The sequence below is a fragment of the Dendrobates tinctorius genome, unplaced genomic scaffold (genome assembly GCF_039654945.1).
Source record: "Dendrobates tinctorius isolate UK_male_01 unplaced genomic scaffold, ASM3965494v1 ptg000048l, whole genome shotgun sequence".
NCBI classification, from domain to species: Eukaryota; Metazoa; Chordata; class Amphibia; order Anura; family Dendrobatidae; genus Dendrobates; species Dendrobates tinctorius.
In genome coordinates, this window is record NW_027361716.1 from 29,014,414 (window position 1) to 29,086,502 (window position 72,089).

Consider the following 72,089-nt stretch of genomic DNA (forward strand, 5'->3'; position numbering starts at 1 on the left):
CATATTGAATAATGAATGTTTTGAATTTTCTCCAAAAGTAAAGTAGTTGCAAACTCATGCTTTTAGAGACTTGTTTGGGCTCATGAGAGGAGTAGAAAAACATCAAAAATTTCAATCCTGCATGATTCTACCAAGAAATGTGTGTTCATTGAAACCGCTGGTTTTTGATAGTTTGGGCCCTATTGAATAATGAATGTTTTGAATTTTCTCCAAAAGTAAAGTAGTTGCAAACTCATCCTTTTAGAAACTTGTTTGGGCTGTTGAGAGGAGTAAAAAACCATCAAAAATTTCAATCCTGCATGATTCTACCAAGAAATGTGATTCTTCATTCAAAACACTGGTTTTTGCTATTGGGCTCTATTGAATAATGAATGTTTTGAATTTTCTCCAAAAGTAAAGTAGTTGCAAACTCATGCTTTTAGAGACTTGTTTGGGCTCATGAGAGGAGTAGAAAAACATCAAAAATTTCAGTCCTGCATGATTCTACCAAGAAATGTGTGTTCATTCAAACTGCTGGTTTTTGATAGTTTGGGCCCTATTGAATAATGAATGTTTTGAATTTTCTCCAAAAGTAAAGTAGTTGCAAACTCATGCTTTTAGAGACTTGTTTGGGCTCATGAGAGGAGTAGAAAAACATCAAAAATTTCAGTCCTGCATGATTCTACCAAGAAATGTGTGTTCATTGAAACCGCTGGTTTTTGATAGTTTGGGCCCTATTGAATAATGAATGTTTTGAATTTTCTCCAAAAGTAAAGTAGTTGCAAACTCATCCTTTTAGAAACTTGTTTGGGCTGTTGAGAGGAGTAAAAAACCATCAAAAATTTCAATCCTGCATGATTCTACCAAGAAATGTGATTCTTCATTCAAAACGCTGGTTTTTGCTATTGGGCTCTATTGAATAATGAATGTTTTGAATTTTCTCCAAAAGTAAAGTAGTTGCAAACTCATGCTTTTAGAGACTTGTTTGGGCTCATGAGAGGAGTAGAAAAACATCAAAAATTTCAGTCCTGCATGATTCTACCAAGAAATGTGTGTTCATTCAAACCGCTGGTTTTTGATAGTTTGGGCCCTATTGAATAATGAATGTTTTGAATTTTCTCCAAAAGTAAAGTAGTTGCAAACTCATCCTTTTAGAAACTTGTTTGGGCTGTTGAGAGGAGTAAAAAACCATCAAAAATTTCAATCCTGCATGATTCTACCAAGAAATGTGATTCTTCATTCAAAACTCTGGTTTTTGCTATTGGGCTCTATTGAATAATGAATGTTTTGAATTTTCTCCAAAAGTAAAGTAGTTGCAAACTCATGCTTTTAGAGACTTGTTTGGGCTCATGAGAGGAGTAGAAAAACATCAAAAATTTCAGTCCTGCATGATTCTACCAAGAAATGTGTGTTCATTGAAACCGCTGGTTTTTGATAGTTTGGGCCCTATTGAATAATGAATGTTTTGAATTTTCTCCAAAAGTAAAGTAGTTGCAAACTCATCCTTTTAGAAACTTGTTTAGGCTGTTGAGAGGAGTAAAAAACCATCAAAAATTTCAATCCTGCATGATTCTACCAAGAAATGTGATTCTTCATTCAAAACGCTGGTTTTTGCTATTGGGCTCTATTGAATAATGAATGTTTTGAATTTTCTCCAAAAGTAAAGTAGTTGCAAACTCATGCTTTTAGAGACTTGTTTGGGCTCATGAGAGGAGTAGAAAAACATCAAAAATTTCAGTCCTGCATGATTCTACCAAGAAATGTGTGTTCATTCAAACGGCTGGTTTTTGATAGTTTGGGCCCTATTGAATAATGAATGTTTTGAATTTTCTCCAAAAGTAAAGTAGTTGCAAACTCATCCTTTTAGAAACTTGTTTGGGCTGTTGAGAGGAGTAAAAAACCATCAAAAATTTCAATCCTGCATGATTTTACCAAGAAATGTGATTCTTCATTCAAAACCTGATTTTTGCTATTGGGCTCTATTGAATAGTGAATGTTTTGAATTTTCTCCAAAAGTAAAGTAGTTGCAAACTCATGCTTTTAGAGACTTGTTTGGGCTCATGAGAGGAGTAGAAAAACATCAAAAATTTCAGTCCTGCATGATTCTACCAAGAAATGTGTTCATTCAAACCGCTGGTTTTTGATAGTTTGGGCCCTATTGAATAATGAATGTTTTGAATTTTCTCCAAAAGTAAAGTAGTTGCAAACTCATCCTTTTAGAAACTTGTTTGGGCTGTTGAGAGGAGTAAAAAACCATCAAAAATTTCAATCCTGCATGATTCTACCAAGAAATGTGATTCTTCATTCAAAACGCTGGTTTTTGCTATTGGGTTCTATTGAATAATGAATGTTTTGAATTTTCTCCAAAAGTAAAGTAGTTGCAAACTCATGCTTTTAGAGACTTGTTTGGGCTCATGAGATGAGTAGAAAAACATCAAAAATTTCAGTCCTGCATGATTCTACCAAGACATGTGTGTTCATTGAAACCGCTGGTTTTTGATAGTTTGGGCCATATTGAATAATGAATGTTTTGAATTTTCTCCAAAAGTAAAGTAGTTGCAAACTCATGCTTTTAGAGACTTGTTTGGGCTCATGAGAGGAGTAGAAAAACATCAAAAATTTCAATCCTGCATGATTCTACCAAGAAATGTGTGTTCATTGAAACCGCTGGTTTTTGATAGTTTGGGCCCTATTGAATAATGAATGTTTTGAATTTTCTCCAAAAGTAAAGTAGTTGCAAACTCATGCTTTTAGAGACTTGTTTGGGCTCATGAGATGAGTAAAAAAACATCAAAAATTTCAGTCCTGCATGATTCTACCAAGACATGTGTGTTCATTGAAACCGCTGGTTTTTGATAGTTTGGGCCATATTGAATAATGAATGTTTTGAATTTTCTCCAAAAGTAAAGTAGTTGCAAACTCATGCTTTTAGAGACTTGTTTGGGCTCATGAGAGGAGTAGAAAAACATCAAAAATTTCAATCCTGCATGATTCTACCAAGAAATGTGTGTTCATTGAAACCGCTGGTTTTTGATAGTTTGGGCCCTATTGAATAATGAATGTTTTGAATTTTCTCCAAAAGTAAAGTAGTTGCAAACTCATCCTTTTAGAAACTTGTTTGGGCTGTTGAGAGGAGTAAAAAACCATCAAAAATTTCAATCCTGCATGATTCTACCAAGAAATGTGATTCTTCATTCAAAACACTGGTTTTTGCTATTGGGCTCTATTGAATAATGAATGTTTTGAATTTTCTCCAAAAGTAAAGTAGTTGCAAACTCATGCTTTTAGAGACTTGTTTGGGCTCATGAGAGGAGTAGAAAAACATCAAAAATTTCAGTCCTGCATGATTCTACCAAGAAATGTGTGTTCATTCAAACTGCTGGTTTTTGATAGTTTGGGCCCTATTGAATAATGAATGTTTTGAATTTTCTCCAAAAGTAAAGTAGTTGCAAACTCATGCTTTTAGAGACTTGTTTGGGCTCATGAGAGGAGTAGAAAAACATCAAAAATTTCAGTCCTGCATGATTCTACCAAGAAATGTGTGTTCATTGAAACCGCTGGTTTTTGATAGTTTGGGCCCTATTGAATAATGAATGTTTTGAATTTTCTCCAAAAGTAAAGTAGTTGCAAACTCATCCTTTTAGAAACTTGTTTGGGCTGTTGAGAGGAGTAAAAAACCATCAAAAATTTCAATCCTGCATGATTCTACCAAGAAATGTGATTCTTCATTCAAAACGCTGGTTTTTGCTATTGGGCTCTATTGAATAATGAATGTTTTGAATTTTCTCCAAAAGTAAAGTAGTTGCAAACTCATGCTTTTAGAGACTTGTTTGGGCTCATGAGAGGAGTAGAAAAACATCAAAAATTTCAGTCCTGCATGATTCTACCAAGAAATGTGTGTTCATTCAAACCGCTGGTTTTTGATAGTTTGGGCCCTATTGAATAATGAATGTTTTGAATTTTCTCCAAAAGTAAAGTAGTTGCAAACTCATCCTTTTAGAAACTTGTTTGGGCTGTTGAGAGGAGTAAAAAACCATCAAAAATTTCAATCCTGCATGATTCTACCAAGAAATGTGATTCTTCATTCAAAACTCTGGTTTTTGCTATTGGGCTCTATTGAATAATGAATGTTTTGAATTTTCTCCAAAAGTAAAGTAGTTGCAAACTCATGCTTTTAGAGACTTGTTTGGGCTCATGAGAGGAGTAGAAAAACATCAAAAATTTCAGTCCTGCATGATTCTACCAAGAAATGTGTGTTCATTCAAACGGCTGGTTTTTGATAGTTTGGGCCCTATTGAATAATGAATGTTTTGAATTTTCTCCAAAAGTAAAGTAGTTGCAAACTCATCCTTTTAGAAACTTGTTTGGGCTGTTGAGAGGAGTAAAAAACCATCAAAAATTTCAATCCTGCATGATTTTACCAAGAAATGTGATTCTTCATTCAAAACCTGATTTTTGCTATTGGGCTCTATTGAATAGTGAATGTTTTGAATTTTCTCCAAAAGTAAAGTAGTTGCAAACTCATGCTTTTAGAGACTTGTTTGGGCTCATGAGAGGAGTAGAAAAACATCAAAAATTTCAGTCCTGCATGATTCTACCAAGAAATGTGTTCATTCAAACCGCTGGTTTTTGATAGTTTGGGCCCTATTGAATAATGAATGTTTTGAATTTTCTCCAAAAGTAAAGTAGTTGCAAACTCATCCTTTTAGAAACTTGTTTGGGCTGTTGAGAGGAGTAAAAAACCATCAAAAATTTCAATCCTGCATGATTCTACCAAGAAATGTGATTCTTCATTCAAAACGCTGGTTTTTGCTTTTGGGCTCTATTGAATAATGAATGTTTTGAATTTTCTCCAAAAGTAAAGTAGTTGCAAACTCATGCTTTTAGAGACTTGTTTGGGCTCATGAGATGAGTAGAAAAACATCAAAAATTTCAGTCCTGCATGATTCTACCAAGACGTGTGTTCATTGAAACGGCTGGTTTTTGATAGTTTGGGCCCTATTGAATAATGAATGTTTTGAATTTTCTCCAAAAGTAAAGTAGTTGCAAACTCATCCTTTTAGAAACTTGTTTGGGCTGTTGAGAGGAGTAAAAAACCATCAAAAATTTCAATCCTGCATGATTCTACCAAGAAATGTGATTCTTCATTCAAAACGCTGGTTTTTGCTATTGGGCTCTATTGAATAATGAATGTTTTGAATTTTCTCCAAAAGTAAAGTAGTTGCAAACTCATGCTTTTAGAGACTTGTTTGGGCTCATGAGAGGAGTAGAAAAACATCAAAAATTTCAGTCCTGCATGATTCTACCAAGAAATGTGTGTTCATTGAAACCGCTGGTTTTTGATAGTTTGGGCCCTATTGAATAATGAATGTTTTGAATTTTCTCCAAAAGTAAAGTAGTTGCAAACTCATCCTTTTAGAAACTTGTTTGGGCTGTTGAGAGGAGTAAAAAACCATCAAAAATTTCAATCCTGCATGATTCTACCAAGAAATGTGATTCTTCATTCAAAACGCTGGTTTTTGCTATTGGGCTCTATTGAATAATGAATGTTTTGAATTTTCTCCAAAAGTAAAGTAGTTGCAAACTCATGCTTTTAGAGACTTGTTTGGGCTCATGAGAGGAGTAGAAAAACATCAAAAATTTCAGTCCTGCATGATTCTACCAAGAAATATGTGTTCATTCAAACCGCTGGTTTTTGATAGTTTGGGCCCTATTGAATAATGAATGTTTTGAATTTTCTCCAAAAGTAAAGTAGTTGCAAACTCATGCTTTTAGAGACTTGTTTGGGCTCATGAGAGGAGTAGAAAAACATCAAAAATTTCAGTCCTGCATGATTCTACCAAGAAATGTGTGTTCATTGAAACCGCTGGTTTTTGATAGTTTGGGCCCTATTGAATAATGAATGTTTTGAATTTTCTCCAAAAGTAAAGTAGTTGCAAACTCATCCTTTTAGAAACTTGTTTGGGCTGTTGAGAGGAGTAAAAAACCATCAAAAATTTCAATCCTGCATGATTCTACCAAGAAATGTGATTCTTCATTCAAAACGCTGGTTTTTGCTATTGGGCTCTATTGAATAATGAATGTTTTGAATTTTCTCCAAAAGTAAAGTAGTTGCAAACTCATGCTTTTAGAGACTTGTTTGGGCTCATGAGAGGAGTAGAAAAACATCAAAAATTTCAGTCCTGCATGATTCTACCAAGAAATGTGTGTTCATTGAAACCGCTGGTTTTTGATAGTTTGGGCCCTATTGAATAATGAATGTTTTGAATTTTCTCCAAAAGTAAAGTAGTTGCAAACTCATCCTTTTAGAAACTTGTTTGGGCTGTTGAGAGGAGTAAAAAACCATCAAAAATTTCAATCCTGCATGATTCTACCAAGAAATGTGATTCTTCATTCAAAACGCTGGTTTTTGCTATTGGGCTCTATTGAATAATGAATGTTTTGAATTTTCTCCAAAAGTAAAGTAGTTGCAAACTCATGCTTTTAGAGACTTGTTTGGGCTCATGAGACGAGTAGAAAAACATCAAAAATTTCAGTCCTGCATGATTCTACCAAGAAATGTGTGTTCATTGAAACCGCTGGTTTTTGACAGTTTGGGCCGTATTGAATAATGAATGTTTTGAATTTTCTCCAAAAGTAAAGTAGTTGCAAACTCATCCTTTTAGAAACTTGTTTGGGCTGTTGAGAGGAGTAAAAAACCATCAAAAATTTCAATCCTGCATGATTCTACCAAGAAATGTGATTCTTCATTCAAAACACTGGTTTTTGCTATTGGGCTCTATTGAATAATGAATGTTTTGAATTTTCTCCAAAAGTAAAGTAGTTGCAAACTCATGCTTTTAGAGACTTGTTTGGGCTCATGAGAGGAGTAGAAAAACATCAAAAATTTCAGTCCTGCATGATTCTACCAAGAAATGTGTGTTCATTCAAACTGCTGGTTTTTGATAGTTTGGGCCCTATTGAATAATGAATGTTTTGAATTTTCTCCAAAAGTAAAGTAGTTGCAAACTCATGTTTTTAGAGACTTGTTTGGGCTCATGAGAGGAGTAGAAAAACATCAAAAATTTCAGTCCTGCATGATTCTACCAAGAAATGTGTGTTCATTGAAACCGCTGGTTTTTGATAGTTTGGGCCCTATTGAATAATGAATGTTTTGAATTTTCTCCAAAAGTAAAGTAGTTGCAAACTCATCCTTTTAGAAACTTGTTTGGGCTGTTGAGAGGAGTAAAAAACCATCAAAAATTTCAATCCTGCATGATTCTACCAAGAAATGTGATTCTTCATTCAAAACGCTGTTTTTTGCTATTGGGCTCTATTGAATAATGAATGTTTTGAATTTTCTCCAAAAGTAAAGTAGTTGCAAACTCATGCTTTTAGAGACTTGTTTGGGCTCATGAGAGGAGTAGAAAAACATCAAAAATTTCAGTCCTGCATGATTCTACCAAGAAATGTGTGTTCATTGAAACCGCTGGTTTTTGATAGTTTGGGCCCTATTGAATAATGAATGTTTTGAATTTTCTCCAAAAGTAAAGTAGTTGCAAACTCATCCTTTTAGAAACTTGTTTGGGCTGTTGAGAGGAGTAAAAAACCATCAAAAATTTCAATCCTTCATGATTCTACCAAGAAATGTGATTCTTCATTCAAAACGCTGGTTTTTGCTATTGGGCTCTATTGAATAATGAATGTTTTGAATTTTCTCCAAAAGTAAAGTAGTTGCAAACTCATGCTTTTAGAGACTTGTTTGGGCTCATGAGAGGAGTAGAAAAACATCAAAAATTTCAGTCCTGCATGATTCTACCAAGAAATGTGTGTTCATTCAAACTGCTGGTTTTTGATAGTTTGGGCCCTATTGAATAATTAATGTTTTGAATTTTCTCCAAAAGTAAAGTAGTTGCAAACTCATGCTTTTAGAGACTTGTTTGGGCTCATGAGAGGAGTAGAAAAACATCAAAAATTTCAGTCCTGCATGATTCTACCAAGAAATGTGTGTTCATTGAAACCGCTGGTTTTTGATAGTTTGGGCCCTATTGAATAATGAATGTTTTGAATTTTCTCCAAAAGTAAAGTAGTTGCAAACTCATCCTTTTAGAAACTTGTTTGGGCTGTTGAGAGGAGTAAAAAACCATCAAAAATTTCAATCCTGCATGATTCTACCAAGAAATGTGATTCTTCATTCAAAACGCTGGTTTTTGCTATTGGGCTCTATTGAATAATGAATGTTTTGAATTTTCTCCAAAAGTAAAGTAGTTGCAAACTCATGCTTTTAGAGACTTGTTTGGGCTCATGAGAGGAGTAGAAAAACATCAAAAATTTCAGTCCTGCATGATTCTACCAAGAAATGTGTGTTCATTGAAACCGCTGGTTTTTGATAGTTTGGGCCCTATTGAATAATGAATGTTTTGAATTTTCTCCAAAAGTAAAGTAGTTGCAAACTCATCCTTTTAGAAACTTGTTTGGGCTGTTGAGAGGAGTAAAAAACCATCAAAAATTTCAATCCTGCATGATTCTACCAAGAAATGTGATTCTTCATTCAAAACGCTGGTTTTTGCTATTGGGCTCTATTGAATAATGAAGGTTTTGAATTTTCTCCAAAAGTAAAGTAGTTGCAAACTCATGCTTTTAGAGACTTGTTTGGGCTCATGAGAGGAGTAGAAAAACATCAAAAATTTCAGTCCTGCATGATTCTACCAAGAAATGTGTGTTCATTGAAACCGCTGGTTTTTGATAGTTTGGGCCCTATTGAATAATGAATGTTTTGAATTTTCTCCAAAAGTAAAGTAGTTGCAAACTCATCCTTTTAGAAACTTGTTTGGGCTGTTGAGAGGAGTAAAAAACCATCAAAAATTTCAATCCTGCATGATTCTACCAAGAAATGTGATTCTTCATTCAAAACGCTGGTTTTTGCTATTGGGCTCTATTGAATAATGAATGTTTTGAATTTTCTCCAAAAGTAAAGTAGTTGCAAACTCATGCTTTTAGAGACTTGTTTGGGCTCATGAGACGAGTAGAAAAACATCAAAAATTTCAGTCCTGCATGATTCTACCAAGAAATGTGTGTTCATTGAAACCGCTGGTTTTTGATAGTTTGGGCCGTATTGAATAATGAATGTTTTGAATTTTCTCCAAAAGTAAAGTAGTTGCAAACTCATCCTTTTAGAAACTTGTTTGGGCTGTTGAGAGGAGTAAAAAACCATCAAAAATTTCAATCCTGCATGATTCTACCAAGAAATGTGATTCTTCATTCAAAACTCTGGTTTTTGCTATTGGGCTCTATTGAATAATGAATGTTTTGAATTTTCTCCAAAAGTAAAGTAGTTGCAAACTCATGCTTTTAGAGACTTGTTTGGGCTCATGAGAGGAGTAGAAAAACATCAAAAATTTCAGTCCTGCATGATTCTACCAAGAAATGTGTGTTCATTGAAACCGCTGGTTTTTGATAGTTTGGGCCCTATTGAATAATGAATGTTTTGAATTTTCTCCAAAAGTAAAGTAGTTGCAAACTCATCCTTTTAGAAACTTGTTTGGGCTGTTGAGAGGAGTAAAAAACCATCAAAAATTTCAATCCTGCATGATTCTACCAAGAAATGTGATTCTTCATTCAAAACGCTGGTTTTTGCTATTGGGCTCTATTGAATAATGAATGTTTTGAATTTTCTCCAAAAGTAAAGTAGTTGCAAACTCATGCTTTTAGAGACTTGTTTGGGCTCATGAGAGGAGTAGAAAAACATCAAAAATTTCAGTCCTGCATGATTCTACCAAGAAATGTGTGTTCATTGAAACCGCTGGTTTTTGATAGTTTGGGCCCTATTGAATAATGAATGTTTTGAATTTTCTCCAAAAGTAAAGTAGTTGCAAACTCATCCTTTTAGAAACTTGTTTGGGCTGTTGAGAGGAGTAAAAAACCATCAAAAATTTCAATCCTGCATGATTCTACCAAGAAATGTGATTCTTCATTCAAAACGCTGGTTTTTGCTATTGGGCTCTATTGAATAATGAAGGTTTTGAATTTTCTCCAAAAGTAAAGTAGTTGCAAACTCATGCTTTTAGAGACTTGTTTGGGCTCATGAGAGGAGTAGAAAAACATCAAAAATTTCAGTCCTGCATGATTCTACCAAGAAATGTGTGTTCATTGAAACCGCTGGTTTTTGATAGTTTGGGCCCTATTGAATAATGAATGTTTTGAATTTTCTCCAAAAGTAAAGTAGTTGCAAACTCATCCTTTTAGAAACTTGTTTGGGCTGTTGAGAGGAGTAAAAAACCATCAAAAATTTCAATCCTGCATGATTCTACCAAGAAATGTGATTCTTCATTCAAAACGCTGGTTTTTGCTATTGGGCTCTATTGAATAATGAATGTTTTGAATTTTCTCCAAAAGTAAAGTAGTTGCAAACTCATGCTTTTAGAGACTTGTTTGGGCTCATGAGACGAGTAGAAAAACATCAAAAATTTCAGTCCTGCATGATTCTACCAAGAAATGTGTGTTCATTGAAACCGCTGGTTTTTGATAGTTTGGGCCGTATTGAATAATGAATGTTTTGAATTTTCTCCAAAAGTAAAGTAGTTGCAAACTCATCCTTTTAGAAACTTGTTTGGGCTGTTGAGAGGAGTAAAAAACCATCAAAAATTTCAATCCTGCATGATTCTACCAAGAAATGTGATTCTTCATTCAAAACTCTGGTTTTTGCTATTGGGCTCTATTGAATAATGAATGTTTTGAATTTTCTCCAAAAGTAAAGTAGTTGCAAACTCATGCTTTTAGAGACTTGTTTGGGCTCATGAGAGGAGTAGAAAAACATCAAAAATTTCAGTCCTGCATGATTCTACCAAGAAATGTGTGTTCATTGAAACCGCTGGTTTTTGATAGTTTGGGCCCTATTGAATAATGAATGTTTTGAATTTTCTCCAAAAGTAAAGTAGTTGCAAACTCATCCTTTTAGAAACTTGTTTGGGCTGTTGAGAGGAGTAAAAAACCATCAAAAATTTCAATCCTGCATGATTCTACCAAGAAATGTGATTCTTCATTCAAAACGCTGGTTTTTGCTATTGGGCTCTATTGAATAATGAATGTTTTGAATTTTCTCCAAAAGTAAAGTAGTTGCAAACTCATGCTTTTAGAGACTTGTTTGGGCTCATGAGAGGAGTAGAAAAACATCAAAAATTTCAGTCCTGCATGATTCTACCAAGAAATGTGTGTTCATTCAAACGGCTGGTTTTTGATAGTTTGGGCCCTATTGAATAATGAATGTTTTGAATTTTCTCCAAAAGTAAAGTAGTTGCAAACTCATCCTTTTAGAAACTTGTTTGGGCTGTTGAGAGGAGTAAAAAACCATCAAAAATTTAAATCCTGCATGATTTTACCAAGAAATGTGATTCTTCATTCAAAACCTGATTTTTGCTATTGGGCTCTATTGAATAGTGAATGTTTTGAATTTTCTCCAAAAGTAAAGTAGTTGCAAACTCATGCTTTTAGAGACTTGTTTGGGCTCATGAGAGGAGTAGAAAAACATCAAAAATTTCAGTCCTGCATGATTCTACCAAGAAATGTGTTCATTCAAACCGCTGGTTTTTGATAGTTTGGGCCCTATTGAATAATGAATGTTTTGAATTTTCTCCAAAAGTAAAGTAGTTGCAAACTCATCCTTTTAGAAACTTGTTTGGGCTGTTGAGAGGAGTAAAAAACCATCAAAAATTTCAATCCTGCATGATTCTACCAAGAAATGTGATTCTTCATTCAAAACGCTGGTTTTTGCTATTGGGTTCTATTGAATAATGAATGTTTTGAATTTTCTCCAAAAGTAAAGTAGTTGCAAACTCATGCTTTTAGAGACTTGTTTGGGCTCATGAGATGAGTAGAAAAACATCAAAAATTTCAGTCCTGCATGATTCTACCAAGACATGTGTGTTCATTGAAACCGCTGGTTTTTGATAGTTTGGGCCATATTGAATAATGAATGTTTTGAATTTTCTCCAAAAGTAAAGTAGTTGCAAACTCATGCTTTTAGAGACTTGTTTGGGCTCATGAGAGGAGTAGAAAAACATCAAAAATTTCAATCCTGCATGATTCTACCAAGAAATGTGTGTTCATTGAAACCGCTGGTTTTTGATAGTTTGGGCCCTATTGAATAATGAATGTTTTGAATTTTCTCCAAAAGTAAAGTAGTTGCAAACTCATGCTTTTAGAGACTTGTTTGGGCTCATGAGATGAGTAAAAAAACATCAAAAATTTCAGTCCTGCATGATTCTACCAAGACATGTGTGTTCATTGAAACCGCTGGTTTTTGATAGTTTGGGCCATATTGAATAATGAATGTTTTGAATTTTCTCCAAAAGTAAAGTAGTTGCAAACTCATGCTTTTAGAGACTTGTTTGGGCTCATGAGAGGAGTAGAAAAACATCAAAAATTTCAATCCTGCATGATTCTACCAAGAAATGTGTGTTCATTGAAACCGCTGGTTTTTGATAGTTTGGGCCCTATTGAATAATGAATGTTTTGAATTTTCTCCAAAAGTAAAGTAGTTGCAAACTCATCCTTTTAGAAACTTGTTTGGGCTGTTGAGAGGAGTAAAAAACCATCAAAAATTTCAATCCTGCATGATTCTACCAAGAAATGTGATTCTTCATTCAAAACACTGGTTTTTGCTATTGGGCTCTATTGAATAATGAATGTTTTGAATTTTCTCCAAAAGTAAAGTAGTTGCAAACTCATGCTTTTAGAGACTTGTTTGGGCTCATGAGAGGAGTAGAAAAACATCAAAAATTTCAGTCCTGCATGATTCTACCAAGAAATGTGTGTTCATTCAAACTGCTGGTTTTTGATAGTTTGGGCCCTATTGAATAATGAATGTTTTGAATTTTCTCCAAAAGTAAAGTAGTTGCAAACTCATGCTTTTAGAGACTTGTTTGGGCTCATGAGAGGAGTAGAAAAACATCAAAAATTTCAGTCCTGCATGATTCTACCAAGAAATGTGTGTTCATTGAAACCGCTGGTTTTTGATAGTTTGGGCCCTATTGAATAATGAATGTTTTGAATTTTCTCCAAAAGTAAAGTAGTTGCAAACTCATCCTTTTAGAAACTTGTTTGGGCTGTTGAGAGGAGTAAAAAACCATCAAAAATTTCAATCCTGCATGATTCTACCAAGAAATGTGATTCTTCATTCAAAACGCTGGTTTTTGCTATTGGGCTCTATTGAATAATGAATGTTTTGAATTTTCTCCAAAAGTAAAGTAGTTGCAAACTCATGCTTTTAGAGACTTGTTTGGGCTCATGAGAGGAGTAGAAAAACATCAAAAATTTCAGTCCTGCATGATTCTACCAAGAAATGTGTGTTCATTCAAACCGCTGGTTTTTGATAGTTTGGGCCCTATTGAATAATGAATGTTTTGAATTTTCTCCAAAAGTAAAGTAGTTGCAAACTCATCCTTTTAGAAACTTGTTTGGGCTGTTGAGAGGAGTAAAAAACCATCAAAAATTTCAATCCTGCATGATTCTACCAAGAAATGTGATTCTTCATTCAAAACTCTGGTTTTTGCTATTGGGCTCTATTGAATAATGAATGTTTTGAATTTTCTCCAAAAGTAAAGTAGTTGCAAACTCATGCTTTTAGAGACTTGTTTGGGCTCATGAGAGGAGTAGAAAAACATCAAAAATTTCAGTCCTGCATGATTCTACCAAGAAATGTGTGTTCATTGAAACCGCTGGTTTTTGATAGTTTGGGCCCTATTGAATAATGAATGTTTTGAATTTTCTCCAAAAGTAAAGTAGTTGCAAACTCATCCTTTTAGAAACTTGTTTAGGCTGTTGAGAGGAGTAAAAAACCATCAAAAATTTCAATCCTGCATGATTCTACCAAGAAATGTGATTCTTCATTCAAAACGCTGGTTTTTGCTATTGGGCTCTATTGAATAATGAATGTTTTGAATTTTCTCCAAAAGTAAAGTAGTTGCAAACTCATGCTTTTAGAGACTTGTTTGGGCTCATGAGAGGAGTAGAAAAACATCAAAAATTTCAGTCCTGCATGATTCTACCAAGAAATGTGTGTTCATTCAAACGGCTGGTTTTTGATAGTTTGGGCCCTATTGAATAATGAATGTTTTGAATTTTCTCCAAAAGTAAAGTAGTTGCAAACTCATCCTTTTAGAAACTTGTTTGGGCTGTTGAGAGGAGTAAAAAACCATCAAAAATTTCAATCCTGCATGATTTTACCAAGAAATGTGATTCTTCATTCAAAACCTGATTTTTGCTATTGGGCTCTATTGAATAGTGAATGTTTTGAATTTTCTCCAAAAGTAAAGTAGTTGCAAACTCATGCTTTTAGAGACTTGTTTGGGCTCATGAGAGGAGTAGAAAAACATCAAAAATTTCAGTCCTGCATGATTCTACCAAGAAATGTGTTCATTCAAACCGCTGGTTTTTGATAGTTTGGGCCCTATTGAATAATGAATGTTTTGAATTTTCTCCAAAAGTAAAGTAGTTGCAAACTCATCCTTTTAGAAACTTGTTTGGGCTGTTGAGAGGAGTAAAAAACCATCAAAAATTTCAATCCTGCATGATTCTACCAAGAAATGTGATTCTTCATTCAAAACGCTGGTTTTTGCTATTGGGTTCTATTGAATAATGAATGTTTTGAATTTTCTCCAAAAGTAAAGTAGTTGCAAACTCATGCTTTTAGAGACTTGTTTGGGCTCATGAGATGAGTAGAAAAACATCAAAAATTTCAGTCCTGCATGATTCTACCAAGACATGTGTGTTCATTGAAACCGCTGGTTTTTGATAGTTTGGGCCATATTGAATAATGAATGTTTTGAATTTTCTCCAAAAGTAAAGTAGTTGCAAACTCATGCTTTTAGAGACTTGTTTGGGCTCATGAGAGGAGTAGAAAAACATCAAAAATTTCAATCCTGCATGATTCTACCAAGAAATGTGTGTTCATTGAAACCGCTGGTTTTTGATAGTTTGGGCCCTATTGAATAATGAATGTTTTGAATTTTCTCCAAAAGTAAAGTAGTTGCAAACTCATGCTTTTAGAGACTTGTTTGGGCTCATGAGATGAGTAAAAAAACATCAAAAATTTCAGTCCTGCATGATTCTACCAAGACATGTGTGTTCATTGAAACCGCTGGTTTTTGATAGTTTGGGCCATATTGAATAATGAATGTTTTGAATTTTCTCCAAAAGTAAAGTAGTTGCAAACTCATGCTTTTAGAGACTTGTTTGGGCTCATGAGAGGAGTAGAAAAACATCAAAAATTTCAATCCTGCATGATTCTACCAAGAAATGTGTGTTCATTGAAACCGCTGGTTTTTGATAGTTTGGGCCCTATTGAATAATGAATGTTTTGAATTTTCTCCAAAAGTAAAGTAGTTGCAAACTCATCCTTTTAGAAACTTGTTTGGGCTGTTGAGAGGAGTAAAAAACCATCAAAAATTTCAATCCTGCATGATTCTACCAAGAAATGTGATTCTTCATTCAAAACACTGGTTTTTGCTATTGGGCTCTATTGAATAATGAATGTTTTGAATTTTCTCCAAAAGTAAAGTAGTTGCAAACTCATGCTTTTAGAGACTTGTTTGGGCTCATGAGAGGAGTAGAAAAACATCAAAAATTTCAGTCCTGCATGATTCTACCAAGAAATGTGTGTTCATTCAAACTGCTGGTTTTTGATAGTTTGGGCCCTATTGAATAATGAATGTTTTGAATTTTCTCCAAAAGTAAAGTAGTTGCAAACTCATGCTTTTAGAGACTTGTTTGGGCTCATGAGAGGAGTAGAAAAACATCAAAAATTTCAGTCCTGCATGATTCTACCAAGAAATGTGTGTTCATTGAAACCGCTGGTTTTTGATAGTTTGGGCCCTATTGAATAATGAATGTTTTGAATTTTCTCCAAAAGTAAAGTAGTTGCAAACTCATCCTTTTAGAAACTTGTTTAGGCTGTTGAGAGGAGTAAAAAACCATCAAAAATTTCAATCCTGCATGATTCTACCAAGAAATGTGATTCTTCATTCAAAACGCTGGTTTTTGCTATTGGGCTCTATTGAATAATGAATGTTTTGAATTTTCTCCAAAAGTAAAGTAGTTGCAAACTCATGCTTTTAGAGACTTGTTTGGGCTCATGAGAGGAGTAGAAAAACATCAAAAATTTCAGTCCTGCATGATTCTACCAAGAAATGTGTGTTCATTCAAACGGCTGGTTTTTGATAGTTTGGGCCCTATTGAATAATGAATGTTTTGAATTTTCTCCAAAAGTAAAGTAGTTGCAAACTCATCCTTTTAGAAACTTGTTTGGGCTGTTGAGAGGAGTAAAAAACCATCAAAAATTTCAATCCTGCATGATTTTACCAAGAAATGTGATTCTTCATTCAAAACCTGATTTTTGCTATTGGGCTCTATTGAATAGTGAATGTTTTGAATTTTCTCCAAAAGTAAAGTAGTTGCAAACTCATGCTTTTAGAGACTTGTTTGGGCTCATGAGAGGAGTAGAAAAACATCAAAAATTTCAGTCCTGCATGATTCTACCAAGAAATGTGTTCATTCAAACCGCTGGTTTTTGATAGTTTGGGCCCTATTGAATAATGAATGTTTTGAATTTTCTCCAAAAGTAAAGTAGTTGCAAACTCATCCTTTTAGAAACTTGTTTGGGCTGTTGAGAGGAGTAAAAAACCATCAAAAATTTCAATCCTGCATGATTCTACCAAGAAATGTGATTCTTCATTCAAAACGCTGGTTTTTGCTATTGGGTTCTATTGAATAATGAATGTTTTGAATTTTCTCCAAAAGTAAAGTAGTTGCAAACTCATGCTTTTAGAGACTTGTTTGGGCTCATGAGATGAGTAGAAAAACATCAAAAATTTCAGTCCTGCATGATTCTACCAAGACATGTGTGTTCATTGAAACCGCTGGTTTTTGATAGTTTGGGCCATATTGAATAATGAATGTTTTGAATTTTCTCCAAAAGTAAAGTAGTTGCAAACTCATGCTTTTAGAGACTTGTTTGGGCTCATGAGAGGAGTAGAAAAACATCAAAAATTTCAATCCTGCATGATTCTACCAAGAAATGTGTGTTCATTGAAACCGCTGGTTTTTGATAGTTTGGGCCCTATTGAATAATGAATGTTTTGAATTTTCTCCAAAAGTAAAGTAGTTGCAAACTCATGCTTTTAGAGACTTGTTTGGGCTCATGAGATGAGTAAAAAAACATCAAAAATTTCAGTCCTGCATGATTCTACCAAGACATGTGTGTTCATTGAAACCGCTGGTTTTTGATAGTTTGGGCCATATTGAATAATGAATGTTTTGAATTTTCTCCAAAAGTAAAGTAGTTGCAAACTCATGCTTTTAGAGACTTGTTTGGGCTCATGAGAGGAGTAGAAAAACATCAAAAATTTCAATCCTGCATGATTCTACCAAGAAATGTGTGTTCATTGAAACCGCTGGTTTTTGATAGTTTGGGCCCTATTGAATAATGAATGTTTTGAATTTTCTCCAAAAGTAAAGTAGTTGCAAACTCATCCTTTTAGAAACTTGTTTGGGCTGTTGAGAGGAGTAAAAAACCATCAAAAATTTCAATCCTGCATGATTCTACCAAGAAATGTGATTCTTCATTCAAAACACTGGTTTTTGCTATTGGGCTCTATTGAATAATGAATGTTTTGAATTTTCTCCAAAAGTAAAGTAGTTGCAAACTCATGCTTTTAGAGACTTGTTTGGGCTCATGAGAGGAGTAGAAAAACATCAAAAATTTCAGTCCTGCATGATTCTACCAAGAAATGTGTGTTCATTCAAACTGCTGGTTTTTGATAGTTTGGGCCCTATTGAATAATGAATGTTTTGAATTTTCTCCAAAAGTAAAGTAGTTGCAAACTCATGCTTTTAGAGACTTGTTTGGGCTCATGAGAGGAGTAGAAAAACATCAAAAATTTCAGTCCTGCATGATTCTACCAAGAAATGTGTGTTCATTGAAACCGCTGGTTTTTGATAGTTTGGGCCCTATTGAATAATGAATGTTTTGAATTTTCTCCAAAAGTAAAGTAGTTGCAAACTCATCCTTTTAGAAACTTGTTTGGGCTGTTGAGAGGAGTAAAAAACCATCAAAAATTTCAATCCTGCATGATTCTACCAAGAAATGTGATTCTTCATTCAAAACGCTGGTTTTTGCTATTGGGCTCTATTGAATAATGAATGTTTTGAATTTTCTCCAAAAGTAAAGTAGTTGCAAACTCATGCTTTTAGAGACTTGTTTGGGCTCATGAGAGGAGTAGAAAAACATCAAAAATTTCAGTCCTGCATGATTCTACCAAGAAATGTGTGTTCATTCAAACCGCTGGTTTTTGATAGTTTGGGCCCTATTGAATAATGAATGTTTTGAATTTTCTCCAAAAGTAAAGTAGTTGCAAACTCATCCTTTTAGAAACTTGTTTGGGCTGTTGAGAGGAGTAAAAAACCATCAAAAATTTCAATCCTGCATGATTCTACCAAGAAATGTGATTCTTCATTCAAAACTCTGGTTTTTGCTATTGGGCTCTATTGAATAATGAATGTTTTGAATTTTCTCCAAAAGTAAAGTAGTTGCAAACTCATGCTTTTAGAGACTTGTTTGGGCTCATGAGAGGAGTAGAAAAACATCAAAAATTTCAGTCCTGCATGATTCTACCAAGAAATGTGTGTTCATTGAAACCGCTGGTTTTTGATAGTTTGGGCCCTATTGAATAATGAATGTTTTGAATTTTCTCCAAAAGTAAAGTAGTTGCAAACTCATCCTTTTAGAAACTTGTTTAGGCTGTTGAGAGGAGTAAAAAACCATCAAAAATTTCAATCCTGCATGATTCTACCAAGAAATGTGATTCTTCATTCAAAACGCTGGTTTTTGCTATTGGGCTCTATTGAATAATGAATGTTTTGAATTTTCTCCAAAAGTAAAGTAGTTGCAAACTCATGCTTTTAGAGACTTGTTTGGGCTCATGAGAGGAGTAGAAAAACATCAAAAATTTCAGTCCTGCATGATTCTACCAAGAAATGTGTGTTCATTCAAACGGCTGGTTTTTGATAGTTTGGGCCCTATTGAATAATGAATGTTTTGAATTTTCTCCAAAAGTAAAGTAGTTGCAAACTCATCCTTTTAGAAACTTGTTTGGGCTGTTGAGAGGAGTAAAAAACCATCAAAAATTTCAATCCTGCATGATTTTACCAAGAAATGTGATTCTTCATTCAAAACCTGATTTTTGCTATTGGGCTCTATTGAATAGTGAATGTTTTGAATTTTCTCCAAAAGTAAAGTAGTTGCAAACTCATGCTTTTAGAGACTTGTTTGGGCTCATGAGAGGAGTAGAAAAACATCAAAAATTTCAGTCCTGCATGATTCTACCAAGAAATGTGTTCATTCAAACCGCTGGTTTTTGATAGTTTGGGCCCTATTGAATAATGAATGTTTTGAATTTTCTCCAAAAGTAAAGTAGTTGCAAACTCATCCTTTTAGAAACTTGTTTGGGCTGTTGAGAGGAGTAAAAAACCATCAAAAATTTCAATCCTGCATGATTCTACCAAGAAATGTGATTCTTCATTCAAAACGCTGGTTTTTGCTTTTGGGCTCTATTGAATAATGAATGTTTTGAATTTTCTCCAAAAGTAAAGTAGTTGCAAACTCATGCTTTTAGAGACTTGTTTGGGCTCATGAGATGAGTAGAAAAACATCAAAAATTTCAGTCCTGCATGATTCTACCAAGACGTGTGTTCATTGAAACGGCTGGTTTTTGATAGTTTGGGCCCTATTGAATAATGAATGTTTTGAATTTTCTCCAAAAGTAAAGTAGTTGCAAACTCATCCTTTTAGAAACTTGTTTGGGCTGTTGAGAGGAGTAAAAAACCATCAAAAATTTCAATCCTGCATGATTCTACCAAGAAATGTGATTCTTCATTCAAAACGCTGGTTTTTGCTATTGGGCTCTATTGAATAATGAATGTTTTGAATTTTCTCCAAAAGTAAAGTAGTTGCAAACTCATGCTTTTAGAGACTTGTTTGGGCTCATGAGAGGAGTAGAAAAACATCAAAAATTTCAGTCCTGCATGATTCTACCAAGAAATGTGTGTTCATTGAAACCGCTGGTTTTTGATAGTTTGGGCCCTATTGAATAATGAATGTTTTGAATTTTCTCCAAAAGTAAAGTAGTTGCAAACTCATCCTTTTAGAAACTTGTTTGGGCTGTTGAGAGGAGTAAAAAACCATCAAAAATTTCAATCCTGCATGATTCTACCAAGAAATGTGATTCTTCATTCAAAACGCTGGTTTTTGCTATTGGGCTCTATTGAATAATGAATGTTTTGAATTTTCTCCAAAAGTAAAGTAGTTGCAAACTCATGCTTTTAGAGACTTGTTTGGGCTCATGAGACGAGTAGAAAAACATCAAAAATTTCAGTCCTGCATGATTCTACCAAGAAATGTGTGTTCATTGAAACCGCTGGTTTTTGACAGTTTGGGCCGTATTGAATAATGAATGTTTTGAATTTTCTCCAAAAGTAAAGTAGTTGCAAACTCATCCTTTTAGAAACTTGTTTGGGCTGTTGAGAGGAGTAAAAAACCATCAAAAATTTCAATCCTGCATGATTCTACCAAGAAATGTGATTCTTCATTCAAAACACTGGTTTTTGCTATTGGGCTCTATTGAATAATGAATGTTTTGAATTTTCTCCAAAAGTAAAGTAGTTGCAAACTCATGCTTTTAGAGACTTGTTTGGGCTCATGAGAGGAGTAGAAAAACATCAAAAATTTCAGTCCTGCATGATTCTACCAAGAAATGTGTGTTCATTCAAACTGCTGGTTTTTGATAGTTTGGGCCCTATTGAATAATGAATGTTTTGAATTTTCTCCAAAAGTAAAGTAGTTGCAAACTCATGTTTTTAGAGACTTGTTTGGGCTCATGAGAGGAGTAGAAAAACATCAAAAATTTCAGTCCTGCATGATTCTACCAAGAAATGTGTGTTCATTGAAACCGCTGGTTTTTGATAGTTTGGGCCCTATTGAATAATGAATGTTTTGAATTTTCTCCAAAAGTAAAGTAGTTGCAAACTCATCCTTTTAGAAACTTGTTTGGGCTGTTGAGAGGAGTAAAAAACCATCAAAAATTTCAATCCTGCATGATTCTACCAAGAAATGTGATTCTTCATTCAAAACGCTGTTTTTTGCTATTGGGCTCTATTGAATAATGAATGTTTTGAATTTTCTCCAAAAGTAAAGTAGTTGCAAACTCATGCTTTTAGAGACTTGTTTGGGCTCATGAGAGGAGTAGAAAAACATCAAAAATTTCAGTCCTGCATGATTCTACCAAGAAATGTGTGTTCATTGAAACCGCTGGTTTTTGATAGTTTGGGCCCTATTGAATAATGAATGTTTTGAATTTTCTCCAAAAGTAAAGTAGTTGCAAACTCATCCTTTTAGAAACTTGTTTGGGCTGTTGAGAGGAGTAAAAAACCATCAAAAATTTCAATCCTGCATGATTCTACCAAGAAATGTGATTCTTCATTCAAAACGCTGGTTTTTGCTATTGGGCTCTATTGAATAATGAATGTTTTGAATTTTCTCCAAAAGTAAAGTAGTTGCAAACTCATGCTTTTAGAGACTTGTTTGGGCTCATGAGAGGAGTAGAAAAACATCAAAAATTTCAGTCCTGCATGATTCTACCAAGAAATGTGTGTTCATTCAAACTGCTGGTTTTTGATAGTTTGGGCCCTATTGAATAATTAATGTTTTGAATTTTCTCCAAAAGTAAAGTAGTTGCAAACTCATGCTTTTAGAGACTTGTTTGGGCTCATGAGAGGAGTAGAAAAACATCAAAAATTTCAGTCCTGCATGATTCTACCAAGAAATGTGTGTTCATTGAAACCGCTGGTTTTTGATAGTTTGGGCCCTATTGAATAATGAATGTTTTGAATTTTCTCCAAAAGTAAAGTAGTTGCAAACTCATCCTTTTAGAAACTTGTTTGGGCTGTTGAGAGGAGTAAAAAACCATCAAAAATTTCAATCCTGCATGATTCTACCAAGAAATGTGATTCTTCATTCAAAACGCTGGTTTTTGCTATTGGGCTCTATTGAATAATGAATGTTTTGAATTTTCTCCAAAAGTAAAGTAGTTGCAAACTCATGCTTTTAGAGACTTGTTTGGGCTCATGAGAGGAGTAGAAAAACATCAAAAATTTCAGTCCTGCATGATTCTACCAAGAAATGTGTGTTCATTGAAACCGCTGGTTTTTGATAGTTTGGGCCCTATTGAATAATGAATGTTTTGAATTTTCTCCAAAAGTAAAGTAGTTGCAAACTCATCCTTTTAGAAACTTGTTTGGGCTGTTGAGAGGAGTAAAAAACCATCAAAAATTTCAATCCTGCATGATTCTACCAAGAAATGTGATTCTTCATTCAAAACGCTGGTTTTTGCTATTGGGCTCTATTGAATAATGAAGGTTTTGAATTTTCTCCAAAAGTAAAGTAGTTGCAAACTCATGCTTTTAGAGACTTGTTTGGGCTCATGAGAGGAGTAGAAAAACATCAAAAATTTCAGTCCTGCATGATTCTACCAAGAAATGTGTGTTCATTGAAACCGCTGGTTTTTGATAGTTTGGGCCCTATTGAATAATGAATGTTTTGAATTTTCTCCAAAAGTAAAGTAGTTGCAAACTCATCCTTTTAGAAACTTGTTTGGGCTGTTGAGAGGAGTAAAAAACCATCAAAAATTTCAATCCTGCATGATTCTACCAAGAAATGTGATTCTTCATTCAAAACTCTGGTTTTTGCTATTGGGCTCTATTGAATAATGAATGTTTTGAATTTTCTCCAAAAGTAAAGTAGTTGCAAACTCATGCTTTTAGAGACTTGTTTGGGCTCATGAGAGGAGTAGAAAAACATCAAAAATTTCAGTCCTGCATGATTCTACCAAGAAATGTGTGTTCATTGAAACCGCTGGTTTTTGATAGTTTGGGCCCTATTGAATAATGAATGTTTTGAATTTTCTCCAAAAGTAAAGTAGTTGCAAACTCATCCTTTTAGAAACTTGTTTGGGCTGTTGAGAGGAGTAAAAAACCATCAAAAATTTCAATCCTGCATGATTCTACCAAGAAATGTGATTCTTCATTCAAAACGCTGGTTTTTGCTATTGGGCTCTATTGAATAATGAATGTTTTGAATTTTCTCCAAAAGTAAAGTAGTTGCAAACTCATGCTTTTAGAGACTTGTTTGGGCTCATGAGAGGAGTAGAAAAACATCAAAAATTTCAGTCCTGCATGATTCTACCAAGAAATGTGTGTTCATTCAAACGGCTGGTTTTTGATAGTTTGGGCCCTATTGAATAATGAATGTTTTGAATTTTCTCCAAAAGTAAAGTAGTTGCAAACTCATCCTTTTAGAAACTTGTTTGGGCTGTTGAGAGGAGTAAAAAACCATCAAAAATTTAAATCCTGCATGATTTTACCAAGAAATGTGATTCTTCATTCAAAACCTGATTTTTGCTATTGGGCTCTATTGAATAGTGAATGTTTTGAATTTTCTCCAAAAGTAAAGTAGTTGCAAACTCATGCTTTTAGAGACTTGTTTGGGCTCATGAGAGGAGTAGAAAAACATCAAAAATTTCAGTCCTGCATGATTCTACCAAGAAATGTGTTCATTCAAACCGCTGGTTTTTGATAGTTTGGGCCCTATTGAATAATGAATGTTTTGAATTTTCTCCAAAAGTAAAGTAGTTGCAAACTCATCCTTTTAGAAACTTGTTTGGGCTGTTGAGAGGAGTAAAAAACCATCAAAAATTTCAATCCTGCATGATTCTACCAAGAAATGTGATTCTTCATTCAAAACGCTGGTTTTTGCTATTGGGTTCTATTGAATAATGAATGTTTTGAATTTTCTCCAAAAGTAAAGTAGTTGCAAACTCATGCTTTTAGAGACTTGTTTGGGCTCATGAGATGAGTAGAAAAACATCAAAAATTTCAATCCTGCATGATTCTACCAAGACATGTGTGTTCATTGAAACCGCTGGTTTTTGATAGTTTGGGCCATATTGAATAATGAATGTTTTGAATTTTCTCCAAAAGTAAAGTAGTTGCAAACTCATGCTTTTAGAGACTTGTTTGGGCTCATGAGAGGAGTAGAAAAACATCAAAAATTTCAATCCTGCATGATTCTACCAAGAAATGTGTGTTCATTGAAACCGCTGGTTTTTGATAGTTTGGGCCCTATTGAATAATGAATGTTTTGAATTTTCTCCAAAAGTAAAGTAGTTGCAAACTCATGCTTTTAGAGACTTGTTTGGGCTCATGAGATGAGTAAAAAAACATCAAAAATTTCAGTCCTGCATGATTCTACCAAGACATGTGTGTTCATTGAAACCGCTGGTTTTTGATAGTTTGGGCCATATTGAATAATGAATGTTTTGAATTTTCTCCAAAAGTAAAGTAGTTGCAAACTCATGCTTTTAGAGACTTGTTTGGGCTCATGAGAGGAGTAGAAAAACATCAAAAATTTCAATCCTGCATGATTCTACCAAGAAATGTGTGTTCATTGAAACCGCTGGTTTTTGATAGTTTGGGCCCTATTGAATAATGAATGTTTTGAATTTTCTCCAAAAGTAAAGTAGTTGCAAACTCATCCTTTTAGAAACTTGTTTGGGCTGTTGAGAGGAGTAAAAAACCATCAAAAATTTCAATCCTGCATGATTCTACCAAGAAATGTGATTCTTCATTCAAAACGCTGGTTTTTGCTATTGGGCTCTATTGAATAATGAATGTTTTGAATTTTCTCCAAAAGTAAAGTAGTTGCAAACTCATGCTTTTAGAGACTTGTTTGGGCTCATGAGAGGAGTAGAAAAACATCAAAAATTTCAGTCCTGCATGATTCTACCAAGAAATGTGTGTTCATTCAAACCGCTGGTTTTTGATAGTTTGGGCCCTATTGAATAATGAATGTTTTGAATTTTCTCCAAAAGTAAAGTAGTTGCAAACTCATCCTTTTAGAAACTTGTTTGGGCTGTTGAGAGGAGTAAAAAACCATCAAAAATTTCAATCCTGCATGATTCTACCAAGAAATGTGATTCTTCATTCAAAACTCTGGTTTTTGCTATTGGGCTCTATTGAATAATGAATGTTTTGAATTTTCTCCAAAAGTAAAGTAGTTGCAAACTCATGCTTTTAGAGACTTGTTTGGGCTCATGAGAGGAGTAGAAAAACATCAAAAATTTCAGTCCTGCATGATTCTACCAAGAAACGTGTGTTCATTGAAACCGCTGGTTTTTGATAGTTTGGGCCCTATTGAATAATGAATGTTTTGAATTTTCTCCAAAAGTAAAGTAGTTGCAAACTCATCCTTTTAGAAACTTGTTTAGGCTGTTGAGAGGAGTAAAAAACCATCAAAAATTTCAATCCTGCATGATTCTACCAAGAAATGTGATTCTTCATTCAAAACGCTGGTTTTTGCTATTGGGCTCTATTGAATAATGAATGTTTTGAATTTTCTCCAAAAGTAAAGTAGTTGCAAACTCATGCTTTTAGAGACTTGTTTGGGCTCATGAGAGGAGTAGAAAAACATCAAAAATTTCAGTCCTGCATGATTCTACCAAGAAATGTGTGTTCATTCAAACGGCTGGTTTTTGATAGTTTGGGCCCTATTGAATAATGAATGTTTTGAATTTTCTCCAAAAGTAAAGTAGTTGCAAACTCATCCTTTTAGAAACTTGTTTGGGCTGTTGAGAGGAGTAAAAAACCATCAAAAATTTCAATCCTGCATGATTTTACCAAGAAATGTGATTCTTCATTCAAAACCTGATTTTTGCTATTGGGCTCTATTGAATAGTGAATGTTTTGAATTTTCTCCAAAAGTAAAGTAGTTGCAAACTCATGCTTTTAGAGACTTGTTTGGGCTCATGAGAGGAGTAGAAAAACATCAAAAATTTCAGTCCTGCATGATTCTACCAAGAAATGTGTTCATTCAAACCGCTGGTTTTTGATAGTTTGGGCCCTATTGAATAATGAATGTTTTGAATTTTCTCCAAAAGTAAAGTAGTTGCAAACTCATCCTTTTAGAAACTTGTTTGGGCTGTTGAGAGGAGTAAAAAACCATCAAAAATTTCAATCCTGCATGATTCTACCAAGAAATGTGATTCTTCATTCAAAACGCTGGTTTTTGCTTTTGGGCTCTATTGAATAATGAATGTTTTGAATTTTCTCCAAAAGTAAAGTAGTTGCAAACTCATGCTTTTAGAGACTTGTTTGGGCTCATGAGATGAGTAGAAAAACATGAAAAATTTCAGTCCTGCATGATTCTACCAAGACGTGTGTTCATTGAAACGGCTGGTTTTTGATAGTTTGGGCCCTATTGAATAATGAATGTTTTGAATTTTCTCCAAAAGTAAAGTAGTTGCAAACTCATCCTTTTAGAAACTTGTTTGGGCTGTTGAGAGGAGTAAAAAACCATCAAAAATTTCAATCCTGCATGATTCTACCAAGAAATGTGATTCTTCATTCAAAACGCTGGTTTTTGCTATTGGGCTCTATTGAATAATGAATGTTTTGAATTTTCTCCAAAAGTAAAGTAGTTGCAAACTCATGCTTTTAGAGACTTGTTTGGGCTCATGAGAGGAGTAGAAAAACATCAAAAATTTCAGTCCTGCATGATTCTACCAAGAAATGTGTGTTCATTGAAACCGCTGGTTTTTGATAGTTTGGGCCCTATTGAATAATGAATGTTTTGAATTTTCTCCAAAAGTAAAGTAGTTGCAAACTCATCCTTTTAGAAACTTGTTTGGGCTGTTGAGAGGAGTAAAAAACCATCAAAAATTTCAATCCTGCATGATTCTACCAAGAAATGTGATTCTTCATTCAAAACGCTGGTTTTTGCTATTGGGCTCTATTGAATAATGAATGTTTTGAATTTTCTCCAAAAGTAAAGTAGTTGCAAACTCATGCTTTTAGAGACTTGTTTGGGCTCATGAGACGAGTAGAAAAACATCAAAAATTTCAGTCCTGCATGATTCTACCAAGAAATGTGTGTTCATTGAAACCGCTGGTTTTTGACAGTTTGGGCCGTATTGAATAATGAATGTTTTGAATTTTCTCCAAAAGTAAAGTAGTTGCAAACTCATCCTTTTAGAAACTTGTTTGGGCTGTTGAGAGGAGTAAAAAACCATCAAAAATTTCAATCCTGCATGATTCTACCAAGAAATGTGATTCTTCATTCAAAACACTGGTTTTTGCTATTGGGCTCTATTGAATAATGAATGTTTTGAATTTTCTCCAAAAGTAAAGTAGTTGCAAACTCATGCTTTTAGAGACTTGTTTGGGCTCATGAGAGGAGTAGAAAAACATCAAAAATTTCAGTCCTGCATGATTCTACCAAGAAATGTGTGTTCATTCAAACTGCTGGTTTTTGATAGTTTGGGCCCTATTGAATAATGAATGTTTTGAATTTTCTCCAAAAGTAAAGTAGTTGCAAACTCATGTTTTTAGAGACTTGTTTGGGCTCATGAGAGGAGTAGAAAAACATCAAAAATTTCAGTCCTGCATGATTCTACCAAGAAATGTGTGTTCATTGAAACCGCTGGTTTTTGATAGTTTGGGCCCTATTGAATAATGAATGTTTTGAATTTTCTCCAAAAGTAAAGTAGTTGCAAACTCATCCTTTTAGAAACTTGTTTGGGCTGTTGAGAGGAGTAAAAAACCATCAAAAATTTCAATCCTGCATGATTCTACCAAGAAATGTGATTCTTCATTCAAAACGCTGTTTTTTGCTATTGGGCTCTATTGAATAATGAATGTTTTGAATTTTCTCCAAAAGTAAAGTAGTTGCAAACTCATGCTTTTAGAGACTTGTTTGGGCTCATGAGAGGAGTAGAAAAACATCAAAAATTTCAGTCCTGCATGATTCTACCAAGAAATGTGTGTTCATTGAAACCGCTGGTTTTTGATAGTTTGGGCCCTATTGAATAATGAATGTTTTGAATTTTCTCCAAAAGTAAAGTAGTTGCAAACTCATCCTTTTAGAAACTTGTTTGGGCTGTTGAGAGGAGTAAAAAACCATCAAAAATTTCAATCCTGCATGATTCTACCAAGAAATGTGATTCTTCATTCAAAACGCTGGTTTTTGCTATTGGGCTCTATTGAATAATGAATGTTTTGAATTTTCTCCAAAAGTAAAGTAGTTGCAAACTCATGCTTTTAGAGACTTGTTTGGGCTCATGAGAGGAGTAGAAAAACATCAAAAATTTCAGTCCTGCATGATTCTACCAAGAAATGTGTGTTCATTCAAACTGCTGGTTTTTGATAGTTTGGGCCCTATTGAATAATTAATGTTTTGAATTTTCTCCAAAAGTAAAGTAGTTGCAATCTCATGCTTTTAGAGACTTGTTTGGGCTCATGAGAGGAGTAGAAAAACATCAAAAATTTCAGTCCTGCATGATTCTACCAAGAAATGTGTGTTCATTGAAACCGCTGGTTTTTGATAGTTTGGGCCCTATTGAATAATGAATGTTTTGAATTTTCTCCAAAAGTAAAGTAGTTGCAAACTCATCCTTTTAGAAACTTGTTTGGGCTGTTGAGAGGAGTAAAAAACCATCAAAAATTTCAATCCTGCATGATTCTACCAAGAAATGTGATTCTTCATTCAAAACGCTGGTTTTTGCTATTGGGCTCTATTGAATAATGAATGTTTTGAATTTTCTCCAAAAGTAAAGTAGTTGCAAACTCATGCTTTTAGAGACTTGTTTGGGCTCATGAGAGGAGTAGAAAAACATCAAAAATTTCAGTCCTGCATGATTCTACCAAGAAATGTGTGTTCATTGAAACCGCTGGTTTTTGATAGTTTGGGCCCTATTGAATAATGAATGTTTTGAATTTTCTCCAAAAGTAAAGTAGTTGCAAACTCATCCTTTTAGAAACTTGTTTGGGCTGTTGAGAGGAGTAAAAAACCATCAAAAATTTCAATCCTGCATGATTCTACCAAGAAATGTGATTCTTCATTCAAAACGCTGGTTTTTGCTATTGGGCTCTATTGAATAATGAAGGTTTTGAATTTTCTCCAAAAGTAAAGTAGTTGCAAACTCATGCTTTTAGAGACTTGTTTGGGCTCATGAGAGGAGTAGAAAAACATCAAAAATTTCAGTCCTGCATGATTCTACCAAGAAATGTGTGTTCATTGAAACCGCTGGTTTTTGATAGTTTGGGCCCTATTGAATAATGAATGTTTTGAATTTTCTCCAAAAGTAAAGTAGTTGCAAACTCATCCTTTTAGAAACTTGTTTGGGCTGTTGAGAGGAGTAAAAAACCATCAAAAATTTCAATCCTGCATGATTCTACCAAGAAATGTGATTCTTCATTCAAAACGCTGGTTTTTGCTATTGGGCTCTATTGAATAATGAATGTTTTGAATTTTCTCCAAAAGTAAAGTAGTTGCAAACTCATGCTTTTAGAGACTTGTTTGGGCTCATGAGACGAGTAGAAAAACATCAAAAATTTCAGTCCTGCATGATTCTACCAAGAAATGTGTGTTCATTGAAACCGCTGGTTTTTGATAGTTTGGGCCGTATTGAATAATGAATGTTTTGAATTTTCTCCAAAAGTAAAGTAGTTGCAAACTCATCCTTTTAGAAACTTGTTTGGGCTGTTGAGAGGAGTAAAAAACCATCAAAAATTTCAATCCTGCATGATTCTACCAAGAAATGTGATTCTTCATTCAAAACACTGGTTTTTGCTATTGGGCTCTATTGAATAATGAATGTTTTGAATTTTCTCCAAAAGTAAAGTAGTTGCAAACTCATGCTTTTAGAGACTTGTTTGGGCTCATGAGAGGAGTAGAAAAACATCAAAAATTTCAGTCCTGCATGATTCTACCAAGAAATGTGTGTTCATTGAAACCGCTGGTTTTTGATAGTTTGGGCCCTATTGAATAATGAATGTTTTGAATTTTCTCCAAAAGTAAAGTAGTTGCAAACTCATCCTTTTAGAAACTTGTTTGGGCTGTTGAGAGGAGTAAAAAACCATCAAAAATTTCAATCCTGCATGATTCTACCAAGAAATGTGATTCTTCATTCAAAACGCTGGTTTTTGCTATTGGGCTCTATTGAATAATGAATGTTTTGAATTTTCTCCAAAAGTAAAGTAGTTGCAAACTCATGCTTTTACAGACTTGTTTGGGCTCATGAGAGGAGTAGAAAAACATCAAAAATTTCAGTCCTGCATGATTCTACCAAGAAATGTGTGTTCATTGAAACCGCTGGTTTTTGATAGTTTGGGCCCTATTGAATAATGAATGTTTTGAATTTTCTCCAAAAGTAAAGTAGTTGCAAACTCATCCTTTTAGAAACTTGTTTGGGCTGTTGAGAGGAGTAAAAAACCATCAAAAATTTCAATCCTGCATGATTCTACCAAGAAATGTGATTCTTCATTCAAAACGCTGGTTTTTGCTATTGGGCTCTACTGAATAATGAATGTTTTGAATTTTCTCCAAAAGTAAAGTAGTTGAAAACTCATGCTTTTAGAGACTTGTTTGGGCTCATGAGAGGAGTAGAAAAACATCAAAAATTTCAGTCCTGCATGATTCTACCAAGAAATGTGTGTTCATTTAAACCGCTGGTTTTTGATAGTTTGGGCCCTATTGAATAATGAATGTTTTGAATTTTCTCCAAAAGTAAAGTAGTTGCAAACTCATCCTTTTAGAAACTTGTTTGGGCTGTTGAGAGGAGTAAAAAACCATCAAAAATTTCAATCCTGCATGATTCTACCAAGAAATGTGATTCTTCATTCAAAACTCTGGTTTTTGCTATTGGGCTTTATTGAATAATGAATGTTTTGAATTTTCTCCAAAAGTAAAGTAGTTGCAAACTCATGCTTTTAGAGACTTGTTTGGGCTCATGAGAGGAGTAGAAAAACATCAAAAATTTCAGTCCTGCATGATTCTACCAAGAAATGTGTGTTCATTGAAACCGCTGGTTTTTGATAGTTTGGGCCCTATTGAATAATGAATGTTTTGAATTTTCTCCAAAAGTAAAGTAGTTGCAAACTCATCCTTTTAGAAACTTGTTTGGGCTGTTGAGAGGAGTAAAAAACCATCAAAAATTTCAATCCTGCATGATTCTACCAAGAAATGTGATTCTTCATTCAAAACGCTGGTTTTTGCTATTGGGCTCTATTGAATAATGAATGTTTTGAATTTTCTCCAAAAGTAAAGTAGTTGCAAACTCATGCTTTTAGAGACTTGTTTGGGCTCATGAGAGGAGTAGAAAAACATCAAAAATTTCAGTCCTGCATGATTCTACCAAGAAATGTGTGTTCATTGAAACGGCTGGTTTTTGATAGTTTGGGCCCTATTGAATAATGAATGTTTTGAATTTTCTCCAAAAGTAAAGTAGTTGCAAACTCATCCTTTCAGAAACTTGTTTGGGCTGTTGAGAGGAGTAAAAAACCATCAAAAATTTCAATCCTGCATGATTTTACCAAGAAATGTGATTCTTCATTCAAAACCTGATTTTTGCTATTGGGCTCTATTGAATAGTGAATGTTTTGAATTTTCTCCAAAAGTAAAGTAGTTGCAAACTCATGCTTTTAGAGACTTGTTTGGGCTCATGAGAGGAGTAGAAAAACATCAAAAATTTCAGTCCTGCATGATTCTACCAAGAAATGTGTTCATTCAAACCGCTGGTTTTTGATAGTTTGGGCCCTATTGAATAATGAATGTTTTGAATTTTCTCCAAAAGTAAAGTAGTTGCAAACTCATCCTTTTAGAAACTTGTTTGGGCTGTTGAGAGGAGTAAAAAACCATCAAAAATTTCAATCCTGCATGATTCTACCAAGAAATGTGATTCTTCATTCAAAACGCTGGTTTTTGCTATTGGGCTCTATTGAATAATGAATGTTTTCAATTTTCTACAAAAGTAAAGTAGTTGCAAACTCATGCTTTTAGAGACTTGTTTGGGCTCATGAGATGAGTAGAAAAACATCAAAAATTTCAGTCCTGCATGATTCTACCAAGACATGTGTGTTCATTGAAACCGCTGGTTTTTGATAGTTTGGGCCCTATTGAATAATGAATGTTTTGAATTTTCTCCAAAAGTAAAGTAGTTGCAAACTCATGCTTTTAGAGACTTGTTTGGGCTCATGAGAGGAGTAGAAAAACATCAAAAATTTCAATCCTGCATGATTCTACCAAGAAATGTGTGTTCATTGAAACCGCTGGTTTTTGATAGTTTGGGCCCTATTGAATAATGAATGTTTTGAATTTTCTCCAAAAGTAAAGTAGTTGCAAACTCATGCTTTTAGAGACTTGTTTGGGCTCATGAGATGAGTAAAAAAACATCAAAAATTTCAGTCCTGCATGATTCTACCAAGACATGTGTGTTCATTGAAACGGATGGTTTTTGATAGTTTGGGCCCTATTGAATAATGAATGTTTTGAATTTTCTCCAAAAGTAAAGTAGTTGCAAACTCATCCTTTTAGAAACTTGTTTGGGCTGTTGAGAGGAGTAAAAAACCATCAAAAATTTCAATCCTGCATGATTCTACCAAGAAATGTGATTCTTCATTCAAAACACTGGTTTTTGCTATTGGGCTCTATTGAATAATGAATGTTTTGAATTTTCTCCAAAAGTAAAGTAGTTGCAAACTCATGCTTTTAGAGACTTGTTTGGGCTCATGAGATGAGTAGAAAAACATCAAAAATTTCAGTCCTGCATGATTCTACCAAGACATGTGTGTTCATTGAAACCGCTGGTTTTTGATAGTTTGGGCCCTATTGAATAATGAATGTTTTGAATTTTCTCCAAAAGTAAAGTAGTTGCAAACTCATGCTTTTAGAGACTTGTTTGGGCTCATGAGAGGAGTAGAAAAACATCAAAAATTTCAATCCTGCATGATTCTACCAAGAAATGTGTGTTCATTGAAACCGCTGGTTTTTGATAGTTTGGGCCCTATTGAATAATGAATGTTTTGAATTTTCTCCAAAAGTAAAGTAGTTGCAAACTCATGCTTTTAGAGACTTGTTTGGGCTCATGAGATGAGTAAAAAAACATCAAAAATTTCAGTCCTGCATGATTCTACCAAGACATGTGTGTTCATTGAAACGGATGGTTTTTGATAGTTTGGGCCCTATTGAATAATGAATGTTTTGAATTTTCTCCAAAAGTAAAGTAGTTGCAAACTCATCCTTTTAGAAACTTGTTTGGGCTGTTGAGAGGAGTAAAAAACCATCAAAAATTTCAATCCTGCATGATTCTACCAAGAAATGTGATTCTTCATTCAAAACACTGGTTTTTGCTATTGGGCTCTATTGAATAATGAATGTTTTGAATTTTCTCCAAAAGTAAAGTAGTTGCAAACTCATGCTTTTAGAGACTTGTTTGGGCTCATGAGAGGAGTAGAAAAACATCAAAAATTTCAGTCCTGCATGATTCTACCAAGAAATGTGTGTTCATTCAAACTGCTGGTTTTTGATAGTTTGGGCCCTATTGAATAATGAATGTTTTGAATTTTCTCCAAAAGTAAAGTAGTTGCAAACTCATGCTTTTAGAGACTTGTTTGGGCTCATGAGAGGAGTAGAAAAACATCAAAAATTTCAGTCCTGCATGATTCTACCAAGAAATGTGTGTTCATTGAAACCGCTGGTTTTTGATAGTTTGGGCCCTATTGAATAATGAATGTTTTGAATTTTCTCCAAAAGTAAAGTAGTTGCAAACTCATCCTTTTAGAAACTTGTTTGGGCTGTTGAGAGGAGTAAAAAACCATCAAAAATTTCAATCCTGCATGATTCTACCAAGAAATGTGATTCTTCATTCAAAACGCTGGTTTTTGCTATTGGGCTCTATTGAATAATGAATGTTTTGAATTTTCTCCAAAAGTAAAGTAGTTGCAAACTCATGCTTTTAGAGACTTGTTTGGGCTCATGAGAGGAGTAGAAAAACATCAAAAATTTCAGTCCTGCATGATTCTACCAAGAAATGTGTGTTCATTCAAACCGCTGGTTTTTGATAGTTTGGGCCCTATTGAATAATGAATGTTTTGAATTTTCTCCAAAAGTAAAGTAGTTGCAAACTCATCATTTTAGAAACTTGTTTGGGCTGTTGAGAGGAGTAAAAAACCATCAAAAATTTCAATCCTGCATGATTCTACCAAGAAATGTGATTCTTCATTCAAAACTCTGGTTTTTGCTATTGGGCTCTATTGAATAATGAATGTTTTGAATTTTCTCCAAAAGTAAAGTAGTTGCAAACTCATGCTTTTAGAGACTTGTTTGGGCTCATGAGAGGAGTAGAAAAACATCAAAAATTTCAGTCCTGCATGATTCTACCAAGAAATGTGTGTTCATTGAAACCGCTGGTTTTTGATAGTTTGGGCCCTATTGAATAATGAATGTTTTGAATTTTCTCCAAAAGTAAAGTAGTTGCAAACTCATCCTTTTAGAAACTTGTTTGGGCTGTTGAGAGGAGTAAAAAACCATCAAAAATTTCAATCCTGCATGATTCTACCAAGAAATGTGATTCTTCATTCAAAACGCTGGTTTTTGCTATTGGGCTCTATTGAATAATGAATGTTTTGAATTTTCTCCAAAAGTAAAGTAGTTGCAAACTCATGCTTTTAGAGACTTGTTTGGGCTCATGAGAGGAGTAATAAAACATCAAAAATTTCAGTCCTGCATGATTCTACCAAGAAATGTGTGTTCATTGAAACGGCTGGTTTTTGATAGTTTGGGCCCTATTGAATAATGAATGTTTTGAATTTTCTCCAAAAGTAAAGTAGTTGCAAACTCATCCTTTCAGAAACTTGTTTGGGCTGTTGAGAGGAGTAAAAAACTATCAAAAATTTCAGTCCTGCATGATTCTACCAAGAAATGTGTGTTCATTGAAACGGCTGGTTTTTGATAGTTTGGGCCCTATTGAATAATGAATGTTTTGAATTTTCTCCAAAAGTAAAGTAGTTGCAAACTCATCCTTTCAGAAACTTGTTTGGGCTGTTGAGAGGAGTAAAAAACCATCAAAAATTTCAATCCTGCATGATTTTACCAAGAAATGTGATTCTTCATTCAAAACCTGATTTTTGCTATTGGGCTCTATTGAATAGTGAATGTTTTGAATTTTCTCCAAAAGTAAAGTAGTTGCAAACTCATGCTTTTAGAGACTTGTTTGGGCTCATGAGAGGAGTAGAAAAACATCAAAAATTTCAGTCCTGCATGATTCTACCAAGAAATGTGTTCATTCAAACCGCTGGTTTTTGATAGTTTGGGCCCTATTGAATAATGAATGTTTTGAATTTTCTCCAAAAGTAAAGTAGTTGCAAACTCATCCTTTTAGAAACTTGTTTGGGCTGTTGAGAGGAGTAAAAAACCATCAAAAATTTCAATCCTGCATGATTCTACCAAGAAATGTGATTCTTCATTCAAAACGCTGGTTTTTGCTATTGGGCTCTATTGAATAATGAATGTTTTGAATTTTCTACAAAAGTAAAGTAGTTGCAAACTCATGCTTTTAGAGACTTGTTTGGGCTCATGAGATGAGTAGAAAAACATCAAAAATTTCAGTCCTGCATGATTCTACCAAGACATGTGTGTTCATTGAAACCGCTGGTTTTTGATAGTTTGGGCCCTATTGAATAATGAATGTTTTGAATTTTCTCCAAAAGTAAAGTAGTTGCAAACTCATGCTTTTAGAGACTTGTTTGGGCTCATGAGAGGAGTAGAAAAACATCAAAAATTTCAATCCTGCATGATTCTACCAAGAAATGTGTGTTCATTGAAACCGCTGGTTTTTGATAGTTTGGGCCCTATTGAATAATGAATGTTTTGAATTTTCTCCAAAAGTAAAGTAGTTGCAAACTCATGCTTTTAGAGACTTGTTTGGGCTCATGAGATGAGTAAAAAAACATCAAAAATTTCAGTCCTGCATGATTCTACCAAGACATGTGTGTTCATTGAAACGGATGGTTTTTGATAGTTTGGGCCCTATTGAATAATGAATGTTTTGAATTTTCTCCAAAAGTAAAGTAGTTGCAAACTCATCCTTTTAGAAACTTGTTTGGGCTGTTGAGAGGAGTAAAAAACCATCAAAAATTTCAATCCTGCATGATTCTACCAAGAAATGTGATTCTTCATTCAAAACACTGGTTTTTGCTATTGGGCTCTATTGAATAATGAATGTTTTGAATTTTCTCCAAAAGTAAAGTAGTTGCAAACTCATGCTTTTAGAGACTTGTTTGGGCTCATGAGATGAGTAGAAAAACATCAAAAATTTCAGTCCTGCATGATTCTACCAAGACATGTGTGTTCATTGAAACCGCTGGTTTTTGATAGTTTGGGCCCTATTGAATAATGAATGTTTTGAATTTTCTCCAAAAGTAAAGTAGTTGCAAACTCATGCTTTTAGAGACTTGTTTGGGCTCATGAGAGGAGTAGAAAAACATCAAAAATTTCAATCCTGCATGATTCTACCAAGAAATGTGTGTTCATTGAAACCGCTGGTTTTTGATAGTTTGGGCCCTATTGAATAATGAATGTTTTGAATTTTCTCCAAAAGTAAAGTAGTTGCAAACTCATGCTTTTAGAGACTTGTTTGGGCTCATGAGATGAGTAAAAAAACATCAAAAATTTCAGTCCTGCATGATTCTACCAAGACATGTGTGTTCATTGAAACGGATGGTTTTTGATAGTTTGGGCCCTATTGAATAATGAATGTTTTGAATTTTCTCCAAAAGTAAAGTAGTTGCAAACTCATCCTTTTAGAAACTTGTTTGGGCTGTTGAGAGGAGTAAAAAACCATCAAAAATTTCAATCCTGCATGATTCTACCAAGAAATGTGATTCTTCATTCAAAACTCTGGTTTTTGCTATTGGGCTCTATTGAATAATGAATGTTTTGAATTTTCTCCAAAAGTAAAGTAGTTGCAAACTCATGCTTTTAGAGACTTGTTTGGGCTCATGAGAGGAGTAGAAAAACATCAAAAATTTCAGTCCTGCATGATTCTACCAAGAAATGTGTGTTCATTGAAACCGCTGGTTTTTGATAGTTTGGGCCCTATTGAATAATGAATGTTTTGAATTTTCTCCAAAAGTAAAGTAGTTGCAAACTCATCCTTTTAGAAACTTGTTTGGGCTGTTGAGAGGAGTAAAAAACCATCAAAAATTTCAATCCTGCATGATTCTACCAAGAAATGTGATTCTTCATTCAAAACGCTGGTTTTTGCTATTGGGCTCTATTGAATAATGAATGTTTTGAATTTTCTCCAAAAGTAAAGTAGTTGCAAACTCATGCTTTTAGAGACTTGTTTGGGCTCATGAGAGGAGTAATAAAACATCAAAAATTTCAGTCCTGCATGATTCTACCAAGAAATGTGTGTTCATTGAAACGGCTGGTTTTTGATAGTTTGGGCCCTATTGAATAATGAATGTTTTGAATTTTCTCCAAAAGTAAAGTAGTTGCAAACTCATCCTTTCAGAAACTTGTTTGGGCTGTTGAGAGGAGTAAAAAACTATCAAAAATTTCAATCCTGCATGATTTTACCAAGAAATGTGATTCTTCATTCAAAACCTGATTTTTGCTATTGGGCTCTATTGAATAGTGAATGTTTTAAATTTTCTCCAAAAGTAAAGTAGTTGCAAACTCATGCTTTTAGAGACTTGTTTGGGCTCATGAGAGGAGTAGAAAAACATCAAAAATTTCAGTCCTGCATGATTCTACCAAGAAATGTGTTCATTCAAACCGCTGGTTTTTGATAGTTTGGGCCCTATTGAATAATGAATGTTTTGAATTTTCTCCAAAAGTAAAGTAGTTGCAAACTCATCCTTTTAGAAACTTGTTTGGGCTGTTGAGAGGAGTAAAAAACCATCAAAAATTTAAATCCTGCATGATTCTACCAAGAAATGTGATTCTTCATTCAAAACGCTGGTTTTTGCTATTGGGCTCTATTGAATAATGAATGTTTTGAATTTTCTCCAAAAGTAAAGTAGTTGCAAACTCATGCTTTTAGAGACTTGTTTGGGCTCATGAGATGAGTAGAAAAACATCAAAAATTTCAGTCCTGCATGATTCTACCAAGACATGTGTGTTCATTGAAACCGCTGGTTTTTGATAGTTTGGGCCCTATTGAATAATGAATGTTTTGAATTTTCTCCAAAAGTAAAGTAGTTGCAAACACATGCTTTTAGAGACTTGTTTGGGCTCATGAGAGGAGTAGAAAAACATCAAAAATTTCAGTCCTGCATGATTCTACCAAGAAATGTGTGTTCATTGAAACCGCTGGTTTTTGATAGTTTGGGCCCTATTGAATAATGAATGTTTTGAATTTTCTCCAAAAGTAAAGTAGTTGCAAACTCATCCTTTTAGAAACTTGTTTGGGCTGTTGAGAGGAGTAAAAAACCAACAAAAATTTCAATCCTGCATGATTCTACCAAGAAATGTGATTCTTCATTCAAAACGCTGGTTTTTGCTATTGGGCTCTATTGAATAATGAATGTTTTGAATTTTCTCCAAAAGTAAAGTAGTTGCAAACTCATGCTTTTAGAGACTTGTTTGGGCTCATGAGAGGAGTAGAAAAACATCAAAAATTTCAGTCCTGCATGATTCTACCAAGAAATGTGTGTTCATTGAAACCGCTGGTTTTTGATAGTTTGGGCCCTATTGAATAATGAATGTTTTGAATTTTCTCCAAAAGTAAAGTAGTTGCAAACTCATCCTTTTAGAAACTTGTTTGGGCTGTTGAGAGGAGTAAAAAACCATCAAAAATTTCAATCCTGCATGATTCTACCAAGAAATGTGATTCTTCATTAAAAACGCTGGTTTTTGCTATTGGGCTCTATTGAATAATGAATGTTTTGAATTTTCTCCAAAAGTAAAGTAGTTGCAAACTCATGCTTTTAGAGACTTGTTTGGGCTCATGAGAGGAGTAGAAAAACATCAAAAATTTCAGTCCTGCATGATTCTACCAAGAAATTTGTGTTCATTCAAACCGCTGGTTTTTGATAGTTTGGGCCCTATTGAATAATGAATGTTTTGAATTTTCTCCAAAAGTAAAGTAGTTGCAAACTCATCCTTTTAGAAACTTGTTTGGGCTGTTGAGAGGAGTAAAAAACCATCAAAAATTTCAATCCTGCATGATTCTACCAAGAAATGTGATTCTTCATTCAAAACTCTGGTTTTTGCTATTGGGCTCTATTGAATAATGAATGTTTTGAATTTTCTCCAAAAGTAAAGTAGTTGCAAACTCATGCTTTTAGAGACTTGTTTGGGCTCATGAGAGGAGTAGAAAAACATCAAAAATTTCAGTCCTGCAAGATTCTACCAAGAAATATGTGTTCATTCAAACCGCTGGTTTTTGATAGTTTGGGCCCTATTGAATAATGAATGTTTTGAATTTTCTCCAAAAGTAAAGTAGTTGCAAACTCATGCTTTTAGAGACTTGTTTGGGCTCATGAGAGGAGTAGAAAAACATCAAAAATTTCAGTCCTGCATGATTCTACCAAGAAATGTGTGTTCATTGAAACCGCTGGTTTTTGATAGTTTGGGCCCTATTGAATAATGAATGTTTTGAATTTTCTCCAAAAGTAAAGTAGTTGCAAACTCATCCTTTTAGAAACTTGTTTGGGCTGTTGAGAGGAGTAAAAAACCATCAAAAATTTCAATCCTGCATGATTCTACCAAGAAATGTGATTCTTCATTCAAAACGCTGGTTTTTGCTATTGGGCTCTATTGAATAATGAATGTTTTGAATTTTCTCCAAAAGTAAAGTAGTTGCAAACTCATGCTTTTAGAGACTTGTTTGGGCTCATGAGAGGAGTAGAAAAACATCAAAAATTTCAGTCCTGCATGATTCTACCAAGAAATGTGTGTTCATTGAAACCGCTGGTTTTTGATAGTTTGGGCCCTATTGAATAATGAATGTTTTGAATTTTCTCCAAAAGTAAAGTAGTTGCAAACTCATCCTTTTAGAAACTTGTTTGGGCTGTTGAGAGGAGTAAAAAACCATCAAAAATTTCAATCCTGCATGATTCTACCAAGAAATGTGATTCTTCATTCAAAACGCTGGTTTTTGCTATTGGGCTCTATTGAATAATGAATGTTTTGAATTTTCTCCAAAAGTAAAGTAGTTGCAAACTCATGCTTTTAGAGACTTGTTTGGGCTCATGAGACGAGTAGAAAAACATCAAAAATTTCAGTCCTGCATGATTCTACCAAGAAATGTGTGTTCATTGAAACCGCTGGTTTTTGACAGTTTGGGCCGTATTGAATAATGAATGTTTTGAATTTTCTCCAAAAGTAAAGTAGTTGCAAACTCATCCTTTTAGAAACTTGTTTGGGCTGTTGAGAGGAGTAAAAAACCATCAAAAATTTCAATCCTGCATGATTCTACCAAGAAATGTGATTCTTCATTCAAAACACTGGTTTTTGCTATTGGGCTCTATTGAATAATGAATGTTTTGAATTTTCTCCAAAAGTAAAGTAGTTGCAAACTCATGCTTTTAGAGACTTGTTTGGGCTCATGAGAGGAGTAGAAAAACATCAAAAATTTCAATCCTGCATGATTCTACCAAGAAATGTGTGTTCATTCAAACTGCTGGTTTTTGATAGTTTGGGCCCTATTGAATAATGAATGTTTTGAATTTTCTCCAAAAGTAAAGTAGTTGCAAACTCATGTTTTTAGAGACTTGTTTGGGAAATGAAGAAATGTGTGTTCATTGAAACCGCTGGTTTTTGATAGTTTGGGCCCTATTGAATAATGAATGTTTTGAATTTTCTCCAAAAGTAAAGTAGTTGCAAACTCATCCTTTTAGAAACTTGTTTGGGCTGTTGAGAGGAGTAAAAAACCATCAAAAATTTCAATCCTGCATGATTCTACCAAGAAATGTGATTCTTCATTCAAAACGCTGGTTTTTGCTATTGGGCTCTATTGAATAATGAATGTTTTGAATTTTCTCCAAAAGTAAAGTAGTTGCAAACTCATGCTTTTAGAGACTTGTTTGGGCTCATGAGAGGAGTAGAAAAACATCAAAAATTTCAGTCCTGCATGATTCTACCAAGAAATGTGTGTTCATTGAAACCGCTGGTTTTTGATAGTTTGGGCCCTATTGAATAATGAATGTTTTGAATTTTCTCCAAAAGTAAAGTAGTTGCAAACTCATCCTTTTAGAAACTTGTTTGGGCTGTTGAGAGGAGTAAAAAACCATCAAAAATTTCAATCCTGCATGATTCTACCAAGAAATGTGATTCTTCATTCAAAACGCTGGTTTTTGCTATTGGGCTCTATTGAATAATGAATGTTTTGAATTTTCTCCAAAAGTAAAGTAGTTGCAAACTCATGCTTTTAGAGACTTGTTTGGGCTCATGAGAGGAGTAGAAAAACATCAAAAATTTCAGTCCTGCATGATTCTACCAAGAAATGTGTGTTCATTGAAACCGCTGGTTTTTGATAGTTTGGGCCCTATTGAATAATGAATGTTTTGAATTTTCTCCAAAAGTAAAGTAGTTGCAAACTCATCCTTTTAGAAACTTGTTTGGGCTGTTGAGAGGAGTAAAAAACCATCAAAAATTTCAATCCTGCATGATTCTACCAAGAAATGTGATTCTTCATTCAAAACGCTGGTTTTTGCTATTGGGCTCTATTGAATAATGAATGTTTTGAATTTTCTCCAAAAGTAAAGTAGTTGCAAACTCATGCTTTTAGAGACTTGTTTGGGCTCATGAGAGGAGTAGAAAAACATCAAAAATTTCAGTCCTGCATGATTCTACCAAGAAATGTGTGTTCATTGAAACCGCTGGTTTTTGATAGTTTGGGCCCTATTGAATAATGAATGTTTTGAATTTTCTCCAAAAGTAAAGTAGTTGCAAACTCATCCTTTTAGAAACTTGTTTGGGCTGTTGAGAGGAGTAAAAAACCATCAAAAATTTCAATCCTGCATGATTCTACCAAGAAATGTGATTCTTCATTCAAAACGCTGGTTTTTGCTATTGGGCTCTATTGAATAATGAATGTTTTGAATTTTCTCCAAAAGTAAAGTAGTTGCAAACTCATGCTTTTAGAGACTTGTTTGGGCTCATGAGAGGAGTAGAAAAACATCAAAAATTTCAGTCCTGCATGATTCTACCAAGAAATGTGTGTTCATTGAAACGGCTGGTTTTTGATAGTTTGGGCCCTATTGAATAATGAATGTTTTGAATTTTCTCCAAAAGTAAAGTAGTTGCAAACTCATCCTTTCAGAAACTTGTTTGGGCTGTTGAGAGGAGTAAAAAACCATCAAAAATTTCAATCCTGCATGATTTTACCAAGAAATGTGATTCTTCATTCAAAACCTGATTTTTGCTATTGGGCTCTATTGAATAGTGAATGTTTTGAATTTTCTCCAAAAGTAAAGTAGTTGCAAACTCATGCTTTTAGAGACTTGTTTGGGCTCATGAGAGGAGTAGAAAAACATCAAAAATTTCAGTCCTGCATGATTCTACCAAGAAATGTGTTCATTCAAACCGCTGGTTTTTGATAGTTTGGGCCCTATTGAATAATGAATGTTTTGAATTTTCTCCAAAAGTAAAGTAGTTGCAAACTCATCCTTTTAGAAACTTGTTTGGGCTGTTGAGAGGAGTAAAAAACCATCAAAAATTTCAATCCTGCATGATTCTACCAAGAAATGTGATTCTTCATTCAAAATGCTGGTTTTTGCTATTGGGCTCTATTGAATAATGAATGTTTTGAATTTTCTACAAAAGTAAAGTAGTTGCAAACTCATGCTTTTAGAGACTTGTTTGGGCTCATGAGATGAGTAGAAAAACATCAAAAATTTCAGTCCTGCATGATTCTACCAAGACATGTGTGTTCATTGAAACCGCTGGTTTTTGATAGTTTGGGCCCTATTGAATAATGAATGTTTTGAATTTTCTCCAAAAGTAAAGTAGTTGCAAACTCATGCTTTTAGAGACTTGTTTGGGCTCATGAGAGGAGTAGAAAAACATCAAAAATTTCAATCCTGCATGATTCTACCAAGAAATGTGTGTTCATTGAAACCGCTGGTTTTTGATAGTTTGGGCCCTATTGAATAATGAATGTTTTGAATTTTCTCCAAAAGTAAAGTAGTTGCAAACTCATGCTTTTAGAGACTTGTTTGGGCTCATGAGATGAGTAAAAAAACATCAAAAATTTCAGTCCTGCATGATTCTACCAAGACATGTGTGTTCATTGAAACGGATGGTTTTTGATAGTTTGGGCCCTATTGAATAATGAATGTTTTGAATTTTCTCCAAAAGTAAAGTAGTTGCAAACTCATCCTTTTAGAAACTTGTTTGGGCTGTTGAGAGGAGTAAAAAACCATCAAAAATTTCAATCCTGCATGATTCTACCAAGAAATGTGATTCTTCATTCAAAACACTGGTTTTTGCTATTGGGCTCTATTGAATAATGAATGTTTTGAATTTTCTCCAAAAGTAAAGTAGTTGCAAACTCATGCTTTTAGAGACTTGTTTGGGCTCATGAGATGAGTAGAAAAACATCAAAAATTTCAGTCCTGCATGATTCTACCAAGACATGTGTGTTCATTGAAACCGCTGGTTTTTGATAGTTTGGGCCCTATTGAATAATGAATGTTTTGAATTTTCTCCAAAAGTAAAGTAGTTGCAAACTCATGCTTTTAGAGACTTGTTTGGGCTCATGAGAGGAGTAGAAAAACATCAAAAATTTCAATCCTGCATGATTCTACCAAGAAATGTGTGTTCATTGAAACCGCTGGTTTTTGATAGTTTGGGCCCTATTGAATAATGAATGTTTTGAATTTTCTCCAAAAGTAAAGTAGTTGCAAACTCATGCTTTTAGAGACTTGTTTGGGCTCATGAGATGAGTAAAAAAACATCAAAAATTTCAGTCCTGCATGATTCTACCAAGACATGTGTGTTCATTGAAACGGATGGTTTTTGATAGTTTGGGCCCTATTGAATAATGAATGTTTTGAATTTTCTCCAAAAGTAAAGTAGTTGCAAACTCATCCTTTTAGAAACTTGTTTGGGCTGTTGAGAGGAGTAAAAAACCATCAAAAATTTCAATCCTGCATGATTCTACCAAGAAATGTGATTCTTCATTCAAAACACTGGTTTTTGCTATTGGGCTCTATTGAATAATGAATGTTTTGAATTTTCTCCAAAAGTAAAGTAGTTGCAAACTCATGCTTTTAGAGACTTGTTTGGGCTCATGAGAGGAGTAGAAAAACATCAAAAATTTCAGTCCTGCATGATTCTACCAAGAAATGTGTGTTCATTGAAACCGCTGGTTTTTGATAGTTTGGGCCCTATTGAATAATGAATGTTTTGAATTTTCTCCAAAAGTAAAGTAGTTGCAAACTCATCCTTTTAGAAACTTGTTTGGGCTGTTGAGAGGAGTAAAAAACCATCAAAAATTTCAATCCTGCATGATTCTACCAAGAAATGTGATTCTTCATTCAAAACGCTGGTTTTTGCTATTGGGCTCTATTGAATAATGAATGTTTTGAATTTTCTCCAAAAGTAAAGTAGTTGCAAACTCATGCTTTTAGAGACTTGTTTGGGCTCATGAGAGGAGTAGAAAAACATCAAAAATTTCAGTCCTGCATGATTCTACCAAGAAATGTGTGTTCATTGAAACCGCTGGTTTTTGATAGTTTGGGCCCTATTGAATAATGAATGTTTTGAATTTTCTCCAAAAGTAAAGTAGTTGCAAACTCATCCTTTTAGAAACTTGTTTGGGCTGTTGAGAGGAGTAAAAAACCATCAAAAATTTCAATCCTGCATGATTCTACCAAGAAATGTGATTCTTCATTCAAAACGCTGGTTTTTGCTATTGGGCTCTATTGAATAATGAATGTTTTGAATTTTCTCCAAAAGTAAAGTAGTTGCAAACTCATGCTTTTAGAGACTTGTTTGGGCTCATGAGAGGAGTAGAAAAACATCAAAAATTTCAGTCCTGCATGATTCTACCAAGAAATGTGTGTTCATTGAAACCGCTGGTTTTTGATAGTTTGGGCCCTATTGAATAATGAATGTTTTGAATTTTCTCCAAAAGTAAAGTAGTTGCAAACTCATCCTTTTAGAAACTTGTTTGGGCTGTTGAGAGGAGTAAAAAACCATCAAAAATTTCAATCCTGCATGATTCTACCAAGAAATGTGATTCTTCATTCAAAACGCTGGTTTTTGCTATTGGGCTCTATTGAATAATGAATGTTTTGAATTTTCTCCAAAAGTAAAGTAGTTGCAAACTCATGCTTTTAGAGACTTGTTTGGGCTCATGAGAGGAGTAGAAAAACATCAAAAATTTCAGTCCTGCATGATTCTACCAAGAAATGTGTGTTCATTGAAACGGCTGGTTTTTGATAGTTTGGGCCCTATTGAATAATGAATGTTTTGAATTTTCTCCAAAAGTAAAGTAGTTGCAAACTCATCCTTTCAGAAACTTGTTTGGGCTGTTGAGAGGAGTAAAAAACCATCAAAAATTTCAATCCTGCATGATTTTACCAAGAAATGTGATTCTTCATTCAAAACCTGATTTTTGCTATTGGGCTCTATTGAATAGTGAATGTTTTGAATTTTCTCCAAAAGTAAAGTAGTTGCAAACTCATGCTTTTAGAGACTTGTTTGGGCTCATGAGAGGAGTAGAAAAACATCAAAAATTTCAGTCCTGCATGATTCTACCAAGAAATGTGTTCATTCAAATCGCTGGTTTTTGATAGTTTGGGCCCTATTGAATAATGAATGTTTTGAATTTTCTCCAAAAGTAAAGTAGTTGCAAACTCATCCTTTTAGAAACTTGTTTGGGCTGTTGAGAGGAGTAAAAAACCATCAAAAATTTCAATCCTGCATGATTCTACCAAGAAATGTGATTCTTCATTCAAAACGCTGGTTTTTGCTATTGGGCTCTATTGAATAATGAATGTTTTGAATTTTCTACAAAAGTAAAGTAGTTGCAAACTCATGCTTTTAGAGACTTGTTTGGGCTCATGAGATGAGTAGAAAAACATCAAAAATTTCAGTCCTGCATGATTCTACCAAGACATGTGTGTTCATTGAAACCGCTGGTTTTTGATAGTTTGGGCCCTATTGAATAATGAATGTTTTGAATTTTCTCCAAAAGTAAAGTAGTTGCAAACTCATGCTTTTAGAGACTTGTTTGGGCTCATGAGAGGAGTAGAAAAACATCAAAAATTTCAATCCTGCATGATTCTACCAAGAAATGTGTGTTCATTGAAACCGCTGGTTTTTGATAGTTTGGGCCCTATTGAATAATGAATGTTTTGAATTTTCTCCAAAAGTAAAGTAGTTGCAAACTCATGCTTTTAGAGACTTGTTTGGGCTCATGAGATGAGTAAAAAAACATCAAAAATTTCAGTCCTGCATGATTCTACCAAGACATGTGTGTTCATTGAAACGGATGGTTTTTGATAGTTTGGGCCCTATTGAATAATGAATGTTTTGAATTTTCTCCAAAAGTAAAGTAGTTGCAAACTCATCCTTTTAGAAACTTGTTTGGGCTGTTGAGAGGAGTAAAAAACCATCAAAAATTTCAATCCTGCATGATTCTACCAAGAAATGTGATTCTTCATTCAAAACACTGGTTTTTGCTATTGGGCTCTATTGAATAATGAATGTTTTGAATTTTCTCCAAAAGTAAAGTAGTTGCAAACTCATGCTTTTAGAGACTTGTTTGGGCTCATGAGATGAGTAGAAAAACATCAAAAATTTCAGTCCTGCATGATTCTACCAAGACATGTGTGTTCATTGAAACCGCTGGTTTTTGATAGTTTGGGCCCTATTGAATAATGAATGTTTTGAATTTTCTCCAAAAGTAAAGTAGTTGCAAACTCATGCTTTTAGAGACTTGTTTGGGCTCATGAGAGGAGTAGAAAAACATCAAAAATTTCAATCCTGCATGATTCTACCAAGAAATGTGTGTTCATTGAAACCGCTGGTTTTTGATAGTTTGGGCCCTATTGAATAATGAATGTTTTGAATTTTCTCCAAAAGTAAAGTAGTTGCAAACTCATGCTTTTAGAGACTTGTTTGGGCTCATGAGATGAGTAAAAAAACATCAAAAATTTCAGTCCTGCATGATTCTACCAAGACATGTGTGTTCATTGAAACGGATGGTTTTTGATAGTTTGGGCCCTATTGAATAATGAATGTTTTGAATTTTCTCCAAAAGTAAAGTAGTTGCAAACTCATCCTTTTAGAAACTTGTTTGGGCTGTTGAGAGGAGTAAAAAACCATCAAAAATTTCAATCCTGCATGATTCTACCAAGAAATGTGATTCTTCATTCAAAACACTGGTTTTTGCTATTGGGCTCTATTGAATAATGAATGTTTTGAATTTTCTCCAAAAGTAAAGTAGTTGCAAACTCATGCTTTTAGAGACTTGTTTGGGCTCATGAGAGGAGTAGAAAAACATCAAAAATTTCAGTCCTGCATGATTCTACCAAGAAATGTGTGTTCATTGAAACCGCTGGTTTTTGATAGTTTGGGCCCTATTGAATAATGAATGTTTTGAATTTTCTCCAAAAGTAAAGTAGTTGCAAACTCATCCTTTTAGAAACTTGTTTGGGCTGTTGAGAGGAGTAAAAAACCATCAAAAATTTCAATCCTGCATGATTCTACCAAGAAATGTGATTCTTCATTCAAAACGCTGGTTTTTGCTATTGGGCTCTATTGAATAATGAATGTTTTGAATTTTCTCCAAAAGTAAAGTAGTTGCAAACTCATGCTTTTAGAGACTTGTTTGGGCTCATGAGAGGAGTAGAAAAACATCAAAAATTTCAGTCCTGCATGATTCTACCAAGAAATGTGTGTTCATTGAAACCGCTGGTTTTTGATAGTTTGGGCCCTATTGAATAATGAATGTTTTGAATTTTCTCCAAAAGTAAAGTAGTTGCAAACTCATCCTTTTAGAAACTTGTTTGGGCTGTTGAGAGGAGTAAAAAACCATCAAAAATTTCAATCCTGCATGATTCTACCAAGAAATGTGATTCTTCATTCAAAACGCTGGTTTTTGCTATTGGGCTCTATTGAATAATGAATGTTTTGAATTTTCTCCAAAAGTAAAGTAGTTGCAAACTCATGCTTTTAGAGACTTGTTTGGGCTCATGAGAGGAGTAGAAAAACATCAAAAATTTCAGTCCTGCATGATTCTACCAAGAAATGTGTGTTCATTGAAACCGCTGGTTTTTGATAGTTTGGGCCCTATTGAATAATGAATGTTTTGAATTTTCTCCAAAAGTAAAGTAGTTGCAAACTCATCCTTTTAGAAACTTGTTTGGGCTGTTGAGAGGAGTAAAAAACCATCAAAAATTTCAATCCTGCATGATTCTACCAAGAAATGTGATTCTTCATTCAAAACGCTGGTTTTTGCTATTGGGCTCTATTGAATAATGAATGTTTTGAATTTTCTCCAAAAGTAAAGTAGTTGCAAACTCATGCTTTTAGAGACTTGTTTGGGCTCATGAGAGGAGTAGAAAAACATCAAAAATTTCAGTCCTGCATGATTCTACCAAGAAATGTGTGTTCATTGAAACGGCTGGTTTTTGATAGTTTGGGCCCTATTGAATAATGAATGTTTTGAATTTTCTCCAAAAGTAAAGTAGTTGCAAACTCATCCTTTCAGAAACTTGTTTGGGCTGTTGAGAGGAGTAAAAAACCATCAAAAATTTCAATCCTGCATGATTTTACCAAGAAATGTGATTCTTCATTCAAAACCTGATTTTTGCTATTGGGCTCTATTGAATAGTGAATGTTTTGAATTTTCTCCAAAAGTAAAGTAGTTGCAAACTCATGCTTTTAGAGACTTGTTTGGGCTCATGAGAGGAGTAGAAAAACATCAAAAATTTCAGTCCTGCATGATTCTACCAAGAAATGTGTTCATTCAAACCGCTGGTTTTTGATAGTTTGGGCCCTATTGAATAATGAATGTTTTGAATTTTCTCCAAAAGTAAAGTAGTTGCAAACTCATCCTTTTAGAAACTTGTTTGGGCTGTTGAGAGGAGTAAAAAACCATCAAAAATTTCAATCCTGCATGATTCTACCAAGAAATGTGATTCTTCATTCAAAACGCTGGTTTTTGCTATTGGGCTCTATTGAATAATGAATGTTTTGAATTTTCTACAAAAGTAAAGTAGTTGCAAACTCATGCTTTTAGAGACTTGTTTGGGCTCATGAGATGAGTAGAAAAACATCAAAAATTTCAGTCCTGCATGATTCTACCAAGACATGTGTGTTCATTGAAACCGCTGGTTTTTGATAGTTTGGGCCCTATTGAATAATGAATGTTTTGAATTTTCTCCAAAAGTAAAGTAGTTGCAAACTCATGCTTTTAGAGACTTGTTTGGGCTCATGAGAGGAGTAGAAAAACATCAAAAATTTCAATCCTGCATGATTCTACCAAGAAATGTGTGTTCATTGAAACCGCTGGTTTTTGATAGTTTGGGCCCTATTGAATAATGAATGTTTTGAATTTTCTCCAAAAGTAAAGTAGTTGCAAACTCATGCTTTTAGAGACTTGTTTGGGCTCATGAGATGAGTAAAAAAACATCAAAAATTTCAGTCCTGCATGATTCTACCAAGACATGTGTGTTCATTGAAACGGATGGTTTTTGATAGTTTGGGCCCTATTGAATAATGAATGTTTTGAATTTTCTCCAAAAGTAAAGTAGTTGCAAACTCATCCTTTTAGAAACTTGTTTGGGCTGTTGAGAGGAGTAAAAAACCATCAAAAATTTCAATCCTGCATGATTCTACCAAGAAATGTGATTCTTCATTCAAAACACTGGTTTTTGCTATTGGGCTCTATTGAATAATGAATGTTTTGAATTTTCTCCAAAAGTAAAGTAGTTGCAAACTCATGCTTTTAGAGACTTGTTTGGGCTCATGAGATGAGTAGAAAAACATCAAAAATTTCAGTCCTGCATGATTCTACCAAGACATGTGTGTTCATTGAAACCGCTGGTTTTTGATAGTTTGGGCCCTATTGAATAATGAATGTTTTGAATTTTCTCCAAAAGTAAAGTAGTTGCAAACTCATGCTTTTAGAGACTTGTTTGGGCTCATGAGAGGAGTAGAAAAACATCAAAAATTTCAATCCTGCATGATTCTACCAAGAAATGTGTGTTCATTGAAACCGCTGGTTTTTGATAGTTTGGGCCCTATTGAATAATGAATGTTTTGAATTTTCTCCAAAAGTAAAGTAGTTGCAAACTCATGCTTTTAGAGACTTGTTTGGGCTCATGAGATGAGTAAAAAAACATCAAAAATTTCAGTCCTGCATGATTCTACCAAGACATGTGTGTTCATTGAAACGGATGGTTTTTGATAGTTTGGGCCCTATTGAATAATGAATGTTTTGAATTTTCTCCAAAAGTAAAGTAGTTGCAAACTCATCCTTTTAGAAACTTGTTTGGGCTGTTGAGAGGAGTAAAAAACCATCAAAAATTTCAATCCTGCATGATTCTACCAAGAAATGTGATTCTTCATTCAAAACACTGGTTTTTGCTATTGGGCTCTATTGAATAATGAATGTTTTGAATTTTCTCCAAAAGTAAAGTAGTTGCAAACTCATGCTTTTAGAGACTTGTTTGGGCTCATGAGAGGAGTAGAAAAACATCAAAAATTTCAGTCCTGCATGATTCTACCAAGAAATGTGTGTTCATTCAAACTGCTGGTTTTTGATAGTTTGGGCCCTATTGAATAATGAATGTTTTGAATTTTCTCCAAAAGTAAAGTAGTTGCAAACTCATGCTTTTAGAGACTTGTTTGGGCTCATGAGAGGAGTAGAAAAACATCAAAAATTTCAGTCCTGCATGATTCTACCAAGAAATGTGTGTTCATTGAAACCGCTGGTTTTTGATAGTTTGGGCCCTATTGAATAATGAATGTTTTGAATTTTCTCCAAAAGTAAAGTAGTTGCAAACTCATCCTTTTAGAAACTTGTTTGGGCTGTTGAGAGGAGTAAAAAACCATCAAAAATTTCAATCCTGCATGATTCTACCAAGAAATGTGATTCTTCATTCAAAACGCTGGTTTTTGCTATTGGGCTCTATTGAATAATGAATGTTTTGAATTTTCTCCAAAAGTAAAGTAGTTGCAAACTCATGCTTTTAGAGACTTGTTTGGGCTCATGAGAGGAGTAGAAAAACATCAAAAATTTCAGTCCTGCATGATTCTACCAAGAAATGTGTGTTCATTCAAACCGCTGGTTTTTGATAGTTTGGGCCCTATTGAATAATGAATGTTTTGAATTTTCTCCAAAAGTAAAGTAGTTGCAAACTCATCCTTTTAGAAACTTGTTTGGGCTGTTGAGAGGAGTAAAAAACCATCAAAAATTTCAATCCTGCATGATTCTACCAAGAAATGTGATTCTTCATTCAAAACTCTGGTTTTTGCTATTGGGCTCTATTGAATAATGAATGTTTTGAATTTTCTCCAAAAGTAAAGTAGTTGCAAACTCATGCTTTTAGAGACTTGTTTGGGCTCATGAGAGGAGTAGAAAAACATCAAAAATTTCAGTCCTGCATGATTCTACCAAGAAATGTGTGTTCATTGAAACCGCTGGTTTTTGATAGTTTGGGCCCTATTGAATAATGAATGTTTTGAATTTTCTCCAAAAGTAAAGTAGTTGCAAACTCATCCTTTTAGAAACTTGTTTGGGCTGTTGAGAGGAGTAAAAAACCATCAAAAATTTCAATCCTGCATGATTCTACCAAGAAATGTGATTCTTCATTCAAAACGCTGGTTTTTGCTATTGGGCTCTATTGAATAATGAATGTTTTGAATTTTCTCCAAAAGTAAAGTAGTTGCAAACTCATGCTTTTAGAGACTTGTTTGGGCTCATGAGAGGAGTAATAAAACATCAAAAATTTCAGTCCTGCATGATTCTACCAAGAAATGTGTGTTCATTGAAACGGCTGGTTTTTGATAGTTTGGGCCCTATTGAATAATGAATGTTTTGAATTTTCTCCAAAAGTAAAGTAGTTGCAAACTCATCCTTTCAGAAACTTGTTTGGGCTGTTGAGAGGAGTAAAAAACTATCAAAAATTTCAGTCCTGCATGATTCTACCAAGAAATGTGTGTTCATTGAAACGGCTGGTTTTTGATAGTTTGGGCCCTATTGAATAATGAATGTTTTGAATTTTCTCCAAAAGTAAAGTAGTTGCAAACTCATCCTTTCAGAAACTTGTTTGGGCTGTTGAGAGGAGTAAAAAACCATCAAAAATTTCAATCCTGCATGATTTTACCAAGAAATGTGATTCTTCATTCAAAACCTGATTTTTGCTATTGGGCTCTATTGAATAGTGAATGTTTTGAATTTTCTCCAAAAGTAAAGTAGTTGCAAACTCATGCTTTTAGAGACTTGTTTGGGCTCATGAGAGGAGTAGAAAAACATCAAAAATTTCAGTCCTGCATGATTCTACCAAGAAATGTGTTCATTCAAACCGCTGGTTTTTGATAGTTTGGGCCCTATTGAATAATGAATGTTTTGAATTTTCTCCAAAAGTAAAGTAGTTGCAAACTCATCCTTTTAGAAACTTGTTTGGGCTGTTGAGAGGAGTAAAAAACCATCAAAAATTTCAATCCTGCATGATTCTACCAAGAAATGTGATTCTTCATTCAAAACGCTGGTTTTTGCTATTGGGCTCTATTGAATAATGAATGTTTTGAATTTTCTACAAAAGTAAAGTAGTTGCAAACTCATGCTTTTAGAGACTTGTTTGGGCTCATGAGATGAGTAGAAAAACATCAAAAATTTCAGTCCTGCATGATTCTACCAAGACATGTGTGTTCATTGAAACCGCTGGTTTTTGATAGTTTGGGCCCTATTGAATAATGAATGTTTTGAATTTTCTCCAAAAGTAAAGTAGTTGCAAACTCATGCTTTTAGAGACTTGTTTGGGCTCATGAGAGGAGTAGAAAAACATCAAAAATTTCAATCCTGCATGATTCTACCAAGAAATGTGTGTTCATTGAAACCGCTGGTTTTTGATAGTTTGGGCCCTATTGAATAATGAATGTTTTGAATTTTCTCCAAAAGTAAAGTAGTTGCAAACTCATGCTTTTAGAGACTTGTTTGGGCTCATGAGATGAGTAAAAAAACATCAAAAATTTCAGTCCTGCATGATTCTACCAAGACATGTGTGTTCATTGAAACGGATGGTTTTTGATAGTTTGGGCCCTATTGAATAATGAATGTTTTGAATTTTCTCCAAAAGTAAAGTAGTTGCAAACTCATCCTTTTAGAAACTTGTTTGGGCTGTTGAGAGGAGTAAAAAACCATCAAAAATTTCAATCCTGCATGATTCTACCAAGAAATGTGATTCTTCATTCAAAACACTGGTTTTTGCTATTGGGCTCTATTGAATAATGAATGTTTTGAATTTTCTCCAAAAGTAAAGTAGTTGCAAACTCATGCTTTTAGAGACTTGTTTGGGCTCATGAGAGGAGTAGAAAAACATCAAAAATTTCAGTCCTGCATGATTCTACCAAGAAATGTGTGTTCATTCAAACTGCTGGTTTTTGATAGTTTGGGCCCTATTGAATAATGAATGTTTTGAATTTTCTCCATTTTCAATGAACTTTATTAAATTTTAAAATATAATAACAGTAATGTCTTCCAATGGGATTCCAATGTAGATGTCACATATGTAATAAATAAAGAAAGAGGGGAGGGGGGGGTTGGGGGAAGGTATGGGAAGGGAAAGAAGTTTGGAATGATTTTTAGTTGTTTTATTGAGACACACAAAGGTCAAACCACGAGGTAAAAGGAAAGAAGGATAAAGGGGGGGAGGGGGAGGGGAAATATAACAGTAATTTTACAATTATGAGATCAGTTGAGATAAACAACTAACAATAACAGTACAATTACCAAAATTGCAGGTACAATAGGAGTAAATTCAAATACAAATTAACCGTTGTTTAATAAAGCAATAATGCGGTTAGGGAGTTGTATATAATAAACAATAACCCTAATAAAATCAAATTGGACTAGGAGTGAATGAGAGAGATCAAAGCTAAGCTAGGAAGTGTTAAAATCTGACCAACATTTCCACCTCTTACAATAAGTCATATAGTAGTTATTAGCGATAGCATGGCTTTTTTCGTATGAATCATGAAGATTCATTTTATCAATGATGTCACTAAGTCTGGGAATTGAGTCTTCTTTCCAAAAGATAGCTATCGCATTTTTGGTTATTAAGAATAAATGGATAACAACGGATCGGTGATGGGGATGAATATCTTCAAGATCCAGGGATAACAAGGCCTTATGTGGAGTTAAAATGATTTTAGTTTTAGTGATCTTGTTAATTAAGTCAGAGATTTCGGACCATAAAGGTCTGATTCTTGAACAATCCCAGAACATGTGGAGTAAACTACCAACTTCACCACAATTCCTCCAGCAATCAGGGGATCTACCAGGAAAGATTTTTGCTAGTTTAAAGGGGGTAAAGTACCATCTAGACAGGATTTTAAAAAATGATTCGTGAAGATTAGCACATATATTAGACGAGTATGTTGATTTTAGTGCTTTAGACCATTGTTGTTGAGTTCTCGAAATGTTGAGGTCCTTTTCCCAGTTGAGCATAAAAGTGGTTTTTTCTGGTGCATTACTAGAATTAAGAAAATCGTAAATATTTCTCGACTTCCAATAGTATTTATTACCGGGATTACATATCAATAAGCTTGTGGAGTCTGTCAGAAAAGTTCTTTTTCTCAAAAGCTTCTTAATAAGTTTCTTTAAGTTAGATAGAAATTGAAAGTCATCAGTAGAAAGATTAAATTTAATTCGGAGTGAATTGTTGCAGAAAAATTGTTTACCATTATGCAAGTCCGCTAGTTTTTTAATACCAACCTTTTCCCAATTTGAAGGAATTTCCTTTTCCAATATTAAACCAAAAGTTTTAAGAGAGATATTTTTAATTTGTTGGTATTTGGAGCCTTTTTTGGTGTGTATTTGAGGTTTGGCTAAGTTTTTCCAAGCTAGTAGTGTGGCTGATGTTGTTGGAGGAAGATGTGATAAGCAATTAAATGATGTCAACCCATCCAAAATCAGTCTTGATAGCGGAGTATTTTTGTTCCAGCATCTTTCTATATCTACCCATATTGGGCAATTATCCTGATTAAACCATGGTAGGGATTGCATTATGAGATTCGAGTAGTAATAATTAACTAAGTTAGGAAGGGCTAAACCTCCTTCAATTTTCCCTCTAGTAAGTGAAAGGAATGCTACTCTAGCTCTTTTTCCATTAGAAACAAATTTGTTTACTAAGGATTGCAATTGTCTGATATATTTAAGGGGAATGGAAAGAGGCAAACACCTGAAAATGTAAAGTATCTTAGGGAGAGTGAGAAGTTTGAAGAGAACTATCCTCCCTACCCACGAAATTTCATGCTTAGAATGAGTATTAAATTCGATTTGAGTACTTTTAATGAGATTCTGCATATTCACTTCAATGGTTTTGGCAAAATTCCTAGTTATGGAGATGCCTAAATACAAAATTGCATCTTTTTCCCATTCGAATTTGGTAATGTTTTTAATACTAGTGATGGTTTCATTGCTAAGGAAAAAATCTAGAATTTTCGATTTCGTGTTGAATTTTCTCCAAAAGTAAAGTAGTTGCAAACTCATGCTTTTAGAGACTTGTTTGGGCTCATGAGAGGAGTAGAAAAACATCAAAAATTTCAGTCCTGCATGATTCTACCAAGAAATGTGTGTTCATTGAAACCGCTGGTTTTTGATAGTTTGGGCCCTATTGAATAATGAATGTTTTGAATTTTCTCCAAAAGTAAAGTAGTTGCAAACTCATCCTTTTAGAAACTTGTTTGGGCTGTTGAGAGGAGTAAAAAACCATCAAAAATTTCAATCCTGCATGATTCTACCAAGAAATGTGATTCTTCATTCAAAACGCTGGTTTTTGCTATTGGGCTCTATTGAATAATGAATGTTTTGAATTTTCTCCAAAAGTAAAGTAGTTGCAAACTCATGCTTTTAGAGACTTGTTTGGGCTCATGAGAGGAGTAGAAAAACATCAAAAATTTCAGTCCTGCATGATTCTACCAAGAAATGTGTGTTCATTCAAACCGCTGGTTTTTGATAGTTTGGGCCCTATTGAATAATGAATGTTTTGAATTTTCTCCAAAAGTAAAGTAGTTGCAAACTCATCCTTTTAGAAACTTGTTTGGGCTGTTGAGAGGAGTAAAAAACCATCAAAAATTTCAATCCTGCATGATTCTACCAAGAAATGTGATTCTTCATTCAAAACTCTGGTTTTTGCTATTGGGCTCTATTGAATAATGAATGTTTTGAATTTTCTCCAAAAGTAAAGTAGTTGCAAACTCATGCTTTTAGAGACTTGTTTGGGCTCATGAGAGGAGTAGAAAAACATCAAAAATTTCAGTCCTGCATGATTCTACCAAGAAATGTGTGTTCATTGAAACCGCTGGTTTTTGATAGTTTGGGCCCTATTGAATAATGAATGTTTTGAATTTTCTCCAAAAGTAAAGTAGTTGCAAACTCATCCTTTTAGAAACTTGTTTGGGCTGTTGAGAGGAGTAAAAAACCATCAAAAATTTCAATCCTGCATGATTCTACCAAGAAATGTGATTCTTCATTCAAAACGCTGGTTTTTGCTATTGGGCTCTATTGAATAATGAATGTTTTGAATTTTCTCCAAAAGTAAAGTAGTTGCAAACTCATCCTTTTAGAAACTTGTTTGGGCTGTTGAGAGGAGTAAAAAACCATCAAAAATTTCAATCCTGCATGATTCTACCAAGAAATGTGATTCTTCATTCAAAACGCTGGTTTTTGCTATTGGGCTCTATTGAATAATGAATGTTTTGAATTTTCTCCAAAAGTAAAGTAGTTGCAAACTCATGCTTTTAGAGACTTGTTTGGGCTCATGAGAGGAGTAGAAAAACATCAAAAATTTCAGTCCTGCATGATTCTACCAAGAAATGTGTGTTCATTGAAACGGCTGGTTTTTGATAGTTTGGGCCCTATTGAATAATGAATGTTTTGAATTTTCTCCAAAAGTAAAGTAGTTGCAAACTCATCCTTTCAGAAACTTGTTTGGGCTGTTGAGAGGAGTAAAAAACCATCAAAAATTTCAATCCTGCATGATTTTACCAAGAAATGTGATTCTTCATTCAAAACCTGATTTTTGCTATTGGGCTCTATTGAATAGTGAATGTTTTGAATTTTCTCCAAAAGTAAAGTAGTTGCAAACTCATGCTTTTAGAGACTTGTTTGGGCTCATGAGAGGAGTAGAAAAACATCAAAAATTTCAGTCCTGCATGATTCTACCAAGAAATGTGTTCATTCAAACCGCTGGTTTTTGATAGTTTGGGCCCTATTGAATAATGAATGTTTTGAATTTTCTCCAAAAGTAAAGTAGTTGCAAACTCATCCTTTTAGAAACTTGTTTGGGCTGTTGAGAGGAGTAAAAAACCATCAAAAATTTCAATCCTGCATGATTCTACCAAGAAATGTGATTCTTCATTCAAAACGCTGGTTTTTGCTATTGGGCTCTATTGAATAATGAATGTTTTGAATTTTCTCCAAAAGTAAAGTAGTTGCAAACTCATGCTTTTAGAGACTTGTTTGGGCTCATGAGATGAGTAGAAAAACATCAAAAATTTCAGTCCTGCATGATTCTACCAAGACATGTGTGTTCATTGAAACCGCTGGTTTTTGATAGTTTGGGCCCTATTGAATAATGAATGTTTTGAATTTTCTCCAAAAGTAAAGTAGTTGCAAACTCATGCTTTTAGAGACTTGTTTGGGCTCATGAGAGGAGTAGAAAAACATCAAAAATTTCAATCCTGCATGATTCTACCAAGAAATGTGTGTTCATTGAAACCGCTGGTTTTTGATAGTTTGGGCCCTATTGAATAATGAATGTTTTGAATTTTCTCCAAAAGTAAAGTAGTTGCAAACTCATGCTTTTAGAGACTTGTTTGGGCTCATGAGATGAGTAAAAAAACATCAAAAATTTCAGTCCTGCATGATTCTACCAAGACATGTGTGTTCATTGAAACGGATGGTTTTTGATAGTTTGGGCCCTATTGAATAATGAATGTTTTGAATTTTCTCCAAAAGTAAAGTAGTTGCAAACTCATCCTTTTAGAAACTTGTTTGGGCTGTTGAGAGGAGTAAAAAACCATCAAAAATTTCAATCCTGCATGATTCTACCAAGAAATGTGATTCTTCATTCAAAACACTGGTTTTTGCTATTGGGCTCTATTGAATAATGAATGTTTTGAATTTTCTCCAAAAGTAAAGTAGTTGCAAACTCATGCTTTTAGAGACTTGTTTGGGCTCATGAGATGAGTAGAAAAACATCAAAAATTTCAGTCCTGCATGATTCTACCAAGACATGTGTGTTCATTGAAACCGCTGGTTTTTGATAGTTTGGGCCCTATTGAATAATGAATGTTTTGAATTTTCTCCAAAAGTAAAGTAGTTGCAAACTCATGCTTTTAGAGACTTGTTTGGGCTCATGAGAGGAGTAGAAAAACATCAAAAATTTCAATCCTGCATGATTCTACCAAGAAATGTGTGTTCATTGAAACCGCTGGTTTTTGATAGTTTGGGCCCTATTGAATAATGAATGTTTTGAATTTTCTCCAAAAGTAAAGTAGTTGCAAACTCATGCTTTTAGAGACTTGTTTGGGCTCATGAGATGAGTAAAAAAACATCAAAAATTTCAGTCCTGCATGATTCTACCAAGACATGTGTGTTCATTGAAACGGATGGTTTTTGATAGTTTGGGCCCTATTGAATAATGAATGTTTTGAATTTTCTCCAAAAGTAAAGTAGTTGCAAACTCATCCTTTTAGAAACTTGTTTGGGCTGTTGAGAGGAGTAAAAAACCATCAAAAATTTCAATCCTGCATGATTCTACCAAGAAATGTGATTCTTCATTCAAAACACTGGTTTTTGCTATTGGGCTCTATTGAATAATGAATGTTTTGAATTTTCTCCAAAAGTAAAGTAGTTGCAAACTCATGCTTTTAGAGACTTGTTTGGGCTCATGAGAGGAGTAGAAAAACATCAAAAATTTCAGTCCTGCATGATTCTACCAAGAAATGTGTGTTCATTCAAACTGCTGGTTTTTGATAGTTTGGGCCCTATTGAATAATGAATGTTTTGAATTTTCTCCAAAAGTAAAGTAGTTGCAAACTCATGCTTTTAGAGACTTGTTTGGGCTCATGAGAGGAGTAGAAAAACATCAAAAATTTCAGTCCTGCATGATTCTACCAAGAAATGTGTGTTCATTGAAACCGCTGGTTTTTGATAGTTTGGGCCCTATTGAATAATGAATGTTTTGAATTTTCTCCAAAAGTAAAGTAGTTGCAAACTCATCCTTTTAGAAACTTGTTTGGGCTGTTGAGAGGAGTAAAAAACCATCAAAAATTTCAATCCTGCATGATTCTACCAAGAAATGTGATTCTTCATTCAAAACGCTGGTTTTTGCTATTGGGCTCTATTGAATAATGAATGTTTTGAATTTTCTCCAAAAGTAAAGTAGTTGCAAACTCATGCTTTTAGAGACTTGTTTGGGCTCATGAGAGGAGTAGAAAAACATCAAAAATTTCAGTCCTGCATGATTCTACCAAGAAATGTGTGTTCATTCAAACCGCTGGTTTTTGATAGTTTGGGCCCTATTGAATAATGAATGTTTTGAATTTTCTCCAAAAGTAAAGTAGTTGCAAACTCATCCTTTTAGAAACTTGTTTGGGCTGTTGAGAGGAGTAAAAAACCATCAAAAATTTCAATCCTGCATGACTCTACCAAGAAATGTGATTCTTCATTCAAAACTCTGGTTTTTGCTATTGGGCTCTATTGAATAATGAATGTTTTGAATTTTCTCCAAAAGTAAAGTAGTTGCAAACTCATGCTTTTAGAGACTTGTTTGGGCTCATGAGAGGAGTAGAAAAACATCAAAAATTTCAGTCCTGCATGATTCTACCAAGAAATGTGTGTTCATTGAAACCGCTGGTTTTTGATAGTTTGGGCCCTATTGAATAATGAATGTTTTGAATTTTCTCCAAAAGTAAAGTAGTTGCAAACTCATCCTTTTAGAAACTTGTTTGGGCTGTTGAGAGGAGTAAAAAACCATCAAAAATTTCAATCCTGCATGATTCTACCAAGAAATGTGATTCTTCATTCAAAACGCTGGTTTTTGCTATTGGGCTCTATTGAATAATGAATGTTTTGAATTTTCTCCAAAAGTAAAGTAGTTGCAAACTCATGCTTTTAGAGACTTGTTTGGGCTCATGAGAGGAGTAATAAAACATCAAAAATTTCAGTCCTGCATGATTCTACCAAGAAATGTGTGTTCATTGAAACGGCTGGTTTTTGATAGTTTGGGCCCTATTGAATAATGAATGTTTTGAATTTTCTCCAAAAGTAAAGTAGTTGCAAACTCATCCTTTCAGAAACTTGTTTGGGCTGTTGAGAGGAGTAAAAAACTATCAAAAATTTCAGTCCTGCATGATTCTACCAAGAAATGTGTGTTCATTGAAACGGCTGGTTTTTGATAGTTTGGGCCCTATTGAATAATGAATGTTTTGAATTTTCTCCAAAAGTAAAGTAGTTGCAAACTCATCCTTTCAGAAACTTGTTTGGGCTGTTGAGAGGAGTAAAAAACCATCAAAAATTTCAATCCTGCATGATTTTACCAAGAAATGTGATTCTTCATTCAAAACCTGATTTTTGCTATTGGGCTCTATTGAATAGTGAATGTTTTGAATTTTCTCCAAAAGTAAAGTAGTTGCAAACTCATGCTTTTAGAGACTTGTTTGGGCTCATGAGAGGAGTAGAAAAACATCAAAAATTTCAGTCCTGCATGATTCTACCAAGAAATGTGTTCATTCAAACCGCTGGTTTTTGATAGTTTGGGCCCTATTGAATAATGAATGTTTTGAATTTTCTCCAAAAGTAAAGTAGTTGCAAACTCATCCTTTTAGAAACTTGTTTGGGCTGTTGAGAGGAGTAAAAAACCATCAAAAATTTCAATCCTGCATGATTCTAACAAGAAATGTGATTCTTCATTCAAAACGCTGGTTTTTGCTATTGGGCTCTATTGAATAATGAATGTTTTGAATTTTCTACAAAAGTAAAGTAGTTGCAAACTCATGCTTTTAGAGACTTGTTTGGGCTCATGAGATGAGTAGAAAAACATCAAAAATTTCAGTCCTGCATGATTCTACCAAGACATGTGTGTTCATTGAAACCGCTGGTTTTTGATAGTTTGGGCCCTATTGAATAATGAATGTTTTGAATTTTCTCCAAAAGTAAAGTAGTTGCAAACTCATGCTTTTAGAGACTTGTTTGGGCTCATGAGAGGAGTAGAAAAACATCAAAAATGTCAATCCTGCATGATTCTACCAAGAAATGTGTGTTCATTGAAACCGCTGGTTTTTGATAGTTTGGGCCCTATTGAATAATGAATGTTTTGAATTTTCTCCAAAAGTAAAGTAGTTGCAAACTCATGCTTTTAGAGACTTGTTTGGGCTCATGAGATGAGTAAAAAAACATCAAAAATTTCAGTCCTGCATGATTCTACCAAGACATGTGTGTTCATTGAAACGGATGGTTTTTGATAGTTTGGGCCCTATTGAATAATGAATGTTTTGAATTTTCTCCAAAAGTAAAGTAGTTGCAAACTCATCCTTTTAGAAACTTGTTTGGGCTGTTGAGAGGAGTAAAAAACCATCAAAAATTTCAATCCTGCATGATTCTACCAAGAAATGTGATTCTTCATTCAAAACACTGGTTTTTGCTATTGGGCTCTATTGAATAATGAATGTTTTGAATTTTCTCCAAAAGTAAAGTAGTTGCAAACTCATGCTTTTAGAGACTTGTTTGGGCTCATGAGATGAGTAGAAAAACATCAAAAATTTCAGTCCTGCATGATTCTACCAAGACATGTGTGTTCATTGAAACCGCTGGTTTTTGATAGTTTGGGCCCTATTGAATAATGAATGTTTTGAATTTTCTCCAAAAGTAAAGTAGTTGCAAACTCATGCTTTTAGAGACTTGTTTGGGCTCATGAGAGGAGTAGAAAAACATCAAAAATTTCAATCCTGCATGATTCTACCAAGAAATGTGTGTTCATTGAAACCGCTGGTTTTTGATAGTTTGGGCCCTATTGAATAATGAATGTTTTGAATTTTCTCCAAAAGTAAAGTAGTTGCAAACTCATGCTTTTAGAGACTTGTTTGGGCTCATGAGATGAGTAAAAAAACATCAAAAATTTCAGTCCTGCATGATTCTACCAAGACATGTGTGTTCATTGAAACGGATGGTTTTTGATAGTTTGGGCCCTATTGAATAATGAATGTTTTGAATTTTCTCCAAAAGTAAAGTAGTTGCAAACTCATCCTTTTAGAAACTTGTTTGGGCTGTTGAGAGGAGTAAAAAACCATCAAAAATTTCAATCCTGCATGATTCTACCAAGAAATGTGATTCTTCATTCAAAACACTGGTTTTTGCTATTGGGCTCTATTGAATAATGAATGTTTTGAATTTTCTCCAAAAGTAAAGTAGTTGCAAACTCATGCTTTTAGAGACTTGTTTGGGCTCATGAGAGGAGTAGAAAAACATCAAAAATTTCAGTCCTGCATGATTCTACCAAGAAATGTGTGTTCATTCAAACTGCTGGTTTTTGATAGTTTGGGCCCTATTGAATAATGAATGTTTTGAATTTTCTCCAAAAGTAAAGTAGTTGCAAACTCATGCTTTTAGAGACTTGTTTGGGCTCATGAGAGGAGTAGAAAAACATCAAAAATTTCAGTCCTGCATGATTCTACCAAGAAATGTGTGTTCATTGAAACCGCTGGTTTTTGATAGTTTGGGCCCTATTGAATAATGAATGTTTTGAATTTTCTCCAAAAGTAAAGTAGTTGCAAACTCATCCTTTTAGAAACTTGTTTGGGCTGTTGAGAGGAGTAAAAAACCATCAAAAATTTCAATCCTGCATGATTCTACCAAGAAATGTGATTCTTCATTCAAAACGCTGGTTTTTGCTATTGGGCTCTATTGAATAATGAATGTTTTGAATTTTCTCCAAAAGTAAAGTAGTTGCAAACTCATGCTTTTAGAGACTTGTTTGGGCTCATGAGAGGAGTAGAAAAACATCAAAAATTTCAGTCCTGCATGATTCTACCAAGAAATGTGTGTTCATTCAAACCGCTGGTTTTTGATAGTTTGGGCCCTATTGAATAATGAATGTTTTGAATTTTCTCCAAAAGTAAAGTAGTTGCAAACTCATCCTTTTAGAAACTTGTTTGGGCTGTTGAGAGGAGTAAAAAACCATCAAAAATTTCAATCCTGCATGATTCTACCAAGAAATGTGATTCTTCATTCAAAACTCTGGTTTTTGCTATTGGGCTCTATTGAATAATGAATGTTTTGAATTTTCTCCAAAAGTAAAGTAGTTGCAAACTCATGCTTTTAGAGACTTGTTTGGGCTCATGAGAGGAGTAGAAAAACATCAAAAATTTCAGTCCTGCATGATTCTACCAAGAAATGTGTGTTCATTGAAACCGCTGGTTTTTGATAGTTTGGGCCCTATTGAATAATGAATGTTTTGAATTTTCTCCAAAAGTAAAGTAGTTGCAAACTCATCCTTTTAGAAACTTGTTTGGGCTGTTGAGAGGAGTAAAAAACCATCAAAAATTTCAATCCTGCATGATTCTACCAAGAAATGTGATTCTTCATTCAAAACGCTGGTTTTTGCTATTGGGCTCTATTGAATAATGAATGTTTTGAATTTTCTCCAAAAGTAAAGTAGTTGCAAACTCATGCTTTTAGAGACTTGTTTGGGCTCATGAGAGGAGTAATAAAACATCAAAAATTTCAGTCCTGCATGATTCTACCAAGAAATGTGTGTTCATTGAAACGGCTGGTTTTTGATAGTTTGGGCCCTATTGAATAATGAATGTTTTGAATTTTCTCCAAAAGTAAAGTAGTTGCAAACTCATCCTTTCAGAAACTTGTTTGGGCTGTTGAGAGGAGTAAAAAACTATCAAAAATTTCAATCCTGCATTATTTTACCAAGAAATGTGATTCTTCATTCAAAACCTGATTTTTGCTATTGGGCTCTATTGAATAGTGAATGTTTTAAATTTTCTCCAAAAGTAAAGTAGTTGCAAACTCATGCTTTTAGAGACTTGTTTGGGCTCATGAGAGGAGTAGAAAAACATCAAAAATTTCAGTCCTGCATGATTCTACCAAGAAATGTGTTCATTCAAACCGCTGGTTTTTGATAGTTTGGGCCCTATTGAATAATGAATGTTTTGAATTTTCTCCAAAAGTAAAGTAGTTGCAAACTCATCCTTTTAGAAACTTGTTTGGGCTGTTGAGAGGAGTGAAAAACCATCAAAAATTTAAATCCTGCATGATTCTACCAAGAAATGTGATTCTTCATTCAAAACGCTGGTTTTTGCTATTGGGCTCTATTGAATAATGAATGTTTTGAATTTTCTCCAAAAGTAAAGTAGTTGCAAACTCATGCTTTTAGAGACTTGTTTGGGCTCATGAGATGAGTAGAAAAACATCAAAAATTTCAGTCCTGCATGATTCTACCAAGACATGTGTGTTCATTGAAACCGCTGGTTTTTGATAGTTTGGGCCCTATTGAATAATGAATGTTTTGAATTTTCTCCAAAAGTAAAGTAGTTGCAAACTCATGCTTTTAGAGACTTGTTTGGGCTCATGAGAGGAGTAGAAAAACATCAAAAATTTCAGTCCTGCATGATTCTACCAAGAAATGTGTGTTCATTGAAACCGCTGGTTTTTGATAGTTTGGGCCCTATTGAATAATGAATGTTTTGAATTTTCTCCAAAAGTAAAGTAGTTGCAAACTCATCCTTTTAGAAACTTGTTTGGGCTGTTGAGAGGAGTAAAAAACCAACAAAAATTTCAATCCTGCATGATTCTACCAAGAAATGTGATTCTTCATTCAAAACGCTGGTTTTTGCTATTGGGCTCTATTGAATAATGAATGTTTTGAATTTTCTCCAAAAGTAAAGTAGTTGCAAACTCATGCTTTTAGAGACTTGTTTGGGCTCATGAGAGGAGTAGAAAAACATCAAAAATTTCAGTCCTGCATGATTCTACCAAGAAATGTGTGTTCATTGAAACCGCTGGTTTTTGATAGTTTGGGCCCTATTGAATAATGAATGTTTTGAATTTTCTCCAAAAGTAAAGTAGTTGCAAACTCATCCTTTTAGAAACTTGTTTGGGCTGTTGAGAGGAGTAAAAAACCATCAAAAATTTCAATCCTGCATGATTCTACCAAGAAATGTGATTCTTCATTAAAAACGCTGGTTTTTGCTATTGGGCTCTATTGAATAATGAATGTTTTGAATTTTCTCCAAAAGTAAAGTAGTTGCAAACTCATGCTTTTAGAGACTTGTTTGGGCTCATGAGAGGAGTAGAAAAACATCAAAAATTTCAGTCCTGCATGATTCTACCAAGAAATGTGTGTTCATTCAAACCGCTGGTTTTTGATAGTTTGGGCCCTATTGAATAATGAATGTTTTGAATTTTCTCCAAAAGTAAAGTAGTTGCAAACTCATCCTTTTAGAAACTTGTTTGGGCTGTTGAGAGGAGTAAAAAACCATCAAAAATTTCAATCCTGCATGATTCTACCAAGAAATGTGATTCTTCATTCAAAACTCTGGTTTTTGCTATTGGGCTCTATTGAATAATGAATGTTTTGAATTTTCTCCAAAAGTAAAGTAGTTGCAAACTCATGCTTTTAGAGACTTGTTTGGGCTCATGAGAGGAGTAGAAAAACATCAAAAATTTCAGTCCTGCATGATTCTACCAAGAAATATGTGTTCATTCAAACCGCTGGTTTTTGATAGTTTGGGCCCTATTGAATAATGAATGTTTTGAATTTTCTCCAAAAGTAAAGTAGTTGCAAACTCATGCTTTTAGAGACTTGTTTGGGCTCATGAGAGGAGTAGAAAAACATCAAAAATTTCAGTCCTGCATGATTCTACCAAGAAATGTGTGTTCATTGAAACCGCTGGTTTTTGATAGTTTGGGCCCTATTGAATAATGAATGTTTTGAATTTTCTCCAAAAGTAAAGTAGTTGCAAACTCATCCTTTTAGAAACTTGTTTGGGCTGTTGAGAGGAGTAAAAAACCATCAAAAATTTCAATCCTGCATGATTCTACCAAGAAATGTGATTCTTCATTCAAAACGCTGGTTTTTGCTATTGGGCTCTATTGAATAATGAATGTTTTGAATTTTCTCCAAAAGTAAAGTAGTTGCAAACTCATGCTTTTAGAGACTTGTTTGGGCTCATGAGAGGAGTAGAAAAACATCAAAAATTTCAGTCCTGCATGATTCTACCAAGAAATGTGTGTTCATTGAAACCGCTGGTTTTTGATAGTTTGGGCCCTATTGAATAATGAATGTTTTGAATTTTCTCCAAAAGTAAAGTAGTTGCAAACTCATCCTTTTAGAAACTTGTTTGGGCTGTTGAGAGGAGTAAAAAACCATCAAAAATTTCAATCCTGCATGATTCTACCAAGAAATGTGATTCTTCATTCAAAACGCTGGTTTTTGCTATTGGGCTCTATTGAATAATGAATGTTTTGAATTTTCTCCAAAAGTAAAGTAGTTGCAAACTCATGCTTTTAGAGACTTGTTTGGGCTCATGAGACGAGTAGAAAAACATCAAAAATTTCAGTCCTGCATGATTCTACCAAGAAATGTGTGTTCATTGAAACCGCTGGTTTTTGACAGTTTGGGCCGTATTGAATAATGAATGTTTTGAATTTTCTCCAAAAGTAAAGTAGTTGCAAACTCATCCTTTTAGAAACTTGTTTGGGCTGTTGAGAGGAGTAAAAAACCATCAAAAATTTCAATCCTGCATGATTCTACCAAGAAATGTGATTCTTCATTCAAAACACTGGTTTTTGCTATTGGGCTCTATTGAATAATGAATGTTTTGAATTTTCACCAAAAGTAAAGTAGTTGCAAACTCATGCTTTTAGAGACTTGTTTGGGCTCATGAGAGGAGTAGAAAAACATCAAAAATTTCAATCCTGCATGATTCTACCAAGAAATGTGTGTTCATTCAAACTGCTGGTTTTTGATAGTTTGGGCCCTATTGAATAATGAATGTTTTGAATTTTCTCCAAAAGTAAAGTAGTTGCAAACTCATGTTTTTAGAGACTTGTTTGGGCTCATGAGAGGAGTAGAAAAACATCAAAAATTTCAGTCCTGCATGATTCTACCAAGAAATGTGTGTTCATTGAAACCGCTGGTTTTTGATAGTTTGGGCCCTATTGAATAGTGAATGTTTTGAATTTTCTCCAAAAGTAAAGTAGTTGCAAACTCATCCTTTTAGAAACTTGTTTGGGCTGTTGAGAGGAGTAAAAAACCATCAAAAATTTCAATCCTGCATGATTCTACCAAGAAATGTGATTCTTCATTCAAAACGCTGGTTTTTGCTATTGGGCTCTATTGAATAATGAATGTTTTGAATTTTCTCCAAAAGTAAAGTAGTTGCAAACTCATGCTTTTAGAGACTTGTTTGGGCTCATGAGAGGAGTAGAAAAACATCAAAAATTTCAGTCCTGCATGATTCTACCAAGAAATGTGTGTTCATTGAAACCGCTGGTTTTTGATAGTTTGGGCCCTATTGAATAATGAATGTTTTGAATTTTCTCCAAAAGTAAAGTAGTTGCAAACTCATCCTTTTAGAAACTTGTTTGGGCTGTTGAGAGGAGTAAAAAACCATCAAAAATTTCAATCCTGCATGATTCTACCAAGAAATGTGATTCTTCATTCAAAACGCTGGTTTTTGCTATTGGGCTCTATTGAATAATGAATGTTTTGAATTTTCTCCAAAAGTAAAGTAGTTGCAAACTCATGCTTTTAGAGACTTGTTTGGGCTCATGAGAGGAGTAGAAAAACATCAAAAATTTCAGTCCTGCATGATTCTACCAAGAAATGTGTGTTCATTCAAACTGCTGGTTTTTGATAGTTTGGGCCCTATTGAATAATTAATGTTTTGAATTTTCTCCAAAAGTAAAGTAGTTGCAAACTCATGCTTTTAGAGACTTGTTTGGGCTCATGAGAGGAGTAGAAAAACATCAAAAATTTCAGTCCTGCATGATTCTACCAAGAAATGTGTGTTCATTGAAACCGCTGGTTTTTGATAGTTTGGGCCCTATTGAATAATGAATGTTTTGAATTTTCTCCAAAAGTAAAGTAGTTGCAAACTCATCCTTTTAGAAACTTGTTTGGGCTGTTGAGAGGAGTAAAAAACCATCAAAAATTTCAATCCTGCATGATTCTACCAAGAAATGTGATTCTTCATTCAAAACGCTGGTTTTTGCTATTGGGCTCTATTGAATAATGAATGTTTTGAATTTTCTCCAAAAGTAAAGTAGTTGCAAACTCATGCTTTTAGAGACTTGTTTGGGCTCATGAGAGGAGTAGAAAAACATCAAAAATTTCAGTCCTGCATGATTCTACCAAGAAATGTGTGTTCATTGAAACCGCTGGTTTTTGATAGTTTGGGCCCTATTGAATAATGAATGTTTTGAATTTTCTCCAAAAGTAAAGTAGTTGCAAACTCATCCTTTTAGAAACTTGTTTGGGCTGTTGAGAGGAGTAAAAAACCATCAAAAATTTCAATCCTGCATGATTCTACCAAGAAATGTGATTCTTCATTCAAAACGCTGGTTTTTGCTATTGGGCTCTATTGAATAATGAAGGTTTTGAATTTTCTCCAAAAGTAAAGTAGTTGCAAACTCATGCTTTTAGAGACTTGTTTGGGCTCATGAGAGGAGTAGAAAAACATCAAAAATTTCAGTCCTGCATGATTCTACCAAGAAATGTGTGTTCATTGAAACCGCTGGTTTTTGATAGTTTGGGCCCTATTGAATAATGAATGTTTTGAATTTTCTCCAAAAGTAAAGTAGTTGCAAACTCATCCTTTTAGAAACTTGTTTGGGCTGTTGAGAGGAGTAAAAAACCATCAAAAATTTCAATCCTGCATGATTCTACCAAGAAATGTGATTCTTCATTCAAAACGCTGGTTTTTGCTATTGGGCTCTATTGAATAATGAATGTTTTGAATTTTCTCCAAAAGTAAAGTAGTTGCAAACTCATGCTTTTAGAGACTTGTTTGGGCTCATGAGACGAGTAGAAAAACATCAAAAATTTCAGTCCTGCATGATTCTACCAAGAAATGTGTGTTCATTGAAACCGCTGGTTTTTGATAGTTTGGGCCGTATTGAATAATGAATGTTTTGAATTTTCTCCAAAAGCAAAGTAGTTGCAAACTCATCCTTTTAGAAACTTTTTTGGGCTGTTGAGAGGAGTAAAAAACCATCAAAAATTTCAATCCTGCATGATTCTACCAAGAAATGTGATTCTTCATTCAAAACACTGGTTTTTGCTATTGGGCTCTATTGAATAATGAATGTTTTGAATTTTCTCCAAAAGTAAAGTAGTTGCAAACTCATGCTTTTAGAGACTTGTTTGGGCTCATGAGAGGAGTAGAAAAACATCAAAAATTTCAGTCCTGCATGATTCTACCAAGAAATGTGTGTTCATTGAAACCGCTGGTTTTTGATAGTTTGGGCCCTATTGAATAATGAATGTTTTGAATTTTCTCCAAAAGTAAAGTAGTTGCAAACTCATCCTTTTAGAAACTTGTTTGGGCTGTTGAGAGGAGTAAAAAACCATCAAAAATTTCAATCCTGCATGATTTTACCAAGAAATGTGATTCTTCATTCAAAACCTGATTTTTGCTATTGGGCTCTATTGAATAGTGAATGTTTTGAATTTTCTCCAAAAGTAAAGTAGTTGCAAACTCATGCTTTTAGAGACTTGTTTGGGCTCATGAGAGGAGTAGAAAAACATCAAAAATTTCAGTCCTGCATGATTCTACCAAGAAATGTGTGTTCATTGAAACCGCTGGTTTTTGATAGTTTGGGCCCTATTGAATAATGAATGTTTTGAATTTTCTCCAAAAGTAAAGTAGTTGCAAACTCATCCTTTTAGAAACTTGTTTGGGCTGTTGAGAGGAGTAAAAAACCATCAAAAATTTCAATCCTGCATGATTCTACCAAGAAATGTGATTCTTCATTCAAAACGCTGGTTTTTGCTATTGGGCTCTATTGAATAATGAATGTTTTGAATTTTCTCCAAAAGTAAAGTAGTTGCAAACTCATGCTTTTAGAGACTTGTTTGGGCTCATGAGAGGAGTAGAAAAACATCAAAAATTTCAGTCCTGCATGATTCTACCAAGAAATGTGTGTTCATTCAAACCGCTGGTTTTTGATAGTTTGGGCCCTATTGAATAATGAATGTTTTGAATTTTCTCCAAAAGTAAAGTAGTTGCAAACTCATCCTTTTAGAAACTTGTTTGGGCTGTTGAGAGGAGTAAAAAACCATCAAAAATTTCAATCCTGCATGATTCTACCAAGAAATGTGATTCTTCATTCAAAACTCTGGTTTTTGCTATTGGGCTCTATTGAATAATGAATGTTTTGAATTTTCTCCAAAAGTAAAGTAGTTGCAAACTCATGCTTTTAGAGACTTGTTTGGGCTCATGAGAGGAGTAGAAAAACATCAAAAATTTCAGTCCTGCATGATTCTACCAAGAAATGTGTGTTCATTGAAACCGCTGGTTTTTGATAGTTTGGGCCCTATTGAATAATGAATGTTTTGAATTTTCTCCAAAAGTAAAGTAGTTGCAAACTCATCCTTTTAGAAACTTGTTTGGGCTGTTGAGAGGAGTAAAAAACCATCAAAAATTTCAATCCTGCATGATTCTACCAAGAAATGTGATTCTTCATTCAAAACGCTGGTTTTTGCTATTGGGCTCTATTGAATAATGAATGTTTTGAATTTTCTCCAAAAGTAAAGTAGTTGCAAACTCATCCTTTTAGAAACTTGTTTGGGCTGTTGAGAGGAGTAAAAAACCATCAAAAATTTCAATCCTGCATGATTCTACCAAGAAATGTGATTCTTCATTCAAAACGCTGGTTTTTGCTATTGGGCTCTATTGAATAATGAATGTTTTGAATTTTCTCCAAAAGTAAAGTAGTTGCAAACTCATGCTTTTAGAGACTTGTTTGGGCTCATGAGAGGAATAGAAAAACATCAAAAATTTCAGTCCTGCATGATTCTACCAAGAAATGTGTGTTCATTGAAACGGCTGGTTTTTGATAGTTTGGGCCCTATTGAATAATGAATGTTTTGAATTTTCTCCAAAAGTAAAGTAGTTGCAAACTCATCCTTTCAGAAACTTGTTTGGGCTGTTGAGAGGAGTAAAAAACCATCAAAAATTTCAATCCTGCATGATTTTACCAAGAAATGTGATTCTTCATTCAAAACCTGATTTTTGCTATTGGGCTCTATTGAATAGTGAATGTTTTGAATTTTCTCCAAAAGTAAAGTAGTTGCAAACTCATGCTTTTAGAGACTTGTTTGGGCTCATGAGAGGAGTAGAAAAACATCAAAAATTTCAGTCCTGCATGATTCTACCAAGAAATGTGTTCATTCAAACCGCTGGTTTTTGATAGTTTGGGCCCTATTGAATAATGAATGTTTTGAATTTTCTCCAAAAGTAAAGTAGTTGCAAACTCATCCTTTTAGAAACTTGTTTGGGCTGTTGAGAGGAGTGAAAAACCATCAAAAATTTAAATCCTGCATGATTCTACCAAGAAATGTGATTCTTCATTCAAAACGCTGGTTTTTGCTATTGGGCTCTATTGAATAATGAATGTTTTGAATTTTCTCCAAAAGTAAAGTAGTTGCAAACTCATGCTTTTAGAGACTTGTTTGGGCTCATGAGATGAGTAGAAAAACATCAAAAATTTCAGTCCTGCATGATTCTACCAAGACATGTGTGTTCATTGAAACCGCTGGTTTTTGATAGTTTGGGCCCTATTGAATAATGAATGTTTTGAATTTTCTCCAAAAGTAAAGTAGTTGCAAACTCATGCTTTTAGAGACTTGTTTGGGCTCATGAGAGGAGTAGAAAAACATCAAAAATTTCAGTCCTGCATGATTCTACCAAGAAATGTGTGTTCATTGAAACCGCTGGTTTTTGATAGTTTGGGCCCTATTGAATAATGAATGTTTTGAATTTTCT